Source organism: Pelmatolapia mariae, linkage group LG16_19, assembly GCF_036321145.2.
Source record: "Pelmatolapia mariae isolate MD_Pm_ZW linkage group LG16_19, Pm_UMD_F_2, whole genome shotgun sequence".
Taxonomy (NCBI): domain Eukaryota; kingdom Metazoa; phylum Chordata; class Actinopteri; order Cichliformes; family Cichlidae; genus Pelmatolapia; species Pelmatolapia mariae.
The window spans coordinates 8,086,611-8,156,348 of record NC_086241.1 but is presented as its reverse complement, the minus strand read 5'-3'; the positions used below and the strand labels follow the sequence as shown (position 1 = coordinate 8,156,348).

The following is a 69,738-nucleotide window of genomic DNA, read 5'->3' as shown; positions in this document are numbered from 1 at the left end:
CCAGATTCAGTTGAATTTATATGGAATCAGCAATATTCCAAATCGCTGTTATCAGCCTGTAATTCTCTGAAAACCCTTTTTCTTTTTTGTAAAAACTGAAGCTTCTGAACAGATCACAGCTGCACGCTGTTTGGAATTTAGTTGGAAGAAATACATTAATTAAATCAGACGCCTTTAAATATGCCGCCATGTCACAGCACACTTCCAATTTTTAAAACCAAAATCCGTTTAATGTTTCCGCTCCAGCGTGTAAACACTTACAAATCCAGGGAATTCATACTCGATGCCGTATGCTGCGATCCTCTTTCGGAGCCTCGACTCTTTGCGCAGCAGCTTGCCGGTCATTTTTGCAATTTCCTCCTCTGTGTGCTTCTTGTTGTAACGCGTTACCGCGGGATACGTCGGCTTTTTGAACCCTCGCTCCGAGCCAACAAACAGCTTCTCGTGCACCTTCTCGGGAGGAAACACCTGACCTGGGAGGAAAAAAATAAAAAGTATACATTTAAATAAACATCAGGTAGGAAATAAGACCCTTAGAGGAAAACTTCCTGTGAATCAGGATCTAAAAGATGAGCTTTGACTCACATTTGATGAGTCTCTCTCCCATCAGGTAATTATTCATCGTCTCTGCAACGATCTTCGCCACTTCATCGCAGTCAAACTCGATGAAAGCGTAACCTTTGCTGTTACCAGTCTGTAAACAAACAGAGAGAGGAATAAAGTGACAGTCACAGATTCTGCCCTCCAGATGTTTTCATTCCCTCCAGATGTTTGTTGGCACATGGGTTTTATCACTCTGATAACAGGCAGAGCAGGTGATAAGCTTAATGTACCAGAGTACTCTAGGCTCAGTTATCTGACCTCAGACCACTTTTACATCTGAGATCATTTTCAGTCTCAGCCAAAACTCCAGATTTTAAGTGGAGCTTCAAACAGGCTCCTGCCTGGACTACTTAACCAAAATAAAGAAATCTGAATGTTTGCAGAGAGCATGCTGGATTCAAGAATGGCGATCAAGAAGTTCCTCAACTGCTCCTGCTGAACACGGAGGTGTTGGGAGTCAGTTTTATTACTTTGTTACTGCTTTCAGGAGACAAATCCCTCAACTTTTCATCAAGTTATAGTTCAAAGGTCATTTTTTGCTTAGATGCAACATGTGGGCTCCTTTTCTGGTGAGTTATACCCGAGATTTTTATCTGGAAGTTTCTGTTCTGGCTATGAGGCCTCAAACCACACAATCTATAATCAGCCTCTCAGTGACCATTTCCCTCTAAAGTTTTATCAAAAAAAAAAAAGACTCCAAGTGAAGTTTGAAGGAAGTGATACATCGCTGCAATAGCTGTGAAAGTTCTACAGATGCAGTTGAAGATTCTGATCGCCCCTCACACATTCACACGTTTGTTTCCACATGTTCAGGGTTACCTTCTTACTGCGGGACAGCCGCAGCCGCAGGATCTTCCCAAACTGACCGAAGTAAGATTTGAGCTGAGGCTCCACCAGGTTTCGGGGCAGGTGGCTGACATAAATCACTCCTGGGGTCAGACGGTTTGCCTGTGATGAGGAAAAGACAGATCACCACATTACACAGAGAACTGGGCCTTCACCTGTGATCAGATTATAATACAATATAATGCACAGACAAAATTATGAGAAAAAAAATGCGGTACTTTAAAGATTTATTTTTCCCAGACGGGCTTTTAAAAAGTCTACAAAATAAAAGTACAAAATAAATACAATTTATATACGGTATATTAAACATACAGATGTTCGCCTCATTTACAGATTTTCTTGTTTAAATCAGTTTACATTCAGTTTGGTCACATTTCTTTGGGGCCAGTTCTCTTGATTTCTTTACTGTAATAACATTAATCTTCCTCTCAGTCCGTAAACTTAATAATTTGAGACAGGATGTCATTTCTTCTTCTTTTTTTAAATGGGCCTGCCTTACATCTGTAAACCTGAGTAAATACGCTGCACGTGGGCCGACTGACAGAGTAAAGACCACGAGCCTATAAAGATGTCACGGCACCTGAACCCGAGTTAAACACAGACTACAGAGAGAGACATAAGCAGTCTGAGAGTAAACTCAGCGACAGTAAACAAAAGGAAAATAACTGCAGACTATCGGGTCTCCTTCAAGGCCACATGTCTCACCCACCTTGCCTGATTTCTTCTTCTTCACCTCCTGAACCTTCTTTCTGAAGTCGGACTCCTGTGCAGGATTCAGCGCCAGCAGCTCTTTGGCCGCAGCAGGAGCCGCTTCGGCGCCACTTTCACTCATTTTTCGCTGTTGGAAGCTACAAACGCCACATAAACTGAGACAAACACTCACTTAGCCGTCCATAAACCACGATGCTGCTGCTGATAATGACCCACATCCGGCTGCACATGCGCTGAACACCAACGAGTGCCGGAGAAACGCGTCACGTCTGCAGCTCCGCGCTCTGTGCAGCGACACCTACAGGTGCGGAGGTGTGTTTGTTAGTCGGTTTCTTCTCCTACATTAACTATTTTCACGCTCAAAAAAGAAAGAGAAAAAAAAAAAACGTCAGTAAAAAATGAAACAATTTTTTAATTAAAGGAAAGTGAAAGTAAAACAAAACAAAACAAAGGTACTTATTAAAATTCTTCCTCTTTAAGAATATTTTAGAAAATGTTCTTGGTATATTTGTATACCAATCAAGTACATTTAATTTGAACATATTCCTTTAAATTTAACATTTTACATCGTATTTATTTAACAAAAAATGGAAAATTTACAAGTAATTGAATTAAAATTAAATTAAGTTAAAGTCAGAATCTTGGGCTAAACCTTTTTAGTGTATTTTTCTTCTTCTTTTTCATTATTGTTGTTGTTGTTGTTGTTGTTGTTGTTGTTATTATTATTATCATTAGTAGTAGTAGTAGTAGTATCAGCTATATTTAGGGTAAATCAACATCTCATTTTCTTATGTGATTATCACTTCTTATGCCTCACCTGGCTGTGCGCATCTTTACCTCTAAAGTTTGAGAACCTCTACATTTCTATTCATAAGAAACATCTCATAACATTTTAATTATGATAAAAATTCCTGCTTCAAACACCAATCCTAAGAATGGAAATATAAAATTATGTAAAACTGAAAAAAGTCATTGTGCAGGCATCATATTTTATTTTATAAAATTTCATACAGTTTTGGTACAAAGTCTTAATGTTTAAATTACAAAAAATATAAATATTTCAAGGAAAGAAAAACACATTTGTGCAAAAACTGGAAAAAAAATTGAATAAATTTGAAAACAAATGCAATAAATAAATACTTAAAAATGAAATATATCAAAATTAAAATGAAACAGAACTTAAAACTGTGGAGAATAAAAGCAAAAATACGAACTAAAAATATATAAAAGTCAAATTTTAAACAACAAGCAAAAAAAAAACATATAAAAGTTTTCACATTTAGATTGAAAAATGGCCATTTTAGGATTAAAGTTGAAATTTCGACATTAAATTTAATTACTATTTTGAGAAAAAAAAGTCTAAATGTGGAGATTGTGGTTGTTGTTTCAACCAAACAACTGCCATGGCTCCTGTACCTTCTATAAAATTCTTAACATGGTCCTAATACTCTTTCATAGCAATGTGCCTACTACTGTATGTACACAGCATCACAGCATAGGGGAACCCTGTAAAGGCTGAACATGTGCCCTAACAAATGAGCCGCAAAAAGCTGATATTTGATCACATGTAAGCTTTATATTACTTCAGTGAGATTTAAAAGTGTTGTCTCCAGCGAAACTGTAACTTACTCTGAAGTCGAGTTCAACTTCACCCTTTGAGTTAAAAAGCAACAACGTGCACTAAACAGCAGGTTCGCTACAGCACTTAAAAATCAGCCAAAAACACTCTGATTGGTTATCTCATTCTCAGTTTTACTCTATAAAGACCATTCTCTCTTTCTTGTAGAACTGTAATTATATTTGTATTAAAAATCAACACCATGTTCACCTCTGTGCCCGTAATTTGTCACCCACAATTTGAGAACCACTACTGTAATCATTTTTTGAAAAAACACCCTCATAACCTTTTTAATTGTTATAAAAATCTAAATTTCAGGTGAAGACAGTTGGCTGTTGCTCTGAGAAATGTTGGAGTCCAAAGGCAGGGGAAGGAGGAGGAGCTTAGGAGGTGGAGAGGGGGTGGAGAGTTTATCATTAAGATAATAAGAGGAGACAGACATCAGAGCCAGATCAGCAGTGCACACAGCAGCATCAGTGGGTTTAGATTCATGACATGGAAACAAAAGTAATCTACTTCACGGTGAACGGGAGACCGGAGCAGGCGGAGTTCCCAGTCGACTGTCCGGCTCAGGATGTCAAAGGTAGGAGCCGAAGCTGAAGTTTATGTTTCATATGATCAAATGCATTCTAACGTGTTGTTTTGGACAAATGAATTAAAGTGGAATATTCTTATGCTTAGAGTTCAGGAAATACTCTTTTGTGACTAAAATCAATAAAGCAAATTTGATACATGAATCAACATAAGACAAAGCAGTCTTTGCTGCAAATACAGCTGCCACTGACAGCTCCTCACCTCTCACAGCAGCTTCAGCCTTTGGCATCATGGTCTCCACGCACATTACATACTACAGATCTTACTCATTAGAACAGTGCTGTAACTGCAAGCAGTGTTCTTACTTAATTTAGATGACTGCATTTAACTTCTATTGTACTAGTTTTTGAAGTTTGCTTTCCTGTATTGAATTATCTGAACGTTGTACCTGCATAGTTGTAGACACTCGTTCCACTTAATTTGCACTTGATTTTTCTACAGTCATCTATAGACGACTTTACATGCGTGATGTGTGTTTTTCAGCGTTTGTGACTGATAATTATAATAGAGACTCCTGCAGTGCTTAATGCTTCCCAGTCATGTTCGGGGCTGCTCGTGTTTCTGAGACACTACGGTGTATGGGCCACATTTAGGCAAAAACTCCCCGAGCTTTTTAAGTACTGTAATTCTCTGAGAACTGGGTATATGAAAACATTTCTAAACTAATATTAGATGAAGTGCTATAAATATAAATAATAGAGCTCTTTTAGTTTAATATACATTGTATGATTATAGAAGTTCATATTAAATATCCAAGTATGAGTATAGCACAACCACACAAACCAAATTTGTGTAAATCACCCCTCTTAAGTAAATTTTACTTTTTTCTGATAAACCTTGTTACTGTTTGTTGTTGTTGGTTTTTGTTGTTGCTGGTTGTTATAGTTGGTTGTTGTTGATCGTAGTTGGTTGTTGCTGATTTTTGGTATTGGTGGTTGTGGTTGTTGCTGATTGTTGCTGGTTGTGGATTGTTGTTGGTGACTGTTGGTGTTGCTGGTTATTATAGTTGTTTGTCGATAATGGGTTGTTTGGATACTGAGCACTTTACAAATATTATATAAGTGTTAGCACAGAAATTATATCAAAAACCTAAAAAAAACAAAATGCAAGAAAATTTTCAAAATAGCTCAGACAAAAAATCTAAGTCTAAATTAAATGATTCTTATCAAAGTTGTTTAGTAATGTGGACGTGGTTATATATGTCTGTTCATTTGAATCACAATTCCTGGACTTCCTCAGGTGATTCTATAAAATAAACCTCAAGCTGGTCTTTCTAGATCTGTTCCGCTCTGCCGCCGAGGCCGGACCCCATGACATCCTGAAACTGTACAACCCAAAAGGCAACATCATCAACATTTCTCCGAGCCTTGAACCCAACAGCCCCAACCTGTGCTACAAGCTAGAGGTGGTGGCTGCCGACTGCAACAGTGAGCTGTTAGGTATCTTTAATTATCTTTAATTAGGCATCATGGGAATGGCAGTGATCCAGTTCACATGGAAACTGTTGACGGTCTTCATCTTTTTACGTCATTTCAGGTGCCGAGCTTGCTGGTGCACTAGGATTTGACCTGTCATCCATGGAAAAAAGGTAGGTGGGGCAGGCCGGGTAACAAGGGAGAGAACATGCATAAAGATCTCTTAGGTATGCTACCATCAGTGTGCTTTTTAAAGTCTCATATCAGGCATTAAAGACCAGAATCTGAGCCATGGCACGTACAGCTGAAAAGTTCATGAATGGTTGCTTCACTGATCCCAGACTGCAGGGCCTGGAGAAGAAAATCCTCATCGAGGCTGGCGAGACCCCTGCAGTTGTGTATGAGATGAAGAAGCAGGTGGATTCATTCAGAGAGAAACTGGAGGTATCCCAGCAAAGTTTCCCACATCCAGTGTTGTGTTGTTTAAGCTTGTTCCGCCTCAAATAACTGAACAAAAATACCAGTAGTTTTTTTAAATTCAAAACTTAGAGACAAACATGGGGATAAAGTGGGTTTGGCAGGTGGGGGAACCCTATGATTGGATGTCACAGTGCAGCAGGGCTGGGGAAATAATCACTTAGGAAAAAGCCAGTAATAATATGTAGTGTGAGCTCCAGTAGGTTTGTGTTCAGTGCTGCTTGCCATTTGTCTTCAGAGTGTGGAGCATCTAAGCTGGCTGGGGCTGTTCAAAGATCTCTCGGAGGGAACCCACAAGCCCTCGCCGTTCTACCACAAAAGGACGCTGCGTAAAACCAGGGAAGAGTGTGAACATGTGCGGGAAAAGTTCCTGCAAATGAGGTTTGTAAAAATTCACACTAAAATGTTTGGAATAATTTGCTATTCTTACTCCTCATGCCACCATCTTTGCAGCTCTTTGGAGGTATCTGAGGAAGTGAGGCAGTACCTGAAGACACCAACCTTTGATAACTGGTAAGTTTTGCTTTAAAATGCATGAATCCAATCGCTTTTAATGTCACCTGCTGAATCTGTGTTCATCACCCTGATGCGTCTTTGTGATCCTAAATAAACGAGCGCACCTGTTTCCTCCGTGGACAGTGAGGCAGGCGGTCAGCTAATGACAGTCGTGCCCAGCAAACACATCTGATGTGTTTCTGAAGAGGATGGAAGCCCTCAGCCTTTTCTTCTGATCCGCACACTCATCTCAATATGAATAGGCCTGGATGAGGGCTCGCTAATTAAAAGGTCTTTATAAAAGCCTTAATATGCACACCGCGTTTGAAGTGAGCGCCAGTGGGAAGCATGCATTCACTAAGGTTCGGTTATCTTTTCATTTGTCCAAAAGCTTTTAAAGCAAACCTGCAGCAATAGAGGAGCATCGATGAGGTTATGTTCAACCAACACAACTAAAGCTTGGAGCTAAATTACAGGATTCCTCTAAAAACCTGATAAAATGTGCTTTTTGCAAGTTGGCCAGTGCGGTATTATCAGGAATAATTCTGACGTGATCCTGCACTCTTGCTGCTGTAAACAAATTTACTGAAAAGACTAAAACCATCAGTGTGTTCGTATGTTTCTCAACACAGGAGTGCAACCACTCCTCGTGAACACAGAAAACAGTCCAACATGTGTTTGAAAAGAAAAAAACACATGGGTTTTTAGCAAAAATGCAAAAGCAGATGTTCAGTAGATAGATAAATAAATGTGGGAACAGGGTCCCAGCAAACAGAAAGGTGGTAACGCTATACCTGCACTAAATTTTGGAGAAATAATGAAAACTGATGCTTTTATGAATATTTTAGTGCTGTCAGCGTTAATCTTGTTAAAATGACGTTAATGCAATAACCGCGGCAAATCTCTGTTAGCGAGTTATCGCAGATCACCCTGATGCGTGGGGCTGGACAGTACTAACGCGTTAACGAGCGTTAATGAGCCGTGCAGCCACACGCACTGGGCAAACTCGCTAACGGAGATTTGCCGCGTTAATGTGGTTATGGCGTTAATTTCATTTTAGCGAGATTAACGCTGACAGCACTAGAATATTTTTTTGTTTGTGTCAGTCAAAATACAAATTTTTGTTCTTTCTGGATTTCCAAGACTTTCACCTTTTTTTAATTAAAAACAAAAGAATTTCATGACAGATGGTTGGGTCATCACTATTCCAACTTTGGCATCAGAGGGTTAAATATGTCTAAATGTGGTTCAATGATTTTCCTCTTTCCTTCCTCAACACTTCAGCTGACTCCACAGCTTCTGCATTTCCGTGTTGAATAATTATCGTCTGCTTGTCTTTTCTCAAAATCTTGTCTTGAAAGATGTGCTGAAAGATCCATTCTTGGACTTTGTAGCAATGGGAAATTTGTGTCTTTTACATTATCTGTGTGTCCATTAGAAAACCTTTCACCCTTCAAGGTTTTTTTTTTAAGCTAAAAATTGGCAGGTCACATTTAGCCTGGAAATCCATGTGGAAGGACAAATGTTGACTGGTTGGCTATTGATTGTTTTTTTCTGGTGATGTGCAGGCAGTGGGAGGATGCAGAGATCATGGTGCTCCTGCAGGTCATGTACACAGATTTAGATTTCATACCAACCTTCAACATCGAGCCCGAAGTCTTGCAGCAGTTTCTGTTCGAAATCTATCGCAGATACAACAACATCCCTTTCCACAACTTTAAACACTGCTTCTGTGTGACCCAGATGGTGAGTATGTTTAACGCCTGCAACTAAGGGCGTAATTCCCAGTTACGCTGTGGTTAAATTTACCTACAAATACTTAAAGGCAGTTACACTAGAATAAGAGGGTAAAAAGTTAGTTAGGAAACAAAGAAATAATTATACTCTAATTTTAAGTACTGTGTAGTTTCATGGTAATAATGGTACACAGCACTTTTCAGGTTGTGAGCCATATTTTGGCTCCATCACTATAAGCTCACACAGGTCTACAAATTATTAAATATAGCACACACCCCGAAAAGAACAGCATATTTACGCATATGTAAGAAATATTGTGTTTTTCTGCAAAATCCATCCACCCATCCGTCTTCTTCCACTTATCCATGACCAGGTTGCAGGGCAGCAGCCTAAGCAGAGAAGCCCAGACCTCCCTCTCCCCAGGCACCTCCTCCAGCTTATTCGGGGGAACACCAATGCGTTCATAGGCCAGCCGAGAGATATAATCTCTCCAGTGTGTCCCGGTGGGACATGCCCGGAACACCTCACCCAGGAGGCACCCAGGAGGCATCCTTATCAGATACCCGAACCACCTCAACTGGCTCCTTCCGATGTGGAGGAGCTGCGGCTCTACTCTGAGCCCCTCCCATATGGCTGAACTTCCTACCCTATCCTATCTCTAAGGGAGAGGCCAGCGAACCTTCGGAGGAAACCCATTTCCAACACTTGTATCTGCTATCTCAATCTGTCAGTCACTACCGACAGCTTGTGACCATAGATGAGGATAGGGACATAGACTGACCGGTAAATCGAGAACTTCGCTTTTACACTCAACTCTCTCTTTACTACAACGGACCGGTACAGCGTCTCCATCACTTCAGCTGTAGCATCAATCCGACTGTCGATCTCCCGCTACCTTCTCCCGTCACTCGTGAACAAGACCCTGAGATACTTAAACTCCTCCACTTGGGGAAGGAACTCGGAGTTGCCACTCCACCCTTTTCCGGCTGAGATTTGGAGGTGCTGATTCTCATTACCATCACTTCACACTCGGCTGTGTGAGCCATCCAGTGTGAGCCATCACCCGATGAAGCCAACAGAACCACATCATCTGCGAAAAGCAGAGATGGGATTCTGAGACCACCCAAGTGAAAGACTTCCGCCACTTAGCTACACCTAGAAATTCTGTCCATAAAAATTATGAACAGAATCGGTGACAAAGGGCAGCTGTGCCGGAGTCCATCACCCACTGGGAATGAGTCCAACTTATTGCCAGCTATGTAGACCAAGCTCTTGCAATGGTTGTATAAGGATCGAATGGCCCGAAGCAATATGCCAGACACCCCATACTCATAAAGCACCTCCTACAGGACACTCTGAGGGACACGGTCGAATGCCTTCTCCAAGTCCACAAAACACATGTAGACTGGTTGGGCAAACTCCCATACACCCTCAAGTATCCTTGAGAGAATAAAAAACTCGTCCAGTGTTCCACGACCAGGACGAAAACCACATTGTTCCTCCTTTTTCTGAAGTTCGACTAACAGATGAACTCTCCTATCTAGCACCCTGGCATTTCTGCAAAATTACCATGAAATTACACAGTATTTAAATTTACTTACGGTATAAGTAAATTTTTGCTTGTTTCCTCTAAGAACCAGACGTGTTCCCCCTTATTCTAGTGTGCCCATCTTTAAGTATTTGTAGGTAAATATAATTAGAATTTAATTTGAAATAAAAATTGGACATTATAAAGTGTTACCAATAAATGCAGGTAAATCCTTCTTCTTCATTCTTTCCATTTGCGTTGTTGCCTTTGTTTGTCTTCCCTCTGAGCAGATGTATGGTTTGATCTGGCTGACTGACCTGAGGAGTAAGATGGACAGCATTGACCTGCTGATTATGCTGACCTCTGCAGTCTGCCACGACCTCGACCACACGGGATACAACAATGCCTATCAGGTAAACAAAGCTCACTCTTTAGGCTTCCCTGGTACTGAAACTCAGACCTGCACTGTGGTTTGTTGTACCAGCTGGAGTTAGAGCACTCCCAGCCTACATATCAGAATATGAGAACAGAATTTTGATTCAGCCTGAAAATTTGGCTCGGTGCGATTTTTGTTCACATTTTCTCACTAGATGATGTAAAACTGTGATATGGCAACAATTTTCTGCATGTAATGGATGACACTTACTGCTTTCATATAATAATGAAACTCCTTTAAGATTAGGGAAAAGTCTCTTTGAGACTCTTTGAGAACCAGTCCATGTAATTCTGTGTAGTTTCATCGCTTAAAATCTTTTATACCAGTTATTTTGAAACTACCACCTTTTGCACTGTAGAAGAACAGCCAACACAGGTTTTGCTGGGACTTCAGTGCAAATGATGTTACAACACTCTGTGATGTTTTATCCATCTGAATTTTCCAGTTTTCCAAAATAAGGTTGAGGCTTGAACTTTGTTAAAAATCTCATGTCTGACTGTCCTTCAGATAAACGCTCGGACTGAACTCGCTCTGCGCTACAATGACATCTCTCCTCTGGAGAACCACCACTGTGCTGTAGCTTTCGAGATACTGGAGAGGGTAAGAATGAAAACCCTCCATTAACCTGCATACACGCATGGATGAATCCACAGTGACCCGAGAGTCTTTGTTTCATAGACAGAGAGCAACATCTTCAGGAATCTGTCCATGGATCAGTACAAACGGATACGAGAGGGGATCATCAAGTGAGATAATCTTCCAATAGTCAAAAGGAGGGAATATGTCTGTCTGTTTATTTGTCTGTCTGTCTGTTTGTTAGCAGTCTAGCATCCACAATTTTCAAGATATCATGTTCAAATTCTGTGTGCCGGTAGAAACCAATAATCAGCTAAAGGTGATTTCATTTTAGTGAAAATGCTAGACCTTGGGGGACATGTGTACCTAGTTTGGCTAAGCATTTAACCTTAACCTTCATTGTTACATCCAAGGTCAAAGTTGACCTTGAAAAAACTTTGTAGAAACCATATTGAGTAATATATCATAAGAAAGGGCACGCAGAGAGCAGTACAAAACACTTTTTATTTTTTCAATACAACACCCTACAACCATAGGTGTCAAACTCTGGCCCGCGGGCCAAATTTGGCCCGCAGCCTAATTACATTTGGCCCGTGAGGCCATACCAAATTACTATTAGAGCTGGCCTACTGGTATTATACAGCTAATATATATATTGTTTAGTATTAAGCTTTGCTTGTTCCATATTCAGTTTTTCAGCAAAACTTGTTTGAGTCCATAAGAAAAGATTCATTCTTATATCTGGAGGAAGATTTTTTTTTTCAATAAATATTAATGTTAGCCCGTGACTTTGTTCCAGTTTTGAATTTTGGCCCACTGTGTATTTGAGTTTGACACCCCTGCCCTACAATGTCATAATGATGTCATAAGATGACATCAGCATTTTATAATAAAAACACCAAAAAACATCAATGTGTTAGTGTAGCCCTTGCCTTCTGTGGGGAGGTTGTGATCTCTGAGTGCTCTTGTTCATCATGATATCTTAGCACAGAATTTATAATGTGCACTGATTGTTTCAGATGCATTCTGGCCACCGACATGTCGAGGCACAATGAGGTTCTCAACAAGTTCAAGTCCATCCTTCCAGTGTTTGACTTCACCAACAAGGACCACAGAGATGTGGTAAGACTACAGAGCATCGTGGAAATTTGGAAGCATCTATACATCTATTTACTGTTTTTGTTTGTGCAGCTAATGACGATCCTGATCAAAGTGAGCGACATATCCAACGAGGCCCGGCCCATGGAGGTGGCTGAGCCCTGGCTGGACTGTCTTTTACAGGAATTCTTCAACCAGGTACCGACTCCTGCTGAACTTTGTCAAGACATTTCAAAGTGACAATATGATTTGATGCTGTTTTTGATGAGATATCTGTAACTTAAAGAGGGATGTTTTGGAGCACAGTGACCTGAACTCTAAATGTTTTGGCTCTACGATGAGATTCAGGGACGGTCCAGCTGATTTTTGAAGGGCAGAGACAAACTGTGAGTTTCTCTATAGACACAGTCTGTTATCAAGTTGTGTGAGAGATTATAATTTCAGATGATCTGACCTTGTTGGTGCAGTTCATTATAACAAATGCAGATTAACTTTTTAGAGCTACAGAAACTAAAATATATTACCTTTTAAATTCAAATATTAAATCCACCGTGGCCTTACAGTAATGAGGGTGTGCCACACAGCTGAACATCCCTTATAAAGCAATAGAAGTAAACTAAGTTAAGTGGGTCAAATTTGTCTCCTGTCGTTCTGTCAGAGTGACGTGGAGAAATTGGAGGGCCTTCCCGTTACCCCCTTTATGGACCGGGACAAAGTTACCAAACCTTCGTCTCAAACAGGCTTCATCAGATTTGTTCTTCTGCCTCTCTTCATCGAGCTGGCCAACCTCTTCCCCTGCCTGGAGGTATTAAAATTAAAAGTATGGAGAAAATGTATGTACTTCTTTAAAGTACTTTTGCAAAATTTAATGAAGACTTTCACTGGAAGGTGTCCAAAACATCTTAAATAAGTGGCTCAGATGAAAACAAAAGACTAAAATAAACACAACCCCCCCACCAACCCTAATTGGTGTGAAAGACAGCACAGGTAAACAGTGAACAGTGTAAACAGGCTAAGATTTAAAAAATAAAAAAGGAAATTACTTTACAGAAACCCATCCTCAGCAAGTGTTGAAGTACAGCCGGCCTTTTTCTACTGTAAGGAACTCATAAATGGTTAAATTCTACCTGTCTTTTTTGGTAAATTGTAATCAGTTTAAACTTTTTTGTAATAATTCTGCAGCAACACATTATCGATCCTGTCCGGAAAGCTCTCGACTACTACACAGAGATGGAGAAAGCTCTGGAGACGGAGCAGCAGAACAGGGCTCAGAGCGAGAACGCAGCCAAGAGCAAGGAGGCAGCGGGAGGCCGACAAGACAGCCAGACGGACGCCGGGCCAGACACCTCGGAACCAGAGTCACAGTCATGAATGATTTTATATCAGTTCACTGTCATATTGATTATTTGGTGGACTAAACGTCCTGTGATGTAGTTTCTCTGCATGCAGTGTTGATGTAACTAGAATAGAATAACATCACATTCAACAGAAGTCTATTTTAAATAAAACTGTTTCTCACAGAATATATTTTATGAAAGAAAGATTATTTGTAAAGGAGCAACGGATCATAACACTGCGTTGTTACTCTGGTGCTGAAGTAGCCATGAAAACACTATGTTGTAATGACTGCCGCTGTTGTTTGTTTGTATGTGTGTGTGTGTGTGTGTGTGTGTGTGTGTGTGTGTGTGTGTGTGTGTGTGTGTGTGTGTGTGTGTGTGTGTGTGTGTGTGTGTGTGCTCTGAGTTGGTCTAGTTTGCAGTTAATAAAACACACACAGGGAGTTTGCTGTACTGTGTATTCCTGTTATTGTTCTATCTGTAAAATAAAATGGGTTAAAAATTGCTAAAGACTTGAAAACTGAAACATGATAATTTAATGCCAAACCAACCAATCAGGCAAGTGACATGACCCTAATCACAAAACTGTGTTAGCCAATCAGAAATGTTAATATCCAGGTTATCCAGGTTAGCTAAACATTTGACCTTGACCATCATTGTTAGCGCCCAAGATCAAAGTTGACCTTGAAAAAGAAATGTCAACAAACCATCCAACCATACATTCTCTTATCTGCTTATCCTTATCAGGGACACTGAGGGGGTGGTAAAGAAACCATATCAAGTAATATTTCACATGAAAGAGCATGGAGAGAGTCGTAGGTGGTTGCAATGTTACTATAACAGGCTGATGTCATCATGTTGGAATAAGAACACCATAAAACATCAAAGTTTTAGTTTGGTTCTCTTGTTTTGCTGTTGTTTAACAGACTTTGAGTGAAACAAATGCCTGATTATCAGCAGGTGCAGGATGCATTACTGGACACTAGGTGGCACCATACTGCAGAGCTCAGAAAGATCAGCTGGGACCAGAAGTTCAGTCAGAGGGAATCACAGCTTTGTCTCCAACAGGAAGTTCAACTCTTAGCCACCGGTGTCTTTGTTAGAGGCTTCCTTCTCATCTGCTTTTAATGTATATTCAGTTTGGTGCACTTTCAGAATAAATTACACAGCAGTGTGATATATTTTTACCTTTAGACAATAAACCTTCTCTAAAATGTTGATTGTTTACTTGTTTTAAAGGTATTGACATCACTTTAAGACTGTTCTTTCCCCCTCGGGAAGACAAAAGACGCCGTGGTGTGTGGGGCCTCTGGCTTCCCTCGCCTGAATGAACGCTGGTATGTGCTCTGTACTTGCTGGGGGGGGGGGGGTCACCATTCATTCTTCTACAAACGCCAGCAAGCAATGTGACCTGGAGCAAGTTTGGCAGCGGGGAAGAAGTCCCAGAATAGTGTTCTTCAGTGAGCTCTTCATCTTTTTTTTCAATGACAGAATCAGCTATTAAAGTTTGCTGGTAGTAATCCCATCACAGCTCAGAGCCAAATACAGATCTGTTCTTTTTATAGGCTTCTCATAATCAGAGGAAAACTCTGACTGAAAGAAGAGAAGGGCAGGCAAACGTCGTCACCCAGAGCTGCTGCAACAGCTGCTGACAGCGAAGGACTCAGATTGAGAGATGGTCCATTTACAAAACCCACTTGAATAAGATTAAAACCCCTAAGAACCCTAAAAAATCAAATATTTCGTATTTAGGGGACTTGTATTTGTGCACACAAATAAAATCAGGAAAGATTAACACTTTAAAAACTTGGAATCAGCTTTGAATCTTTGATCTGCATAATTTGTCATGAAATAACATGGCTGTGGAGCTACTTCAGCCAGTTATCCAGTGACTTCTAAACGTCTGAGAATTAGCGCTTGTGTGTGCACTTCAGTCCACATTGTCTGGTTTAAAATCCACTATGGGGTTGTACAGAGGTAGTGGGCCCCACAGTGGCAAATACACATGACCCTAACTGCATGATTATAAAGTTCATGAAACCCAACCTCAGAATGAATGAGCAATAAATGCTAATCAGAAAATATAAAGACAGTTATCCGTTGACTCTATGGACTTCCCCGTATAATCTCGGGTCATCCAGTTCCATCTTTTTCGACTGCAGGTGTTTCAAACTGCAGCTGCTCGACTTCCAAGTGATCTGACGGAAGGACAACAAGTGTTCCAGCCCAGCTGCGCGAGCTGAGGTCATTTTTACACAGTCTTTGAGGGTCTCTGTGAATATGCTCCACAGCAGATTACACATCATATCAAACCCCATCCTTGGCCTCCAGGTGATCCCCTAAAAACTAAAGGTGACCGGGCTCTGGAAAAGTGTGATGGCCCACATGAAGGCCATATCTGAGGGGTCAACTGTGAAGGTTATCTGCCCCCAGATGATTTTTTTTTAACATTTGCTTTATTGTTTTTATTATTATTATTTGGAGATTTTAAAAGATGTTTCTGTAGAACTTTTTTAATGATTGTAATTTTTTAATGTGGTTTTTTTTTGTATTTTTGAATGAGTTCCAGATGTTTTAAAATAATTCCGTTATCTATTATTTTTAGTTACTTTTGTTTTTATGTGTCCTCGTTTTTTGTTTGTTTGTTTTTTGTTGTTGTTTGTTTTGCGTGAACTTGACCCTCACAGCTGATTGGTCGGAGTGTGGCCAACGCCTTCTGAGCGAGCAGCCAATCGGAGACGGCGCTCGCTGCGGGCCGGTTCCGGTGATCGCAGAGGAGGAGGTCTGTGTCAGTGTGCACCGTGCGCACCGGGCGTCTGTCCTTCTCCACCTCACCGAGCAGTCGTGTTAGATTAAAGCGGAGATTCACCGGCTGTGTTTAACACTCATTTTAAAGAAGAAGAAAATAAAAATGGACCCGCTGGTTGCTGCTATTGATCAGGGCACGAGCTCCACGAGGTTTCTGGTGAGTTTTAGTGAAGTTTCGTGTTTTCATGTTGTGTTCAGGGACCGGGAGAGCAGCTGGGACAGCAGACTACAGAGACTCTGTCCTGTGCTCAGAGGCTGTGGGCTAACGGCTGTGATCGTGGATGAAGTGCAGATCAACACGTGGCTTATGTCTGTGTTGTGCTCGGCTCAGAAACAAGCTTGTACATCATGATGTTTCTATTTAAACAGAGATTTAAATAGAAAAATCAACCAGTGGACTGGAGCAGCACACTGACCTGTAGCTTCCACCTGCTTTGGATGGTGTTCAGGTGCATGTACAAAGAGCTAAAATCAGTCCAGCTGAATGATCACTTTGAACAAATTTGGACTTCCTCAACCAGGTCAGCTGGAAAATTGAGCTTTGGCACAGAGCATGAGCAGTGAGGGGCTCAGAGGAGGTAAAAGTGCTGTTGGAGTGCACAGAGAGAAATTCAGATTTGTGGGTTTTTCTGACACGTAAGAGCTTCTACTCATAAATGAATCATAAATGAATTTCTTTTTGGTGCTTGAGATTTAAACGTCCACAGGTGCTGAACTCTCTGAAAGCACCTTTGATCCTTAATAAAGGCCTTTCCTGTGTCATCATCAGCTGACATAACGGTCGTTCTGAGCAGCAGTAAAACTTTAACCTTAACGCCTGATTTTGACTCTTGATCATTTGGCTGCGGATCGACTGCAAATTTGTCACAGAGCCTTTGTTTGTGTGTGCATGTGTAATAATCTCATAAAAACAAACTTTACTGCGTCTTTACGGTGTTGCATGTGCTACTTTGTGGTCCTCTGTCATGGTGTTACTCCAGAACATCGATTCATAACATCCTAGAGGGTCTCAGTTGGATTCAGGTCTGGAGAATGTGAGAAGGCATCAGTGCCTCCATCATCCAGGAACTGCCTGCACACTCCGGGTACATGAAGCCGGGGATTGCCCTGCACAAACAGGAGGTCTGACAACCTGGCATGTAACAGAAGTCAGAGTGCTGTTGGCTAGCACGTGGGGGCCTGCGTGACCTTCCAAGGATACGCCTCCCCAGACCATCACTGACTCACTGCCAGGCTGGTCATGCTGGATGATGTTACAGACAGCATAACATTCGCCACGGTGTCTCCAGACTCTATGAACCTGCTCTCGTCTGTGAAGAGAAGAGAGCATCGGTGGTGGACCTGCCAGTTCTGGTGTTCTCTGGAAAATGCCAGCCAGGGTGTGAGCACAGGTCCCACTAAAATGCGCTCATGCCACCCTCACAGAGTTTCTGATATCTCAATCAGAGACATACCTCTGACTCTGGCAGTACTCCTCCTGATCCGCCTCGCATTAATAAGCAGATACCGTTCCTGCTGCTGGGCCTACTCCACGCTCCTGACACTGTGCCTGGAGACACGGCAAACAATCGGCTTCCGAACTGGACGCGAGTTTAGAAATGAGTACATGAGATGGAGCGCTCAGGGTGAGCAGTTTGGAGGCAAAGTTAGAGAGGGAAGGCTGAGATGGTTCGGACGTGTGCATAAGAGGGAAAGGAGGAAGAGGAGGTTCACAGATGCAGAGGTTGGGTGAGGGATGGGGCGAGATGGAGGGAGGTCATCTGCTTTGGCGACCCCAGAGGAGCGCAGCCAAAAGGAGAAGAAGAAGACCTGGAGACTTTGATATCCCTGACGTTTACCTGACTTTGAGTTATGCTCTGATGATTCAGCGTTCCCTTCCTTTTTTTGAGATGCCATTAACAGTCAGAAGAGCAGAATACATGTCTAAGCTGTGGGTGGATGATTGAGAATCAGCACTAGAGTCAGCAGCTGACGGTGGGGTTGAAATCAAGATGAGGAACTCAGAAGAGAATCAGCTTTATTGCTTTATTTGTGTATTTGTCACAGATTGGGTCTGTGGGTGCAGAGGACCTTGTTTTATATGCTTATTAGTTTTTGAATCAGTGAGCGTAGCCCCGTCCTCTGTGGGGCCGCAGCACTGATTGAAATTTGCAATGATCAGTATTTGTGAGGTCACATTTTTTGGGAACAGGTAAAACACAAAAAGTTCAGACTGAGTTCAGTTCTCATCAGTTTTCAGTAAGCGTGATGATTCAGACTTTTAACACTGATGGTGCAACACTGAACTAAGATGACATCAGACGTCCTCCTTGCATCAACGCTCTGTCTCTTTTTACAGGCTGAGTTTGTTCCTGTTAGATTTCCAGTGTAAAGTGAGTCAGGAAGTCTAAAGTTTAGACTTTAGGGTTGAAACTACTCTTGGATCGCATGTCCTAAAAGCATAACAAGGATTTCCTGTAGCTGAGTGAATGCACGGTGAGAGGAGGGTGGTGCTGCACGGAGCTTTATCCTATTACTTAATCAGAAGAAACGGTGACTTCTGTCTGACTGCAGGTGACAGGGAAAGTGCTGCCTCGTGTTAATTCCCTTCTTCTCTACAATACTCTGGCAGCACCCTGAGGCGATAGAGCCAGTGATCAATATCGTCTTTCCACTCCTCAGTGGGTGGAAGGAAAAACATAACTGGAAAAATTAAACTGTCGCAGCTTTAATTTGCTCCCTAATTAAATGAAGCTTTTAATATTTCTGTTCCTGCTTCTAATGAGCTGTGTTTCTCTGTAGGTGTTCAATGCAAAAACAGCTGAACTGATCAGTCACCACCAAGTAGAGATCAACCAGAGTTTCCCCAAAGAGGGGTGAGTGACTCAAACTTCACATTAACACAATTAGACGCTGTGTGTATTCACCATATTGTCCTGGTGCAACAGATTGCACACCTATGTGCAGTATTTATTATCTCTGCACACCCAGCCTGAGATCCGTGTTGCTTGACTAGTTGGTGGAATAACAGGATGCTTTGCACTTCAAGTCTTTGTGCACTCACAGGAGTCCGGTTTTCAGGTGACAGCTCAGTTGTCTACTGAGGCTGAAGCTGGTAAAACAAAAAAACGATGCCATCAGCAAGCTGATGATAAAAACGCTGTCCTTTGATCAAATGTTGCTCATTCAGCTGTGAAGCAGAGAGCAGAGGAGAGAAACTAATCACAGAGATTCATCACACTGGGCCTTCAATCAAATATGTGCACACGCTGAAGATAAAGAGCAGAAATACAGCAGTTTAGTTTTTATTTTTTAAATGTTGGTTTCTTTGGGGATGTGCAGTTTGAATGAGCTGTTCTTGAGAAAGCTGCAAGCCATTGTTGAAAGGCACCGTGGCACAAAGTAAACACACTTCCATTCATTTTTGCCAATGCTGCGGTCAGGGGACTGCGAGGGCCACTGTAAAAGCTTCAGCTTGTCTTTCTCTGGAAGTAGTTCACAGATTATCCTTTGAGCTGTTGTCCATTTTATTTCACCTGAATGTCTGATAGCAGGACATGTTTGTTAACAGCAGATATTTCCACCTGCATGCCTAACAGTTGAAAAATAAAAAAGTCTGTCCACATCACTTCCTGCCCACTTCTCTGAAACGCCTCTGTCTCATCCACATACTGGTTTTCAGTAATGCACTGGCTGACTTTTTTGATGTGATAGCAGTTAAGTTTACCTGCTCATCCATATAGAGGCTAAAGCTTCTTCCTGCAGTCACATTGAGTTTCTTTTGTAGTCAGCAGACCTGCAGGTTTCTTATCCTTCAAAATCTCATTCGGACCGCCACCATTTATCACTTTGATTCACATATTTTCACTTACCAATATAATATAACCCAATGAAAATAGCTCAAACCTGTTAATATTCTTTCTTCTGAATTTTAACTCTTGCTTTATATAGGAGTCTTTCGCAGTTGCACAGATATGTATTGATAGAACTGTAAAGCTTGTAACAGCAGCACCTCCCCCCTCCTCTGGTGTCTTTTTAACAGGCTACTAAGTTACAGTTTAACCACCTTTTAATCACATAACTTTATTTGATATGTAACAAACTGAGTCTAAGGTCCAGGTTTCATTTTATTTTTGTTCCTAACAAGCTGGCATGTGTGATATGTGTTTATATGTCATTTAAAAAGTGGCTGATAAAGACCCGTTACCAGAGACAGACTGACCGGCTGTACTGCAGATCCAGAACACTCAGACAGAAATTACAGCAGGCTGTAAACATAAGGTGTTTTCTTCCTGAATGCAAATCTCACAAAGCTGCAGGTGATCATTCGGGCCGTGGAACCATGGAAACATCTACAAGCGAGACTTTTTCTCTCTTAATGAAGTCGGCTTTTTAAAACCTTAAAATGTAGAAAAAATTAAGGATTTCTGTCAGAAGAAGTTCTAACATGCACGTCTACAGTTGTAACAATGTCTTTACAGGTCTGAGTAAAAAATCAGAAAACTGCAGCTCATCCAGAGTGAAGTGGATAACTCCCCTTGTTAAATCACTGCATTGGCTTGGGTCTGGCTGGTGTGCCAGATCATAGTTTTTAAAATGCTTCTATTGGTCTATAAAGCAGTAAATAGGCTTCAGCCGGTTTTTATCCTCATCCCCTGCAAAACACCCAGGTTTATAAGACTCTAACATCGTGCTGTGTGTTCCCAGATTTAGAACATAGCAAACTGAAGCAGTTTACGTTTTAATTTGATCTTGATTATCATGTTTTTCATAAAAATTTGAAGCACTCTGGATTTTCACATCCTGAAAAGTCTCAAAACTTCATCCGTCCCAGATTTCAAAATAGTTTTAAACATGCACACGTGTGTTTTCTGTGTGTTTGCGTGTTGGTCAGATGGGTGGAGGAGGACCCGCGGGAGATCATGCAGTCTGTTCACGAGTGCATCGAGAGGACCTGCGAGAAGCTCTGCAAGCTCAACATCGACGTCTCCAACATCAAAGGTAGGACGCTGACGGGTGGAAGACAGGGGGTAGAAAATGTGTGATCCAGAGGGCATCGGGGCAAATTCACTGATATTTATCTTTTTTTTTGTTTCCAGCGGTGGGAGTGACCAATCAGAGAGAGACGACCCTGGTTTGGGACAAAGACACCGGCGAGCCGCTTTACAACGCCATCGGTGAGGGCGTCATCATCAGTATTTTAGGATTTCTACATCGGTGTCAGACTCACTGAGCTGTAAAAAAGTGGATTGTGTAATGTGGGAAACGACTCGGGGCATGACTTGATTACATCAGGTTGAAGCATCCTGTGTCGTGTCTGTTCCTGCACCGCCAAAAACCATCAGAGCTGTGATCCAGCAGCAGTCACTCCCACTCACACAGGCTTTCAGTTTAAAAAGCCAGTTTATCAGCGAGCTCTTCAGTCCCCTGATTCGACTGAGGGGGTGTTGTGTCAGCTGTTCACTGTTCAGAGCACTGCTTGACCTACGAACAGCCAACAAAAGCTAGCAAAGTTTGTTTTTTTTTAACAAAAATGTTAGTGCTTAACTTCTCACAGCAGGAGAAAAGGCACCTCAAAGCAATTTTCTTGAAAAGGTGTGTCACCTTCATATTACTTAACCAGGTGTTGGGCCAAAAAGTGAACGCAGATGTTTTTATGTGGCTTTTTTTATGTCTAATATCCCCGTTCATGCTGGAAAATAACCTGCAGTCAACAGGATTTACAATGGAGTCATTTATAAAATAAATTCAGTTCACTTTTATTTATATAACACCAAATCACCACAGCAGTTGCCTCAGTCTCTCTATATTGTGAGGTAAAGACCTTACAATAATACAGAGAAACCCCCTACAATCATACCACCCGCTGTGAGCACGTACATGGTGACAGTGGGGAGGGAAAACTCCCTTTTAACAGGAAGAAATCTCTTCAATCTAAATACCGGCAATCACTTTTTGCCATGACAACAATGACAATGTGTAGAATGATAGTAAAAATAAGTCCAGATTCATTGTGTCAGTTTGTCGCTGTGATCAGAAGCTGACAGACAGATGTTGTTAAATCCAGTTTTCATGGTTTTTGGTGTTATTAGTGGATCTGTTCATATAACCTGATTTCAAACTGTTTTTAGCAGCTATCTTATCGATATGCTCTGTTTGGGATCATTTACTATCTATTTGCAGTTTGCAATAATTTGAAGTTTAAGTCGGGATTAATGTTAGCCATTTTCAAAAAATGCACCACAGCATCGTCAGACAGAGGTGCAGAACTCCCATATCCAAGTTAGGTTGAAAATTAAACAGAATTTAACGTGCTGGTTTGCTCATACAAAGTCCACACGGTCTCCTGTTTTGCCTCCTGCGGCATTCACTCTAGCAAAAGTTGTATTTTCAAAGCGGCATTTTACTTTCCTGCTGTGCTTTGTGTGATGAAGCTCAACTGGGGAAAAATCCTGACCTGGTTCTCCAGCGTGCTCCAGAGTTCATGTGTGAAAACGACCACACAGCTGCACCAGCAGACTGGCTAATAGAAGTATATATAATAAAATATCACACACTGAAACCTTAGACAGGAAGGGCTCAAGTTTAGCTGGTTAATAGTGACCAATCTTTCAAAATAAAAGCAAGGACATTGTTCACTAATACATTGTGGATGGCCTTGTTCTTCCAGAAAGATGAAAAATAAAGAAGCTAAAATTAGAGTTGGGATTATGCCCATGTCCATTCAAATAAACCCTGGGAACGCTGAGCTGAGTGTCTCATTTCTCATCCATCCTGAAAAAGACCTGGAGCTCTGTTGCCTTGGATCCTCTTTGAGGTTTAACCACAGAATTTAAATGAAGATCAGGTCAGAGGGCTGTAAGGAGCGTGATTAGTTAAACAAAGTTTTCGTGTTGTCTCAAACCTCAGCTGGTCCTCCTCATTCCTGCCATTTCTTTAGAAACTGAGGAAAATGTTTCCTGATTACTCAGTTTTTATTCATTACGCTGGGACAGCCTGGCCTCTGATTAAAGAGTTAGTCTTTATGAAGCTTAGATCTACAACTACATATTGAGGTTGCTGTTTTCTCACAAAACTAATGCCAATGTTTTGGGTTCCCGTGTTCGAATCTTTCTCCTCTCCTGCTTTGTGTTTAGTTTGGCTGGACCTTCGTACTCAGTCGACGGTAGAGAGGCTCATTAACAAAGCTCCGGGAAGAAACAAGAACCACCTCAGGGTGAGAGATGATTGATAAGAAATTGGTAACAGCTTAATCAGGGCAAGTTGTGTGGGTCAGAGGAACACTTGGGGGTGTAGTAGTGACTTTGTTATCTACTTTGAATCAGAAATCTGAAAGAAGGCAGGACTCTTGCTTTCTTTGTTGAAATATCTTTCTGATCTCTGTTTCTACTGTCTTAATCTCCACAGCATAAAACAGGCCTTCCCATCAGCACTTACTTCAGTGCAGTGAAGCTGCGATGGCTGCTGGACAACGTGGACGAGGTGCATGAGGCTTTCCTGAGCCAGCGTGCCATGTTTGGCACGGTGGACTCCTGGATCATCTGGGTAAGACCTGAACCTGTACCTCTACTTCTGTCATGAGTGTGTGATTTGTTCTTTTAACACCTCACCCCTCCACCCCCCAGTGTCTGACAGGGGGAAAGAACGGCGGGGTCCACTGTACAGACGTTTCAAACGCCAGTCGCACCATGCTCTTCAACATTCACACCATGGACTGGGATCCTGAACTCTGCAGGTGATTCACACTATACCCTGCACACTATGGACTGTATATAAAAGATGGGTGCGACAGCCTATCCAAATGTTTTGGCCACCGCCATGTTGGATTGTGGAGCCAGAGTGACCATATTTGCACGAAGGGCCTGAAAAGCTGTGTTATAGGCTAATGCTAGCTAGCTAGGTTAGCAAACAAACTGTATAAGAGCATCAGAGAGCCAATTAATTAGTGTTAATAACATTAAATAACAACTGAATTGATCTAAATTAAATATTAGGTAACAAAAGGCTCCAACAGCACAAACACAGAACAGAGGTCTAGTTCAGGCCGGGTGAAGCCTAGCAAAGAGCTAGCAGCTACAGCTGCCTGTGTTGCCAGCCATCTGTCAGTCAGAGACACCACGCCCCTAATAATGCAAACTATTACTACTTAAACGGATGAGTGATGCATATGTTATGTCTTTATTTCTGCTGTAAAGTTGGATGTTTTGGGGATGGACTAAGTTTTTAAGGCAGTCTCAAGTGGCGGCTAAAGGAACTGCAGTTTTTGGTTTCATGTTTTAGCTCTGGAGGTTGCTGCTTAATTGTCACACACAGAATAAAGCATTTAAGGTTATCGTCTGCATATCTGTTTGCACACCCCAGTAAAAGCTCATTCACTTCCCATTCAGGGAGTTAATGAGCCATCTCTTATTTTATGCAGTTGGCTGAGCATTGAAGCAGTGGAAAAAACGCTGCACCAATACATTTTATTTCTTTTGAGTCATAAAAGCACAGAAAGAATGGACTGGTCTTCACCTGATTATTCAGAGTCGGCTCTCCAGCTTTAGTGAGAGAGAAACAAACACTCTGTTTTAGCTCCGTTCTGTCGAACTCCTCCAGATTTAATTTCAGTCATGATTCTTTCTCCTCTTCTTCTTCTTCTTCTTCTTCATCTTGCTGCTCTGCTTAGAGGTTACTAAAGTGGCTCACGTGCCTTCATGCAGACTTAACCATCCCAGTATGGAAATAATCTGAGTCATATATTCGATTGTAAAAGATTTTACACCGGACATCCTTCGTGTACTGGTGAGGAGCTCTCATGTAGTTTGCTTTTGATTGCTTGTGGTTTGCCCAGGCCAATCCTCGTTGCCCCCTACGTTGAGGTTGCAGGTTGCCCTTGGAGACGGGCTGGACAGGCTTAACTTGGCATCCGATCAATGTCTGCCTTGTTTTTAATTGATTTGATTTATATTTAAAGTTTAAAGAAACCTCGTGTGAAAAGCTACATTTTTAAAGTCACATTGTTGCCACTTTCTCCTTTGTTGTCTGTTCTTCCTCATCTGCAGTAATCTGGGGATTAAAACACAGAACAACAGGACAGAAAATAGAACAAAGACCTCATCAAAAAAAAGAAAAACTATAAGTGCCTTTGTGTTTGTTTTTATTATAAACCTACAACCTCATGACAGACTCCTGCTATGCTCCTTTCAGGTACTTTGACATCCCGATGGAAATCCTGCCCAGCGTCAGAAGCTCGTCTGAGATATACGGCTGGATGGTGAGCTCAGATACGCCTCACAGCACGCTGTGTGTTTGTTTCTGTGACACCATTTGTGTTTTGAGGTCACAGACCTGAAACAACCTTTTTTTTCCTCAAACAAGAGATATGTGAAATCTGTGCAACCTGATACCGGCACGAACCATAAATATTTCTGGTGAATGGTCTCGTTAAATGTTGTTATTACTGTAATGGCTATAAAACTTGATAAGAAGCATCAGGAGAGCAGATAACGTACAGACAGTGTAGATAGTGAAGGTCTGCTGAAGATTTCCAGCTGAACGTTTATTATTCTGATGGATTTATGCTGCACAGTTTTTTTCCATACATCCAGATGCATGCAGGAGTTCATCCCATCCTACAATTTTTAATTAATTACATTTAAATTAATTCAGTAGATATTTTCCCTACATAAATCATATTAATTAGTGTTTTTAACCTCTTTCCATATAAAGGATAAATGTCACCATGCTGGACTTCTGAAGGTGGATTCCTACATTTCCAACTAAAACTATATGGCTTGGTTAGCAACCTACAGCCACAAACTGTGTGGGTACAATGTATGCCTAGAATTTCACCAAAACTGGAGCTTAACCCCCTTGGACAGTCTGGAAGTACGATTCAATGCACAGCAGTCGTATTATTGTTGTTCAGATAATTGTATTTAAAATACTCCAAAAAGCTCCCAAAGCACAAACTGTTTAGATAAGGTAACGCAGTCTCTTTGCCTTAAATATATTTGGATCGCTTGTGTAATTACACACTTCCAGAGGTCCATTTTAAACCCTGTCCATGGCCCTTCAGGGGTGCAGGCACCTCGTCCATGGCCCATGGACTCCTCATCAGTAATAGTTTTTTTTCTGTGCAAATGCACGTGTTACTTGTTTGTTGTGAATCACAACACGGAAATATTTTCTGCATGTGTGTGTATATAGTATATTTGTGGAGTGTAGGGAGTGTAGGTAAGAGTTTATTGAGTTGTTTAAAATCCCATTCTGTGGCCTATCCCTGATAAACATCCTGATAAGAAGCCGTGCGGCTCATATCTCATCTCCCGACAACATCATTGACTTTAATGTTGAAGCTTTTTTATGCAACGTGCTCTGTGGACTGAGGTCCAGAGATCAACTGAAGCAGCTGTTTGTTTCTCTCTCTGCCTCATTGATCGGGTCATTTTTTTTCTTTTTTGCTTCTTCACGTATCTTTCCATGCAGGACCGACCTCTTTAATGACTGGAATTAATGAATAAATAATCAGTTCTGATAAAACTAGAAAGGGTTCAATTAGGTTAAAATAATAAAAGTATCCTATGCTCACTTTGATGCTTGTGGAGCTTTATTAAACTGTAATTACCACTGATAACTCAGTGTGAGGCATACTTGGCTACAGAGCCACAAGCCTGATTCCCTGCACAGCAAACGGCCTCCTGCTTCATCCTAAAGGTTTTCATATCATTCTTTGTGTCGCCCTGAGCTCAGCGGTCATTTATCCAGAATCTAAACATGTCCACATTTCTGTCTCCTAACCAGAAATCCGGCTCACTTGCAGGAGTTCCAATTTCAGGGGTAAGAGCTTTTCCCTCTTATGCAACTTTGTTTAATGAGTCACATCTGTCTGTGTTCAGCTGCGAGGCTGTCGCTGTGCTGGAGCAACGCATGGCTCCCTCCCACTTTTTTTTTTCTGAGTAGAGACCATTTCGCTCGACCAATGAAAAATCTGCCCTGTGACACCTCAGAATCAGCTGATTTGTTTTGTATGTAATGAAGCCAAGCAAAGCGGTATCTTCACACTCTCTTTCACAGTTCAGGCCCGCCAAGTACACGTGGGCGGGTCTGAACTAGCTCCATAAGTACAGGAGATATCAGCAGGACCAGTTCAAGGCTGCAAAACACATTTAAGCTGCAACCAAATCAATTTTAAAGGAAAAATAACCATCTCTGAGCATCAGCATCATGAGGTCTGTCATAGTTTGAATAAGCTGCAGCAGTTTCATCTCTGTAGAGTAGAGGAACAGAAACAAGCATTGGTATCCTGCTTGTTTGATCTGTTTTCTCATAATTCCCTTGAAACTTAAAAAAGTGCATTCTGGGTACATTTTAATGGTCATATCACTATGTAGGTTTAGTGGGGTAGATCAGAAACACACTGTAGCATATTGAAGGTCTCCTTTTCACAAGGTCATTTTCTGGCTGTGGTTTTAAAATTATGTTAACTGCTGGGTTGGAGCTTCCAGGATGAAGCAGATGTGTTTGCGGTTGTATCCACTCATCTCTGACTGTTTACACGTCCTACTTTATCTGTCAGTGTCTCGGTGACCAGTCGGCTGCTCTGGTTGGTCAGATGTGCTTCAACGAAGGCCAGGCCAAAAACACGTAAGCACTCTGCTCCCTTCTTTATCACAGTGACGTCAATTCATTGTTTTTCGATGTTCAATACAGAGATTGTGTTTTTTCTTTCCAACTTGACAAAATACATTACATGACATTTGAGGCTGTTAATAAATATCATCATAGGGATATGTGGACTGGGTTAAATTGCACTACACTGATACGATTGAGTTCTCTTCAAATTCATGATGAAAATCACAGTTTCACCTCTCTGCTTCCCATCCTGACTCTGTCTACAGGCTGCTGTGCGACACACTGAAATAAATTTGAGTGGTGTCTGTACTGTGTTTCAGTAAATTGTAAAGTCGCTGTTTTCACTCTAAAGAAAGGTAGTGCTTAGTAAACTGTAGCAGTTAACATACAAATCTATCAGTTTATAACAAAACGCTAAGTCAGTGGATTTAATCATCGCTCACTGCGTGCTTACTCAACTGAGTAATCTCCCTACCTCCTGACTCATCAACCCTGTGAGATAGAAGTCACAGTAACTAACCCAAGAAAGGTGCTTGATTGGAGTCAGAAAGAGTACTAATTTCTTTATTTTTGTCCCCTGATTTCTGTTCCTGTTGCTAAGGTGTGTTTTAACCCAAACCACCTGCTTTCTCTAAATCTAACCAGCGAGTGGAAGTGGAAATTTAACGTGTAAAACAACTATACCCAGGTTGGCTGTAAACCTGCTAAAATGTGACACTACGGCCTCTCTGTCCTCCTCACGAGGACTCTGCATATCTGTTAAGTGTGGCGAATATCAAAAATCAAAACCCCAGCGCACCCACACTGTAGATGAGTTAATGTCACCAATAAACCAATCACGTGTCTAACTCTTCTGTTTTATTCTCATGTAAAGGTATGGGACTGGCTGCTTCCTGCTCAGAAACACAGGCACCAAGGTAAGATGTTGTTTTTAAAATATATATTTATTGCTATAACAATTTTAGTGAGAAATATTTCACCCTCTCAGTAATAATTTTCATGTGATCTGTCAGCCTGTGATCTCAGACCACGGCCTGCTCACCACAGTTGCCTACAAACTGGGAAAAGACGAGCCGGCCTGCTATGCCCTCGAGGTGTGTGGTGGCCTCTATTAAATAACTCTGATCGGTGACGGCCGTCTGTGTTCTGGTCTGATTTTTGGGGTCTGCTTGTTTTTCTTGTTTCCTGCAGGGGTCGGTGGCCATAGCAGGGGCAGTGGTACGGTGGTTGAAGGACAACATGGGGATGGTGCAGTCGTCCTCAGAGATCGGTAGGTGCACTTCATCATTGAATACATCCAGGACTCGGCACTGGGGTTTGTGCTTGAATATCACGTCTGCCTCTGTCTCCTGTTGTCTATCTTTCAGAGAAACTGGCAGCAGCAGCAGGAACGTCGTACGGCTGTTACTTCGTGCCGGCTTTCTCCGGGCTCTACGCGCCCTACTGGGAGCCCAGCGCAAGAGGGTGAGCGAGTCGGCCCAGGCTCATTCTAAACTGAGGAAATCCTTTATGCTTGAACGCTTGTTGAAATGGTTATATTTCTATGTATAACAGTGCACGTGTTAAAAGATCAGTTATGAGCCTGGTGCTGAGCCCTGAGGAACCCCAAAGCTAATGTAGGAAAATCCACACCCACATTTTGTGCACTCGGCATTAATAATAAACAGGATGGAAGCTGATTATAAACTCTGAGATGACACCCTCACTGGTAATCGAACAGGTGGGCTTTTTTGTCGGGATCTGTTAAGTGACTTATGCAGATGAGCTTCTACAAAACTTCTCAGCTGCTTGATATTTAAAGACATTTAGTATATTCACATTAAATTTCAGTTCCTCAAATGACAAAATTATAGAGTTTGGAGGATGCACATTTGGACTCTTTTTAAAACCTTAAATGAAGCTTCTGCTCCTTCTGATGTAAATCCTGTGTTTAGCAATCAGATTAGCAGTCTGCTTCTTATTTTTTTTTATCGGTGTCAAAGTATAAACATGTGGGGAGAGGTTGTTTTAAGATCATGTGATTCTATATCTATCCAATGACAAAAAAACACAAAACACAAGGCCACAAAAACATGACAGAGCTCGGCTGTGCTGCCCAACAACACAGTAATAAATGTGAAACAGTTTGTGCATGGTAATGTTTGGTCTCTGTATTAAAGTATTTAAGTTTTGCTCTCTCTGTTTTGCAGCATCATCTGTGGGCTCACACAGTTCACCAACAGGAACCACTTGGCATTCGCTGCTCTGGAGGCCGTCTGCTTCCAGACCAGAGAGGTGAGCCTCCTCTTCTCATTCCTAGAACGAGAAGATACACAAGTTTAACATGTTAACAAGTGTAACATGAGTTTATGATACATGCAGGGTTGCTTACTGAACACTATATCAGAGCATGGTAGTATTTCAGCTAGGCTGAATTTCAGATGCAACAAGTGTTAATAAAGAGGGGCTAGAGACGGGTTTAAAAGCAGTAGTTGAATTGAAGTGTGTGTGTGTGTGTGTGTGTGTGTGCGCGTGCGTGCGTGTGTGTGTGTGTTAGATTCTTGATGCAATGAATCAGGACAGCGGGGTCCCTCTGACGCAGCTTAAGGTGGACGGAGGGATGACGTCAAACAGATTACTGATGCAGCTGCAGGCCGACATCCTCTGCATCCCTGTAGGTACGACGACTAAACGCACACACACTCAGAGTAACTCGGAGTTTTAAAATCGAGGAGCTGGTGACGCGAGGCTGGACCTGAACTTTAAACTGTCCATTCTGATATTTGACCCATTTAAAACAAACACTTTGATATACAGGTCGAAGGTAAAGGCAGAAATGTACCTGTGCTAGCTTTGCTGTGCACACATGACGTGCCACGAGTTAAACATGAACTGACTTTACATGCACATATCTTCCTGTTCATTGGAATACTTTGCCAGCAGTGTGTAAGTGGATGATTTTATCACCTGTAAGATGTTTCCCATCAAAGCTGAACAGCTGCTCCTTTTGATTGTTAGAGACTTTACTAGAGACTCTAATGACCGCCTGGTTCACTGTGACGAGTTTAGTCACATGTAGTCACTATCTGGATGATAGATGTGACTAGTAACACACAAAAAACAAAAACAGCAGCACTACTCCCCTCAGTAGTTTGGACATTTTACAAAACCACAACATGACCTCATGAACTGAAGATATATTAAAGGTACTTTTTGTAAAAACCAGTGTAGCACTAAAGGTTTTTTTTTTTTTTTTGTTCCTCGCAGTAGCTGCACTGAATTTGCTTATGTTCTGCTTTAATTTCTGTAACTTAGGTGTCAAAGTACCTAGTTAATTTCCAATAGCTGACTAGAAGATTTTATTTTAAAGAAAATGACTCTTTTAAAAGTCTGGCTGAAGTCCTCAAACTACATGGAAGCTTTTATTTTGAAAATACCACATGGCTGATGTCAACCTGATGACTTCCTACAACTAACTTTTAAAGAAATTTAAAAAACAAATCACTGACTTGAAGATTTCACCAAAAATATTGTGAAAATGAAGAATTTTTGCATTTATATAACAACCAGAATACAGGAAGTGATGAGCCTGATCACTCTCAGGGGGAACATGTCTCTCTGTCACTCTCTAACCGTCCGTCTTATGTTGCTCCAGTTCGACCCACCATGTCCGAGACCACAGCTCTGGGTGTAGCCATGGCGGCGGGGGCAGCAGAAGGCGTAGGAGTATGGAGCCTGAGTCCCGGTCAGCTCCCACATGTCACATCTGAGAGATACGAGCCTCAGATAAACCCTGAGGGTAAGACTGCGAGAGTGAAAAGTTCGAAATGGGATCATATGACATACATGACACAGGACATACAGCAGATAATAGAACACAGAGCAGGATGGCCTCGAGTTTTGGTTAATGTTATGCAGCACTATGTTATTTAGAATTTACAGTGTCAGCTATTGTTTCTGTTTGTCCAGATGCTGTTAAACATTTACAGTGAAATAAAACACCGTGTAAAACATTAATTTTCCGTTTAATAGATTAAAGTGAACCTAAAGTTGGTTTTTATCCCGTGACAGCAACATGCTGCAAGAGTCAACATAACTGATGGTTGATTGGCTGGCTCCTCTCCCCTTCAGGCACATGATGGTGTTTTTCTTTGTGCAGAGAAAATGTTCCTTATTTTACCATCAGCTTTAAAATTAGCAGATTTCCGGTAAACTTCCCTACAGGCTGACAGCAGCCGTCCTCTCTCGGTTGCGGTGATACCTGTGGTAGAACATTTTTTCATAAATATATTCAGATGTGTTTATTTTTCAAGTAATGTAAATGTTCTTTTGTTATTTGCTGGGCAGTAAAATTCAAAACAATGTCACTCTGTGCTGTTTTGTGGTCTTTCCTTTGCAATGGCATCAAATGTGAAGAGCTTAGAAATATTTGTGTAGCTAATTATTTTTACACAGCTTCAGCTTTATATCAGTTTTGACTGAATCTGTAATCTCAGTGTTTTCCACTCAGTGACTTTTAAGTGTAATTTGCTGCATTTGGTGGATGTTACTATGACGACATGACTTACACTTGTTTCCTCGTCACAAACAGAGAGCGAGTACCGCTTCGCTCGCTGGAAGAAGGCCGTCCAGAAAGCCATGAACTGGGAGACCACAGAGCCCTGCTACAACGGCAGCGGTAAGCCACTGCATGCAGGAAGTGACTTTAGCTGTTAACTGTTTCATTGTTGGAGAATTTCCCCCTCACTCACTCACAATCTCCTCACTTACTGACAACAGGTTTAGGAAAGAATATGAACGGCGCACCCTGGGGGGTCCATCCCAGCCCTCCCCCCAGCAGAGTGGACCACTAAGGTCCGACATTTGCCGCTGCATGCCGTGTGTGACACTTGAGTTTCGATTTGGGGCATGTTTACATATTAAAGGCTTTACTAACACGGTGTGTTCACGGCTTTAACCGACACGGATGTCTTCACTCGTTAGAAACTAATTTAAAGCGGACTGTTCTGTTCATATTTATTCTGCTACAGCAGCTTTGCATGATTCTTGGTTCAAAGTAATCCTTCTCTAGCTCATGCTTGGACAACAAGCTGTTTTAGCCCCTCCCCCTTTAAGCCAACTGTCTTCCTACTGGCTGTCCTTATAAGCAGAATGCTTGAACAGCAAGTGAGCAGAGCTTCTGATTTTCCCTCTCTCTGACATCACAGAGATCAAAGAATAGAAAAAACTGTGTGACACTGAGTGTTTAAAACAGCCTGCATAACAGGAAATAAGTTGAAGCAAAATAGGTCAAATTAATGATACTTTTAATCCTTCCTAAAGTTGTAAACAGAATGTGAGGAAACAACGCTACAACTGAATTTCCATAAATCTTTTTCTGTCACGTTAACAGGAATTACGTGCTACACTGGCTCACTGCACCACCTTGTGGTTCTTAGTGGTATTACATGACAGTACATTTCAATTTCAGCTGATATTCTTGCAATACAACACCACAGTCATCTCGTATGTAATGTCTTAGCGGTTAATTCTTCACATTCTGTTGTTTTTTTATTTGTGTTAGAAGGTTTTAGAGTCTTTGACAAAGTTGTTGTTTTTTTGTTTTGTTTTTTGCAAAACCTACATTTCAGATAAATTAAATCTGAGTCAGACCAGCCTGGTTGTGTGTGGGCATGCGACTGCAGTTATTCCTGTATGCCTCTACCAAGGAAGTCTTTTAGGATTCTTTTCTAAAACAAGATGGGTCAAAGTTAAAAAGCTGGCTTCATTTATTTACAGATACATCTACATATACTTTCAGGTGGTATACAGGAACTCACTTCCTGTCCCAGTTTTAGCCTTGATGGAGGTATACATTCTCACAATGCTCTGTTTTTCCTGCTGGTAAACCGCAATTGTTTCTATGACTTTTTAAAACGTGTGGAAATCAGGAGATTGCAGATCGCTAAGAGGTTTGTGCTTTAACTTCTAAATCTGCAGCTAAGATGCTAAGTATCCCACAGAGCTCCTTTGAGTCTACATGTTTGGTTTTAATCCTTTTCTTTAAACTAACTGCTTTGCTTCCAGAAAACAAAAGTCTGTCAGTGTTTGTTTGCTCTCTGAGACTCGTTTCTGTTCGCCTCACAGGTCACTCGCAACTTTAAACTGTGTGGAGCCACATTTTGGTGGGAACATGAAGATTGTGGAGTACGATGAAGACGGGACTGGCAACTGCTCGATCCAGCCTGCAGTCATCTTCAGTGATATGCAGCCTCTCAAATGCTCTGAACATCCAGCGAGCTTTTCACAAAGAACGACGCCACATGCAGCCAGGAACTGTTTTTACACCATCCAGTTAAAACAAACATGCCTTCAACACAGAGACTGCTGTAACTCCTCACTGCACCCAAAGGGAACCCTGGACTTTATTTTGAATGTGTTCTGTATATGATGTTAATGTCTAACCCCCAAACACGGAACAGAAGTCACTCATGGAGGAGACGAGTACACACACACATTCACACTCAGTGTGTGAATGACTGAATGTAGTGTGAAGCGCTTTGGGGTCCTTAAGGACTGAGTAAAGCGCTATACAAATGCAGGCCATTTACCATTTTAAGTCAGAAAACAGTCCTTTAAAAAAAGAAAATTCGTTGTAATTTACTGCACTTCAATAACTACAATCTGAAAGCCAGCTAATTCTTAACAGCACTTTATAATTTATCCTGTTTGTGGAAAACATTTTTTTAATCATTTTTTGATGTTTTGAAGAAACAGGACTTTGACTCATTTATAATTAATTATTACACTTGATGACCTTTGAAGATCTGAGCTGTGGCACGAGCCATAAATACCTGGAGGCTCATTTTCCATGAGAATAAAGCTTCTCCTTTGTGAAAGGGGGAAACGTGACGACTGTTAAATCCTGCTGATTTTTTACTGCTGTTTGAACCCTCAAAAAGTTGTACAAGTCAGAATAAACACAAAATGTACTTTTCATGTCTTTTCTGAACACACAGCAGGAAAAACTCTTAAAGACTAAACTCTTGTAGATCTTTAGGAACAGCAGGAGTGACAAGTTTTACAGCATTTATCCTGCAGAGATTTCAGTTCATCTGTCTTTCTGTGATGTTTGGGTTAATCAACCCTCAGCTGGGTGCTGTTTTGCGCTAACAATAAGAACAATATGAATAAAACACACTAATCTGTTAGAGGTTTAATTTGCTGCAAGTACAAGAAAGAAAGAGGACAATTGATAGCCAATACAGGAAATAGATGTGAACATTTACAAAAATATCTTTAAACAATGTTTCAGCATGAAAACTGGATAAACGGGAGAAGGGTTAGTCCGACTGCTCTGAAGCAGGAAGTTCATGGGATTAAAGTAGGAGGGGGAGGATCCGAGGCTCAGCGGGAGAACTGCCTCCGGTCGCTCTTTCCTTTATTCACGTGTTTGAAGATTTTCGATTTCTGCACGTTTTTGGACTTCTGGTATCCAAAACCACCGCCGCCACCTCGCTTCTGCAGCTTCGCTCCTTTACTGCTGTGCACGTCTGAAGAGAAAAATTGAATTAAGGAGAACAACTTTTTTTCTTTAAAAAAAAAAAAAAAAAGATCCTCTCTCTATTGGAGAGCTACAACCTTTTACCTGAACATGCAATTCTGTAAAATTCAGATGTTTTCAAGCATAATGAATAAAAGCAAGCAGCAAAGGATACTGAGATCAACATATGGAGGAACTTTGAATCCAAATGAGAGCGCCACCATAGGGAGGTTCAGGGTGTTGATGTTATAGATCTGTTTGAGCGAGTGGGAATCGTAAGCCCTCACGTAGGACTTGTAGGCCTCCTGAGCGGACTTGTGGAGGTAGTAGTTCTTTTCGATCAGTTTCTCCAGCTGAGGGAGGACACGAGTTCAAGTCACAAAACTGCGTTTGATATCTGAGGCACTGCTGAGTGTAAAATGCACGTTAATTCTCACCTGAGACTGGATGTCGGAGATTTTACTCCAGGAAAATTCAAACTCACTCAGTGGGACCTAGATGAGATAAAGCATGTGAATGCAGACTTTAAAGAAAACTAATCAACACAAAAAAGGGACAATCAGTGTCTATTAACATCTTTTCATTGCCATGTCCTATTTTTTCCATTAAAAAAATAGGACATGGCAAATCCCACAGTGGGAGGATTTAGATACAAAGCCTTCAACTGAGACTGTAAAAGTATATGTGATGTAAAATTTAAAGGCAAATCCTGCTTAAAAGTCTGTATGTGTGTTACCAACTGAAATGACCAGGCAGGTGATAAGCTCACCTTGGCCTGTTTGAGGAACCGCAGGAAGCCGAGTTCTTCTGGCCGCAGGATGAGGAGCGCGTGGCCTCGGCCATCGATACCTCTGGCGGTTCGGCCCACCCTGTGGATGTACTCCTGTGGGAGTAAAATCAACCTCAAAATTAGTCCTGTTCTGGGAATTTTTAGTCCAACTCAATAAATAAACATGACAAACTAATACTGCATATGCAATAAAAAAAAAAACAACAACAACAACAACAAAAAAAACGTATTGACCTTGGGGTCATCTGGAGGGTCGTACTGCACGATCCAGTCCACCTCGGGGATGTCCAGCCCTCGAGCTGCCACGTCTGTGCACAGCAGGATGCCAGAGTCAGCGTTGCAGAACTGGAAGAAGGTGGTGGTACGTTTGGTCTGCTTTTGTTTGCCCTGCGAAATGAAACAAAGCAAAGGAACGCTCAGAACAGCTGCAACTGCAGGTCAACATCTGCTCACCGTCACCCTTCAAATATCAAAGGATAAAATAAAACAAAAGAAAAACCATTTGCTTCTAACATCAGCCAACTTATTTTTCACAGGTACAACCAAAGAACTTTTTTTTTGACCACTTGTATATTTAGATAAGATTCATGTAAGCTGCATCTGGAGAACTTACGTGGATGGCCATGACGGGCAGGTCGATGTAGTTCAGTAGTTCATAGTGGAATTTCACAGACATGCAGGAAGAGAAGAAGACCATCAGCTTCTTCTTGCGGTTCTTCTTCAGGAAGGTGAAAAGCAGCAGGAAGCGTTTCTCTGATGGACACACCACATAGCCCTGAAACACGAGAGAGAGAGAGAGAGATCACTGCATCAGCAACGAGAGGGAAGACTGAGTTCTGGCTGTTCCTGTCATTTGAGACCATCTAGGAAAACTGATGTGATTTTATGAAATACTGAAGGATGAAAGGAAAATTGGGTTTTCTTTGGATTTGGCCTGTATGCAACAGTTTGACTGAGTACCTGCTCGAGGCCGTCGACTGTGGCCTTGTCTTTGTTGTCGTCCACCCCGACATACAGGGGCTCCTTTTTCAGGGAGATGCGAGCCAAGTCCTCCACCTTCCTTGTCTGAGTGGCTGAAAACAGCATCGTCTGCCTCCGCTCTGAGAAACATCAACGAGAGAAAATAAACAGAGTAAGTGAGAGGGTTTAACAACATATGGAGTTTAAAGGACTCTCAGGATATTTTACACTCAGATTTAGGATTTGATCCAAAATCAGCTAATCCTGGTAACACTGGTCAGGTTTATTCAGCTCTTCAGAGCCAATGACAGATGTTTGAGGGTTACGAGGATGTTCGGAATTCTTTTTGCTAAAATGAATTAAACTAAAAGCACGAGTTTAGGGCAGTGGAGAGCTCATTTACTGTTTCAGAGAAAGCCAAGGCACATCAAAGAAATGAGAATAAAACATTTATAATACAAAAAGACATGCAGAAAGAAAAGACAGTTTTGAAAATGGGTATTTTGGATTTTTTTCGCTGACTGATTAATGAACAGGAACTAATCATCTCTGTCTTTATAAAACAGGAAGCTGCTTCATGTCACAGGTTAGTGGTCAGTTTTTTAAATACAAAAGCAGGAAACCCCACATTTCTCTTTATTTACATGTGGCTCACTTCCTCTTTTAGAGTCACAGAGTAAAAAGAAGCAGCACCTCTCTCAAAACCACGATTGGTGTTACACCAAAGGGTCACGATGACACATTATTGGCTCTACCTGAAACATTTTTTCTTTTTTAACTGGACTGATTCCAGAGTGTTCGATGTCACTAAGGTCCATGATTTAAATGTGTTTAGACTGAACAGAAAATGCTCATGAGTTGGTTTTACATTGCTGCTTTGGAAATCAAACCCCTTCTTCAAAGAACTAAAAGTTTTTTGTGCCAAACCATCAACTAAATCAATGTGCATAAATTTCTCACTATTGGGTTTATTGATACTTCCACTGATACATACTCGGCAGCAGTTTGATGATCTGCTTCAGCTCCTCCTCGAAGCCCACCTCCAGGATCCGGTCGGCTTCGTCGATAATCAGACACTGCAGGTTCTTGTACATGAAGCCGGACGTGTTCTGTAGACGTGGAACAAGCCACTCAGACGGTGTTCTTCTTAAAGTATTAAAAATGAGAATGAAGAACAGAGAACTTTGTTTCTGCTCACCTGCAGGTGGTCCAGCAGGCGTCCGGGTGTGGCCACCACGATGTTGACGCCGTTGGCGAGCTTCTGGGCCTCGGCTGAGCGGTTGCTCCCTCCCATGATCAGACCGTAAGTGTGCACGTGGTGCGTCATCAGCTCTTTCAGCACGCCGTAGGTCTGCATGGCCAGCTCGCGTGTAGGAGACAGGATGATGACGCCGGTGCCTGAGATGAAAGAGAGCAGTTACAGAGTTAGTGAGTGAGAAAGAGGAGGATGAAGCTAAGCAGGAGACGAGGAGACTCAGACGGCAGCTCACCATTCCTGGGCATGAACTTGAGTTTGTAGATGAGCTCGATGCACGGAATGAGGAAGGCCAGAGTTTTACCGCTGCCCGTCTTTGCCGCAGCCAGGACATCCCTGCAGAGTGGAGCAAACGATTTCATGTTATTCCGCCGCCTCGGCTGAGCAGCTCAAGAGTCTAAATGGACAACCAACCCACCTTCCCTCCAGCAGAGGGCGGATGCTTTTGTGCTGGATCTCGGTCATGTGCTCGAAGCCCATGCCCTTCACTCCCTTCAGCGTGTTCTCGCTAACTATACTGGCGAGAGAGGCAAAGGATGTGTCCTCGAACGCCCCTGAAACAGACAGAGAATTGTGGATTTTTCACATTACATCATGGTTTGATTATGCACAGGTTTATAGTGCTTCTGCCACGAATGTATTTAGTACAATACTTGAATGTCATCATAAAAAGACATAAGATAAAAGCAGTTGTGAGGTTTTGCTTACTGACCAGACTGAAAACACCCTCAAAGATCAACTTCTTCCAGTGATCCAGGAGCAATTTGGTGACATTCTGCGCAATTTCCAGCATTACGGTGCCCCATGTTACAAGGCAAAGTGACTCAGAGGTCATTAGATTAACATAGTCTGATCCAGAATCTATGCTCAGTCCTTAAAAAACAGATGGACATGCAGAACAAGGCAGAAGTGGATCTCCACCAGGAGCTGATCTGTTTATTTACAAATATACAATGTTTACCGTCTAATGATTTAAATTGTTTCCCAACAAGTTAAAGCTGTTTTACCCTGTACGAATAAAAGACCTTGTAGATTTTATTTTTTATTATCATTTAATAATTAATATCTCTATTATTCACTTGAAACTGACCAAAGAAAAAAAAAAATTTCTCTTCCGTTTGTGTTCTTCTGTAAATCTTGAAGCTTTTGACTGGTCAGAATTAAGATTTTAGTTTCTTATAAATACTGTTTATTTTATTTGAAAATACATTTACAGTACATTTATCATTTTCCAGTAGAAAATAAATAATATTTAAGTCAAGAGTAACCTCATAACTTCACTTAGGAGCAAAAAGTAATCGTTAAGCTTGACAGTGGTTTAGTGATTTGAATTATTATATTATTATTATATTATAATATTGTGATATAGTTATTGACTAAGATGTAAAAATTGTGATACAATTTTTCTTCCATATCAGCAAGCCCAAGCTGAACAGGTGTAATTAAGTGTCCAGTGTGTATTACAAACAGAGCAGAAATACGGTTTGATTCAGCGTGTCCTTACAGTCGTTCCTGTCAGAGGCGTCACTGAAGACGCCGCCCACAAAGACCACCTAAGAGTTTCTGTATGCCTCAGCTGACACCCGGCTCACGATGGAAGCAGCGACTGGGCAACACATGAAGGCAGCACGGCGGAGCCGGCCTCTCCTGTTAACCTCCTCACATGCAATTAACCTGATTCACTCAGTACCTGTGAGTCCACACGGCAGCTCAGGCTCATCTTCCTCCTCCTCCTCTTGTGGTTTGTCAGCAGCTGCATCTCCATTGTCATCTGCTACTTCTGCCTCCTCCGTGTCCTCCTCCCCCTTTTCTTCTTCTTCTTTTGCAGTTTTGCTCTTTTTCACGGCTTCAATCAGAACACGGACATTAATTGAAACACCAACAAAGTAAACTTGAGTGTGTTACGCGTATAAAGGGCTCTGTTTTTACCTGGAGGTTCAGCACCCTCAGCCAGTTGCTTCCTTTTCGCTTTCTTCTTCATCTGAGTTTCCTCTGTGCTGGTCCCTTCCACTGGTCCCTCTTCCTCCTCCTGATTCTTCTTCTTCTTCTGTTTCTTCTTTGGCTCTCTGGGTACCTCCTCCTCCTCCTCCTGGAGGCCGTTTGAGCTCACCGTCAGATTCACTGGAAGTATGATCAAAGTTTGTTGCTAATAAACCCCAAAGGAAAACTCTGGAAGCCTGGTTAGCACAGTGCTAGCTAAATTGTTTTGTATGCTAATCTTTTGAGCTAATATGCGGCGAAATGCGCATGCAGTTGTGTAGCAGAGAAAATATACCTGCATGCGAAGCTACAGTGAACCCAAACTCAGATTTAAACTTTAGAAGAGTAAAAAAAAGTTAGAAACGGACCAGGGAAGAGAGCTACCTGTTAGCTTAGCCTGCGACATCAGAGTTTACCTAGCCATCACACACTTACCATCTTCTCCTTCTTCTTCTTCTTCTCCTGTTACTTCGTCTTTCCGCTTCTTCTTCTGCAATTTGCGCTCTCTGTCCTTCTCGTTTCGCTTCTGGATCTTCTTTCGGAGAAGCTTCATCTGGAGGTCCGCCATGGTTACCGAGAGTACGGCGCACACGTGTGTATGTGAGTGACGCTCAGGACCCCTCAGTGGAGCAGAGGCAGACAGCGGCCCGCAGCGCCTGACTGAAAATCAAAAAGGACCCCGCGTGCTGTGAAAACAACCGAGATAATGCCTAAAAGAAAAGACACCTGAACACGGGAAAAATAATGTAAGGGAAATAAAGATAATCAACACTGAAGTGTGGAGTAATAATCATTAAATAATATGAAACATTTAAGGCACTACAGTTAGGGTACTAAAACACATTACCAGGAAGCTTGACTTATAAATCACCAAAACCTTTTTTCCCGTTTTCTCAGTTTTTTACAATTTTTAATTGATTTTATTATTTATTTTTAAATAAACAAATAAGATATATTCTTTTGTGGCAGGAAGTCTGCATACATTGATGGAAATGAATGTATGCACAAATGACTAAAGAGACCCTATTAAGAAAAAATAAATAAATTAAAAAAATAAAATTTCTTTAATGTTAATTTTGCAGGGTGAAAATGCTGGAATAATAAATTAGTCTTGAAATACTGTTTTAGGATTAAGGTAGAAATTTGCCTTTTTAAAAAGCATAAGCATAAGTTTGGGGTTTAATTTGCAGTCCTGTTAGTTCAGGAGGAGCTGTGACTTACAGACCTTTTCCAAAAAATTAGGATATCATGGAAGAGTTTAGTTATTTCCATAATTCCATTCAAAACAATAAACTTTCATAGATTATAGAGTCAGGGCCCACAACTTAAACGATTTCAAGTGCTTATTTGTTTATTTGTACATAATGCTTCCAACTCATGAAACCCACAAAAACAGGATTTCAAAAAATTAGAATACTGTGAAGACATCAGCCCAAATTTTACAGGGCATGAATGTTTTAAACAGTTTCACACATAACTCATCTACTAACCTGAAAGCACCTGCACAGGTTTTCCCAGGTGTCATTAAATTGCTTCACTTTGACCCAATTGTCTCAGTTAGGTTCAATATAGGGAAGACTGCAGACTTGACAGCTGGCCAGACGAGCATCATTGATCCGCCATAGGATGGGTAAGCCGCAAAAGTTCATGGCTAAGGAGGCTGGCTGTTTACAGAGTGCCGTGTCAAAGCATATCAATGGAAAGTCTAGTGGAAGGGCAAAATGTATCAGGAGAAGATGCACCAGCAGAAGAGATGACCGTGGCCTTCAGCAGATTATCAGACAGAAGATTCAAGAATCTGGTAGAGATCCAGAAAGAGTGGAATGAGCCAGGAGTCAAAGCTTCAAAGCTACTTCTGAGCCAACGTCGGAAGCGACTCAACTGGGCCAAGGAGAAGATGGACTGGACTGTTGGCCAGTGGTCAAAGGTCCTCTTTTCCAAAAAAAGTAAAGTGTGCCTTTCATTCAGGAATCAAGGTCCAAGTGTTTGGAGGAAGACGGGTGAGGAAAGGAACCCAAGCTGTTTGAGGTTCAGTGTGAAATATCCACAGTCAGTCATGATTTGGGGTGCAATATCCAGTGCAGGTGTTGGTAAACTCTTTCTTAAATCCAAGGTCACCACAAGAGTCTACCCGAATGTTTTAGCTGACTTCATGATTCCTTCTGCTGATGATCTGTATGGAGATGCAGATTTCATCTTCCAGCAGGACCTGGCCCCTGCCCATACCGCCAGAAGCACTAAAACCTGGTTTGATTGCCATGCCATCACAGTGCCTGGCCAGCCAACTCGCCGGACCTAAACCCCACTGAGAATCTTTGGGGTATGAAGAGGAACAAGTTGTCCATCAGACCCAAAAACAAAGAAGAGCTGACAGCAAGCACCAAGGAAATCTGGGCTTCCATAACTACCAGGCAAGGCCACAGACTGATTGCCTCAATGTCACGGCGCATCGAGGCAGTGATTAAGGCGAAGGGATTCCCAACCAAGTATTGAAGATTGACATTTCATTTGAAAAATACTACATTTTGATTAATTTGATGTGATCCTAATTTTTTTTTTCCCTGCAAAAAATGAGACGTTAATGGTGATGTCTTCACAGCATTCTAATTTTTTGAAATCCCGTTTTCGTGGGTTTTATGAGCTGGAAGCCCAAATTATGTACAAATAAACACTACTTGAAATCATTTAAGTTGTGGGCTCTGAATCTATGAAAGTTTAATGTTTTGAATGGAATTATGGAAATAAACTTTTCCATGATATTCTAATTTTTGGGAAGGGGTCTGGAGTGGGTCTCCATGCTTCCATCTGCAGGACAGTGGGGGAAACTGCAAATATTTCCTCATAAATCCATCACAGCTGTGTTTAGAGCTGGACAGTTTACCAATCCATAAAGAAAAGGGCCAACAAAGCTGAAAACAAGAGTTTCTTTATTCACAACAGAAAATCCAAACAAGATTCAGACAAGTTTTTTTTCTTCTTTTAGCTGGGTAACAAAGAGAGCTAATTTCCTCATCTTATTCAGTTTTCTGAATGAAGACCATCCAAAAGTTCAGCTACAGGCTTATAAACATTTACTTTGCAAAGGCAGAGGTGTGTCTTTAGTTTAAATTCTAGCTATGGTGGCCCTGAGGTGAAAGATCCAAAAATAAAAGAAAAACTAGAAAAAAAATGACAGCCTCCTCTTCCATCCCTCCAAACCCTGCTCACCTTGCCCCGACAGACGCTCAAGTCAGTCCAGGGCTAAAGGCTCATCTTCAATCTTTACTAAAGCTGTCTCCCCATCTTTTTTAATCTCAAACACCTGAAGAATAACCTGAGGCCCGTTTGCGCTCAACCCCTCTGCTGACTGCCCTGGATGGACAGGTGATGCTAACTGACTCCTGGACACCCTCCTATTCTCCTCCCGCCTCTGCGACCTGCTTCCAGTCCTATATCCTTTGTTCCTCCTCCTCAGAAGCCTCTGGCTCCAGGAGATGTTTGAATACAGCTGCAGAGGATTGCAGCAGCTTTGCATGCCATTCCCCGTCACTGAGGATGGCGCTCGAACGCACCGCCTCCGCATGTCCTCCTCCACTGCCTTGAACACCAGGTCTGTGATGTCTCTGCGGAGCCTCATAAGCAGCACAGGGTCTTCAACCTGCCGCATGTCGGCCAACATGACCTCATATCCTTTCTTTTCTACATAGAACACTAATCTTTCATTTATCATTCTCTCCATTATTTTGCAGATGTTGCATGTTAAAGCTATTGGTCTGTAGTTTCCTGGCTTTGTATCATCCTTCCCTGGTTTCCAGCTTTGTGGCAACTTCCCTCCCTCCCAAACTCTATTATACAGTTCTAATAAATGTCTTAGCTGAGTCTCTCAAGTGACTTATCATTGTGTAACAAATCTGATCCTTCACAGGTGCTGAAAGGTTAAATTTCCTAAGTGATCGGTTCAATTCTGTCTTTGTAAATGGCATATTCAATGAATCATTTGTGTTGTCAACTTGCTGCAGCATCTCCTTGTTCTCTGCTAGTGTAATGTCTCTTCCCCTTTGACCTTCTTTACTAATATTACTTGAGCTATGGATTTTAACAAAAGTTTTTGCCATCATATCTGCCTTGTCTTCTTCTTTTACCACTGTGACTTCCCCTTCACTTAATACTGGATACCAATTTTCACTTGTAATGCCATTCATCCTTCTGATAATTGACCACACCTTACCAATGTCTGTCTCTCTCCCCACAGAATTACAAAAGCTCCTCCAACTGTCCCTCTTTGCAGTTTTAATGGTTCTTCTCACAATAGCTTGTGATTTTTTATATTCAACGAAATTCTGATAATTCTGATTTCTTTTTAACATCCTAAAAGCTTTATTCCTGCACCTAATTACTGTATCACATTCCTTTGTCCACCGGGGTACAATCTTCCTGTTTCTGCTTCCTTTCAGCTTTATAGTCTGGTTTGCTGCTACCAGAATTGCACCACACACAGATGAATTTAGATCATCAACAGTAACATTCATATCAATTTGCTGCATCTCCAGATCACTAACTCGTTCAAACGTCTCCCAATCTACAGATCCAAAACACCATTTGTGCACACCCCCTGTATCATACCTCTCTATATCCAGGTCTATCTCAGTCTGTACCGGATAATGGTCACTTCCCACCGTTGTCTCTTTAATTAGCTGCCATGAACAAACACCCGCCAAAGAATCTGACACTAATGTGAAATCAGTTGATGATTCTGTCCCATCCCTACTATTGATCCTTGTACGGCTTCCATCATTTAGGCATACCAAGTTTTTAACTTCCATTAATTCTTCAATTACTGCTCCATTTCGATCATTGTAATCTCCCCACAATGTGCTATGAGCATTGAAATCCCCACACCAAATTACTTTCCCCCCTAAGTGCTCCCCAAGTTCTTCCATTACTTCCAGTGATAGTCTTTTACATGGGTTATAAAAATTTACTACCTTTATGCTTCCATTTTGTGTCCAAGTTTCAACTACAATATACTCCAGCTGTGTACCTTCTCCCAACATTCTATACTGAACTCCTTGTTTGATAAAGATAACACACCCTCCCCCTCTACCCTCCCTTCTATCCCTCCGAATACTCTCATACCCTGTAATAAAAAAATCCAAATTTGGTCTGAGCCAAGTTTCCTGAATACAGATAATATGTAGTTTCTTTCTAAGATTCTTGATAAATCCCTTAAATTCTTGCCCATTTGTTATTAAACTTCTAGCATTCCACTGTGTAACTATCAGACTGTCCTCTCTCCTGGTCCTCCTGCCTTCGCATCTCCCCCAGTCTCTTATGAACTTGCTCCCAGGATATATCTTTTATACCACAAAATTTCTCTGCCCCTTTTACAATTATTTTAATCTTCTCTGTTTTGTGTTTAACTTGGTCTGTACAATTTATTGCATATGCAATGAACAAAATCATCTTCTCCACTGTGATTGCTGGATGGGTTTCATCAATCTGTCTTCGGTCAATTGTTGAAAGTTGTTGATCCGGTCCTTTCCCATCTTTTGCCTTTTTCATTTTCTTGACCGCTTCTGCATAACTTATGTTTTGTACTGCTTTAACTTGCTCTATTTCCACAGCTGCCCTCCTAACTGCACATCCCCCGTATGTCACCCTGTGTTGCCCATCACAGTTACAACATTTATCCTTTACACTGTCACATTCATCATACCTGTGTTCACCCCCACACTTTGGGCACCTCTGTTTCTCCTTGCACACCGCTACGACGTGCCCATACCTCTGGCATTTATAACACCTGAGGGGAGGGGGAATGTACGGCCTTACTGGAAAACTCATGCACCCTATCTTAACTCTCCCAGGAAGAACTGGTTCTTGGAATTCCAGCATTACAGTCACACTGTCAACTCTTTCCCCATTGACCGTTCTCATCAGTCTTTTGATCCTGCTGACATCACTGCCAGAAATACTGCATCTATTTTTTTTCTAAATCTTCCTCTATTGGAATGCCTGTGATTACCCCTCGCACCACTTTAGACTCCCCCAACACCTTTCTCTCTCTCACTGTCTTTTTGCAGATGTTCTCAGTATTTAACACTTTATTTTTCTGTTCTTCCATCTTAACGATTATCAACAAATTTCCATTTCTGAGTACTTTGGCTAACGTTACCTCTCCAAACCTCTTTTTCAGCTCTCTTGACAAAACAGTCGGGCTAAGTTGTACCCCTTCATCCTCCGGCCTAAATTTCAATATTATTTTAAGCTCTTCTCTGACAATCGTTTTCCGGATTACACTCCCATCATCCGAACTATTCCCCTCCGAACTTCGTTAGCTGCCCTGAGTTCCTACCATACTGTCATCCTCTCTTCTTCTTCTCCCTCTCCTCGCCCCTTTCCCACTATGAACCGGCCTCCGATCTCCTAAATCCATGTCCTCATCATCTGTTACCTGAGTTGCCATTCCAGTCCAGTTGCACACCAGTTTATGCCAACCACCAAACTACGTAATCCAAATCCGCAGTCCAGACTCAAAGCCAAGCCTTCTCCAATGTTCCCTGCCACCAGCTGATCAGGAGGAATCCTTTAAAACCTTTAACACTAAGTGAGAGAGGCGAGGCTGAGACGGTTTGGAAACGTATGTGGCCGATCGATCAGGCGTGCCGATAGTACTGATACCAGTACTTTTATCTACTGGACTGATATTAGCTTGATAGGATTGGTACTTTGTTTCTATATTTTCTAAGTCCAGTATGTAGCCCTCTGAATTGTATTAATTTTTTTTTCTTAAATTAGAAAACATACTTCAAAATGCACTATGAAAAATATCTGAAACTTTTTATTTTGACTGTCACCTTTATTATTATAGCGCATATTGTATTTAACCAACAGAAATTGATCCAAAGCGCTTTATAAAGAGGCACTTTTATGTTCCAGGTCTCCAACCATCCCCCTCACAAAAAAACCAAACCAAAAAAATTCGCACACAGTTTCAATATACATGAAAGCTGAAACACCTTCTCCAACCACAATTGCAGAGACCAGCAGTTTATGAAAGAGGGACAAAAAACCCTGCATCTCTTAATCTTAAATACAGTTTAGATGATGCTTGAGGTCAACTGAGAGATCATTCTTGGTTCTATGACAGCAGAGGTATGACCCCCTTTTTTGAATAAACTTGGATGGTCAGTTCTACCTGGGAAATAAATGTTGAGCGTCTTGCAGGAGGCTTTGCAGGCTTTAATTGCAAACAGTGCCATTGGATTCTTTAATGTACAGGGAGCCATAATAAAGCTGCTAACACTGGAGTAATGTGATCTTTCTTTTTTTGTCACAGTCAGTAATCTGATAGGACTGGTGAGGTTTGAAATGAAGCTGTAAAGTAAAATTGTTAGTAAAAGAGGAAAAAAAAGTTTTTTGTTTTCTCTTTTAATTTTGAGATTTTTATAGCTTTTTTGCAACTTTAATCTCAGTTCTTTTTCAAACCTGGCTCTTATATGTATAAAACCTTAAAATAAGTTTATAACTTTACCTTTTTTAACTAAGTAAATTTTAGGTTCATAGAAATATTAGTTTTCATTTGTTACTCGCAATTTTATTTTTAAAATTCCCTTAAACATAATTCATTTAGTTTTTTTTTTGTTTGTTTGTTTGTTTTTTGATTGATTGCTGATTGATTTTGGCACTTTTGGTCCGCCACACCGTGGCCCCGCCCTATCTCGTTGATTGACAGCTCCGCGTTCCTGCCTGCGTCGCTCTGCCCGGCCTCCGCCATCTTGCCTCTCCCTGCCTGCCAGAAGCCGAGTGCGGAAGTGGAAAACGGCAGTGTGCGGGGCTCAGGGTTCCGCCTGTGGACGGCCAGCCAGATCCTCCAGCCGACACAGCCAGCTTTCCATCACATCTTAACGGTTTCGTAGCGCGCCAGAGACCCGGGGGGCAGAGATGGCTGGACGGTTACCGGCGTGTGTTGTCGACTGCGGCACAGGGTAAGCTGTTTAGTCCGGACCGCCGTGCAGGCAGACGGGCAGCCCGGGGGGCTGAGGGGGCTGTCAGTGTCAGCAGGGGCAGCAGCCATGGGTGTGTGTCTGTGTACACTCACAGCTGGGCAGCGAGCGAACATGCTAACAGCGACTTATTACTGCTTATTATCGGGAGCTTCAGGGTTAGTTTAAACGCCTTCCTGTCCTGTTTCTCCTTCCTGTCGCTCAGGTGGTGTTTTCTGGTGCAGACCTGAGGCAGGAAGGGTTCCCCTCATTCATCTGGAGCTGGAAAATCTGCACCTCCGCTCTCATGATAATATCTGATGCTAATAAGATAAAATTTTCCTTGCTTGTGTTTGCTCCCACTTTTTTAAAAAGATTGTAAAAACGAGTGTAATTCATAAATCTCTTTGCTCACTAATTTGGGATTGAGCATGCGCGGCACTACTTCCTACACAGCCTACACTTCCTCATTCACGTATTTTAGTCCATATATGGTCGTCTCTCGGCATCCGAGCGTGGTTTTTTTTTTTATTAACTTCTCTAATTGCGCCTCTTTACCGGCCTGCCGATTCTTCTCATAACGACTTGATCTCGGAGATAAAAACATATAAAACTTTGGTATCGGATGTTGTGTTAGAGGACAGAGGAAAAAAACAGAGAAAGACAATCTGAGCTCCTCCTGCAGCTGCTTGCATTGATCAGAGTATGTGCAATGCTCTCGGAAATTTGGTATCAATCCCATAAAGTAAATACAGGGCCAGCTTTGCCAATATTAATGCCGATACTTTTAACTTATTAAGCCAGGTTATGTAGAGGAGAGCAGTCTGTCATCAATTATGAGATGAATCATCATTAATTTGCAAATTCTGAACGTATTTTAATCACCACCAAATCACTGTCATTTTTACTTTACACAATAACTAGCTACAACACAACAAAACACACCTTTCTCCCCTATCCTGCAATCACTCTCTGATTTATTTATTTATTTTTTTAAATTTGGTTGAAGCTAACAGATTTTTCTCACATGCTAGCTAAGTATTACAGCCATGTCTATAAATATCTGGACAGCGACACAGTTTTTATGAATTTGTAGCCCAATGCTGCCATGATAGAAATGATTTTGTATGCGTGGTTTTAATGGAAATGCTGTGTTAGGTGTCAACAGCCTAATTTTGGGTGCAGACTTTCTGTTAGATGATGCATTAAACCATGCATGACATTTGAAAAATGCTGTTTCCTTTTCTATGAAGGAGGAAGGAAAGAGTTAGAGTCAGTATTGAAACATGGTCATATTTATTTTAGTCTTGTGGGATATGAGAATGTTTTGTCATTTTCCAGGCTCATAGGTAATTGGAAATAAAATAAAATGTTAACAATTAGCTGAAGTTTTGGAAAGGGATGATTCTGAAAGATATTGTTCAGCTGTACTGTTCCCTTTTGGGGACTTTGGGGGGAAAATGAGGTCAGTCCATAAGTATTTGGACAGTAAAACAACTTCAGGGTTTTTTCCTGCTTTAAAAAAATGTTGACATCCACCAAAAAAATGTTGGCTCTTCACAGAAGGAAAATCACCAAGACTGTGAGAAAAATGTAGCCTTTTTACTCAAGCTGAAGTCATACTCATGTGCATGGCCACCCTGAAAGGACACTTTGGAGAAAGTTTTTATTAAAAACGTTGTTACTGTTGCCACTCCAGTTCATGTGAAATGAAGCAGTCAGGATGTGATGAAAGTTCTACAAATCTGAAGAAATTATTGCATTAACTCCCTTGGAACTGCTGCCCTTTTCACACGCTGCAAAAACTATAAATGAAATGATTGTTTTTAATGATTGAACCATGTGATGAGTTCTGAAAGATGAGCAGGACTGTTTTCTTTTTTTATGAATGAGGAAGGAAGGCGTTAAAAAGTCTTTCTGTGAATTATATTTTTAAACCTTTGTTTTTTTTGTGCCTTAAAAACATGTTTACAACATTACAGCTGACATCATTTTCTCTTATTTCTACTGTAGAACGATCCATAAGTATGTAAACAGATGAACCATTTCCATAATGCTGCTTCATAAATGCTGCATGATGCGTTTAAGTGCAGATGTTCTTTAATATTCCTGTTTAGGACATGTTGCAGGTTTACAGTCAAAAGTGATAAAAAAAAATACACAAAAGTGTTTAGGGGGTAAAATAAAAACCAGAAATTAGGATGGTTTTCTGAGGTGACGGTTTTGGTTGTTGGAAGTATCTTGTGTGTGTGATTATACACACAAGAACAGTTGATCTAATGTTTCTGGTCATTTGATGAACAAAATGAATCTAAATGTGAAAAGAAAATGATTACAAACTGGTGAAAGGTCAAAAGATCTTTGCTGGGCACCACAGTGCATTCAAAATGCACCAACTGAGTCGTGATAGGAGTGCAGCTTTATCTAATGGCTTGTTTGAAATATTAAAATTGACTGTGCAGCCATTTTCAGTAGGCTCAAATGCTGCAAGAACGTGAACAGTAACAAACAGAGGGAGGTGTTTTTTATCCCAACTACCTGCAGCCCTGGCTAAAAGGTGCTGCCGGTGTGATAGGTGTGCTTGCTCTGTTAATCTGGGCAAAACGTGCCGTGCATTGCTTGCATGTGGAGGCTTGAACTCGTCACAGTGCATACCGCTCGTATCAGCAGCCTGCCTATCCCCTCAGGCTGTTAACCAATCTACTGCAGCGAAATCTGTGAGCTAATTTCTCCTCAGCGAGCAGACGGCTTCATAATAACCCTCAAGTTCCACTTTTATACACATGCAAACCTCTGACCAGAAGAAAGAAGAGTTTAAGTTTGATTGTTTTCTATTTTTCCAAGTAGAAACTTTGCGGCGGAGGCACACAGTGCCAGCTGTGGGCAGATGTTTTACAGCTCTGATGGGGCTCAGCAGCTGCCTCTGACTAATACAGTGACCGCTTCACATCCTTTTACACATCATCAGGCCTCTGAGTGGCCAAGATGATGTTATCAGATTAGACTGAAAGAAGCTCAGTCACGGTCATACTTGTTTTTTGGGTTTTTTTGGACACCAAAGCTTCCTTAAAAAAAAACAATCGTAGGTGTTGCAGCTGAGGTTTGGGTGGAGTCTTCTGTCTGAAGCAACCTGTGGGGGTCTCCTGACATAAGTTCAGCGGTGTCATAAATAAAGCTCATGCTGGACTTAAAAACTGTGTTTTCCAATAAAAATAAAGGATAATTTAGCTAAAGGCAGCATAAAACCTGCAGCTCGTGTTGTCCTGTGCAACGATGTGTCCGCTGTCGTGCTGGGTGACGTGCTTTTTTTCTTTTTTTTCTCTCTCTCTTTTTTTTAAATTTAAAAGCGTGTCCGGGCAGGTCAAAGTAGGCAAGCTAGGACGGCTCTGTGGAATGAAGGTTTTCAGAGGACTGTTGTTGTTACACATGTGATACAGCTGTTAGTGTTTACGATTGCTAGCACAGGGTTTTTCATTTTTAGCTGTGTCCAAGGCAATAAAACCCTGAATCGTGGTCATTTTTGTGACGAAATTTCGAAAATTTATCTTCTTTAAATAAATGGGAAGTTGAGGTTTAGGAGGTGGATCAGGTTAGTGGTTTTATTGGTTCTCATTTTTCTCAAAAGTTTAGTTTTCTAGTGTTTATTCACACACTTTGTTTTAAACAGCTCTTTGTGTCGCAGAATAATGTTTGTGTGAGTGTTACTTGTATCATAAAGTGCTTTGAGTGCTTGAAAAACTAGAGAAATGCAGTATTAACAGAGTCTGTTTACCATTCAAAGTGTGAAGCTCCCTTGTAGCATGTGTCAGATCATCATCATTAATAACTCTGTAGCTGTGACTTTAACAACATGAATGTGACTAATTACGCACTGATGAAGGAAATTAAGTTGCACAACATTTTTTATGGCAACTTTTGTCAGCCCAATCCGTTCCTTAATCAAGCAGCATAAATCTTTAAGGTTTCCTCAGAGACAAACAGCTCCAGTGCTTTCCAAATGGCGACCCTTGGGATTTTGTGTCAGTTAAATATTGTCACTGTAAGCACACAAAAGTAATGAATGATATTTAAATTTACTGCATTGCTGAAGACCGTTTGCCTTCTCCTCTCGCTGTCTGAAGCATACACTCTGGAAAAGATGAACCTAGCTTCCAGGTATCTTAAACGATCACTTTTTTAATGGCCACTAGGGGGCGAGAAATGTGTTTGCAAAAGGACTTCCAGTCCTAGAAAAGTCTGAAGACCTCTGTAAACACTTGCCTGATGTGTTGATGATTTCAGTCACTCGTCACGTCCAATGTTAAAACACCAAGATGGTGACGGCGAAACTGCTTAGCTCAAGTTTTCATAACGGGATGTCAATGGGTGATGTCATAGCAGCTATGGGATACATTGCTGCCTGAGATCACTCACATGTCAGCAGTGCTTTCCATGAGCGTTTCTGCTGCTCCTTCTTGGCCTGACTGAGGTCCAGAGGGATGCTGCTCACTCACAACGACACGGTAAATCAAATCCTGCTTTATCATCCTTTGTGACCCTGAGGATTCTAATTTACAACACAAACATCCTATTTATAGATTCAAGTTCACTGAGGTCATAGCTCACATGAGCTGATTTCCCACAGACTCACGTCACTGTTTTAGACTTGGAGATAAACTTTCACAATGCAATAAAGGCAAAAAATATATTTACATTTTCATTCATTGTTACGTTTTTTTATTTTTTATTTATTTTCTTTTGTGAAAGGAGCCATTTAGGATGTAAAACAAATGGAAAGCACCACACTTTCATCATGAAGAAAGAAACTGTGCATTCACCGCGCCTGTTCACACTTCTTCTCTGTTTTGGGCTCCACCACCCAAGAAACTCGTTGCTAGCTTTGTGTGCTGTTGGTGCAGATGAAGCTGTCTGCAGAGCAGCCCTCAGTTTCAGGCTGTGGTTTTAATGCTGTGGCTGGTGGGTGCAGTTATCTGTTCTGTGTGGCTTAAAATAACTTTGACTAAACCAAAATTCATGCGATAAGCTGCATGGTCTCTTAATAATTCTGCCTCAGTTTGTCACTGTGAGCGTCTAAAGTACAAAGATCTGAGCTCATGTGAAGTAAAAATATTGAGTCTGCTGAGTCTCACCTGACAGTTCAGTAAAAAGAGACACGGCAGACATGGTGACATCATACAGTAGGTCTCCAGGCTCCAGCAGCGCAGGTTTGGTGGGCTTCCCTTTGAGTTTCTGCTGTGCTGTTTTTTTTCTGGCTGCACCTTAAAACAAATAAAAATCTGTGCTGGCCAGAGCTCTGTTAATATTTCAATGTGCTGCTCAGATAAAGTGTGAAGATGCCAGATAAGATTTTACCGTATAACCAAAAGTTGTTGAGCTGAAGCGGAAAAGAGAGAACTGGGCGGTGTTTTCACTCTTGCCTGTCAGCTCGTACCTCTTGCTGTCAGAGGACTTTAACTTTATTTGACCCCAGAAACATAAATCAGATGGTGGAGCACATCTGCCCAGCTGTGAAGCAGAGTTTCCCTTTTTGTCTCCCAGCTACACAGACATGCGTAGATCTGCAGAACATGTGGGCTTTCTAACGGGGATTTCTATTTTTTACATTTTTCTTTCACATTTTTCACAAGTTATCAGGACGATTTAGTTATTTTTGTGTAAAAGCTGATGTTTTCTCACAGGCTTTGGCCATGAGATCAGACAAAACAAGTGGTTAAAAGTGTTTTGTTTTTTTTGTTTTTTCTTCTATGTTCACCATCCCAGCCGGTTGCTTCTTAATCGTACATCTATGCTTCCTGTCTGTATTTACTCTACACAAACTGCAGCGTTTCCTGTGCATCAGAAGGTGCTGTGCAGGAAAAAGAAACCTATGATTGGACAGGAAACTCAAAAGCCATCATAACTGTCTTACAGGGTAAATATTCTAAATAGATGTTTGTTCCTGGATAAATCTCCTGAGGTTCATCGTCTCATTTTAAGGAGTTTCAGTGAAATATTACAGCAGCTTGAGGTCAAACAAATCTAATGAATTCATCTGTAGGTGAAAAAATTTAGAAAATATGGGAGGAGAAGTGATGACATGATTGAACATATTTTGTTCACAGTTCAGTTTTTATTTTTATAGCCATAGTTCAGAACAACAGTTGCTTAAAGGTGTTTTATATTGTAAGGTAAAGACGGTACAATCAGATGATCGGCTGTGAGCAGCTTCTGGTGACTGTGGGGAGGAAGAACTTCACGAAGAGGACAAAACCTCAGATAGAACCAGGCTCAGAGAGGGGCAGCCATAAGCTTCAGGCTGTTTTAGCAAGTTCCCATTTTACTTTTGGAGACTGTAGAAACTACAAGTAAGACAGCAGTCTGAGAGAGAAATGCTCTGTTAGGATAATAAGGTACTGTGAGGTCTTTAAGAGTTTGAATGAATGAATTCCAGTCTAGAAGTAAAAAGTACATGAACTAATTTTTCAACATCACTCTGAGACGGGATGTTTCTAATTTTTCTAACAATAATCATCAAATGAAAGAAAGCAGTCCTACATTTTTATTTAATCTACACATCGAAGAACATACTGGTCCAAAATGACTAAAAGATTCCTCACAGTATTGCTGGATTCCAAGGTCATGCCATCCAGAGTCAGTATGATTAGAGATGGTGTTTAGAAGTAGAAAATTAGGCCATTATGTCTGTAAGAGGTGCCTGTAGTTAAACTAATTTATTAATGTAAACTGGTCTCGTAGGTAAATATAGGTGGGTATCATCTGATTAGCATTTAGTTAAATGTTTATTTACATTTAAATATTTTTTATATTTTAATAATATTTGTTCCTGATTTCTTATGAAGAAGATCAAAAGCGAGCAGCCTCATATGAATCTTATCTTTAAAGTTGGTATTTGAGTCGTATTTTTAGGACATTTGTTGTGCCATAACTTCAGCGTCTTTGAGATACTGGTGATGTCCTTCCGGCTCCTCGTTTTGCAAAGATGAATTCAAAGCAGCCACTGTTGTGACCAGGATGTGGTTTGTTTTGCCCGCGGTGCTCTGGCATTCGTCAGCAGGGTCCTCTATCGGTCCCTCGGGCCTTGTGTGCAGGAAGTACAGGAGCCCTGAGCCGGGATCACATCTGGTTCACATGTGCCTGCGAAACATTGTTCAAACAGAGGAGAGATGGTTGTAAACTCAGTTCTTTGATGTTAAATCTGAAGGTGTGCTCTCTCAGGATCAGGCATTCTTAAATCTTAAACATCTTAAATCATTTATCATGCTTACAGATTCTCTCGTACTGCAGAAACGCTGCAAATGCAGCTGCCCGAGTTATATGAAAGACGCTTGATTTCCTTGACAAACATAGACGAACATAGTTGACCAATACAGCATGAATGGCTCTTTCAGGGGGCTCCCATTAGCAATCCCCAGAGTCGCTGCTGCTTTTGGCACCCACCCAGTGCGCCTGAGGGACAGTGACGCCATTGATCAAAACGATAGGGCCAGAAATAATCTTTACTGAAGGAAAAGGCCTTGCATACAAATGCAGTTCCAGCAGACTCGATGTCCACGACGTGCAGCCTGTTTCCCTGTAGTGAAACTGATTGTTGTCTGTTGCAGTTACACCAAACTGGGGTATGCAGGGAACACAGAGCCACAGTTCATCATTCCATCATGTGAGTATTTTGCATCCTACATATTTAAACCAATTCTGCCAACAGGCCTCAGCAAATGTTTGACATTTTTCCACTTTTCTAATGTCTTTAGTCATAAAATACACCAGATTTTATCAGTTTATTTTTTTCTCTGTTTAATTCTCTCTTTTCTTGTCAGGTATTGCCATCAAAGAGTCGGCCAAGGTCGGGGACCAGGCCCAGCGTAGGATGATGAAGGGGGTGGATGATTTGGACTTCTACATCGGAGATGAAGCCATAGACAAACCCACGTATTCCACTAAGGTACGAGACCTTTAGAGGAATACAGAGAATCCCGGTCGATGTGAATTTCATCTAAACAAGGAGAGATTGGATATTTTATCAAGGCTCAAGCTGGGCTACTTGGTTTTGGGGTGCACTGTGTAGATTTTTCGCTGTACTCGAGTCAGACTAACAGCTTGTGAAGAGGCAGACTCAGGCAGCGCTCCCTTCTATTTTTAATTTGTGAGAACTGCAGGCTGAGCTGGACTCCCAGTGCTAAAAGGTGGGATAGATGAGCCTGTAGGAGTATCTAAACTTAGTGGATGGTCTGTGACTTTGCTGAGGGTTCAACTGTTGAGTGTTTGGAGGCTGCGGAAGGACAGCTGCCATCTTTAGCTTCCCAGAATAGGTTTCTGTAATGTCACTGATGTCACTCATTAAACGGAGCTTTGTTGCAACAGTGGCCCATCCGTCACGGCATTGTGGAGGACTGGGATCTAATGGAGCGCTTCATGGAGCAGATCATCTTTAAGTACCTGAGGGCCGAACCTGAGGACCACTACTTCCTGTTGGTAAGAGTCTTAAACACAGGGCCTCTCCAGAAATGTTAAACATTCAGTTTAACTGCAACTGTCACTTCTTAGAAAGATAAAAATAAATGAATTTAATGCTCTGCCGTGAATATGTTTGAGTATTTGTAGGTCTGTGTTAGTGTTTTTGATCTGCAGAGTTTTACTGTTAGGTCCAGACTTGAGTCTAACTGTACCACATCCTGTGTTTGCAGACGGAGCCTCCACTGAACACACCAGAAAACCGAGAGTACACTGCCGAGATCATGTTTGAGTCCTTCAACGTACCGGGGCTCTACATTGCTGTGCAGGTCAGGCTCCCTTACCCTAGAGCTCTAGTTTGTTTGTTTGACTGTGGAGGCATGTTTGTGTCTTTATTTTGCAGTGAAAACTAGAATTAATTCAACTGCACAGGGGTAACTTGATATTGGAGTGTAAAGTTTGCAATAATAGGGTCCTGGAAATTTTATAGGGCAGGTGGCTCTAGCTGGTAGCTGTCAGCTAGTTGGTCTCTGTGTGCTGTTGGAACCATTTGGAACATTTTTAATGATGTTATTCATCAACAAAAAGGCCGCTGTGGGGTTAATTGTACTAACAGACCGTACAAAAAGTCTGTGCTCCAGATTACTGAGTGAAATTCTGGAGTTTTATTTGCACTAATTAGCAGGTTCCTGTGTGACGCGCCCATACTGATACTGATATCTTAGTGTGAGATTCAGTTCAACATAAAGCAAAACTTGAGATTCTGAAATGTATTTTACTTAAAATACTTTTAATGTAGCGTTTGTTTTTTTGTTCTGTTATGTTCTATTATAAAGACACAAACGAGCCTCCGTATGTGAACAGAATATGGTCATATATGGAGGAATTTGAAAGGTTCAGTTATAGCATGTCTGTTTTGAATAACTTTTCATATCATGTGATCATGTGACCATGTTTAGTTCACAGCAGTGTGTCACAATCACTAGCACTGCTGAAGTGTGTGACATTCCCATGTGTATGTGTGCATGACAGGCCGTGCTCGCTCTAGCTGCCTCCTGGACATCCAGACAGGTCGGGGAGAGGACGCTGACGGGTACCGTCATCGACAGCGGAGACGGCGTCACCCACGTCATCCCTGTGGTGAGTATACAGATCACGCCATTGAAGGACACGCCTCCCTGAGCTGCATTTATTTTTGTTTTCTGTTCATTAGAAGAAAATGGAAAGTTTCAGAGGGGAAGCATCGACAAGACAACCGAGAAATGTTTTATGAAACATGAAATGAAAGTGATGGTTTGAAAGTTTAAAATTAAAACATTTCTGATTCTGAAATGAGACGCGTCATTTCTGATCTGTTTACCCACCTCAGTAAATTTGAAGTAAAGACAATCATTTAAAAAACATTTATAAATCGAGCAGTGGAGGGTCTGGTGTTTCTTTTTTTGCTCAGTGAAGGTAAAATGGAAACAGAGCAGAGTTCTAGTATAACTTCCAATGTGCACGAAGAACCAGCAAAATTTGGTTTATAGACCGAGTTTATGTGATTGGTGTGTTTCGGCATGTGGCTTTCATTACTGAAGTTGTGCCTGAAAGCTCTGCTCTTTTCTTATAAATGTACCTTTTTTTCCTTTTTTTTGTTCTGTAATTTACTGTTTATGTGAAAATTAAACATATTTTTTTGCATTTCCTCGTACATTTTCCATTTTCCCTGTTTTCCCCTTTTCACCAGGCTCCTTAACTGTTTTTTCCCCTTTCTGCCTTCAGTGTGCACAACTACCTTATTGCAGAACCTCTTTTATTGAAACGATCCATCTTGATGTGTATATGAGACGTGAGATGTCGAGTTTCTAATATAAATCAGAAAACAAAAGTCCAGAATTTCATCTGATATCTTAAAAAAGCAAACTGTTTCGGAAATGTGTTTTTAAACCTTTGGAGAAACTAACCACTCACATGCATCTACTTCCTGGTTATGACTAACCAAACCAAATGTTTTCTGGTGTGTGCTTTAGGAGTTAAATGGAGTTTAATGTCGTGTGTACAGGAAGCAGGTACACTGTTTTTGCTCATTAAAAAATGCTCCTGTGCTAATTTTGGTCAATTATTTCTACAGCGTTTTAATTGATTGCTGTTTTCATTATGGTCATTTGTAACTGTTAATAAACACAGATGGCTTTCATTTACCTGTGATGCGGAGCAGCAGTGTATGTAAAGAAGGGTTGCCGAGTTTCTTTGAAGTTTTATACACCGTGTGCAGTGTTTATATATTTTTCCATTTTGCTGAGTAACCGGATAGTGCCGATTTTAAAAAGTAGGGCAGAGTGTCTCGGAGGCTGGAAGGAATTACTCAGTTTGAGGAAATGTGCTTGCAGAATTCGTTCTGAGGCTGAATCAGCGAGTCTGCTGAGCACGCTCACATCTCCGTGGGGCCTCGCAGATGTGATGGAAAAACACATCCAGCTTTAACCGCTGGAATCTCTGTTTGGTTGTATGACATCCTCTATCTTCCTTTCTCCACCTGTCTCTTTCTCTTAGGCTGAAGGTTATGTAATTGGCAGCTGTATAAAGCACATTCCCATCGCAGGGCGAGACATCACCTACTTCACCCAGCAGCTCCTGAGGGAGAGAGAGGTCGGCATCCCGCCGGAGCAGTCGCTGGAGACGGCCAAGGCAGTGAAGGTACAGCTCCAGCTCCCACCGCCGCCTCTGCGGTGGAGGCTGTTATTATAGTTATTCAATGTGTCAGCAGTGGCATGCAACATGTTGGTCTCCTGTGGCTGTAGAGGCAGAAAACATCCCCTCGCTCTCTCTTTGCTCTCACACACAACACCACGCTCAGTGTGGTGATAATGTTATTAAAGAATCTGTAATGTTCTACTGACGGTCATTAAAATATCATTGTCATACTGCTGAATAGCTACAACAAAGACAAGCTGCAGCATGCAAATGCAATAATGAGTTTTAGTGTAAAAGGATCGGCAGTGTTATATCTGTATAGCTCGAATTTTCTGTTTCTGTGCACAACAGAAGCTGAACGCTGTTTAAGAAAAACAGCAGTATGAGACTAATTTCACTCCTTAGATTAAAATGCTTCAGCTGAAAAAGAGCCAGAGCACTCGAGCTTCGTTTACCGCAGTGACTCCACTGCTTTATTTTTTAAATCAGAGAACAAAGTGGGACTGCACTGCCTTTATCTCACAGTGACAGCAGGTGGCGCCATCAGTCTGTCACAGGCAGCAGGCATCCTTCACACACAGTTTCCCTGAAACTCATCCTGAGACGATTCCTTGTGGGACACAGACGGCACACTTCAATATTTTCTCTGTTTTTTGCAGCTAAATTCGTGTCTCAAGAATTCATTATTTTTTCCTCCAATTAATTTTCCAACTTTCCCGGTCACGGATTGACGTGACTTTTATGTTAATGCTCTTCCTTTTATTTTTCCTCCCTCTGTCAGTCACTATATTTTCTTGATTCGCCCCATTTCTCCATGTTTCCTCCATGTTTATTAAACAGCTTGTTATCCAGGACTTTGTTCTGGATGTCAGGGGCCATTCTTCATTACCCCGAAACAGAAAAACAAGAAATGAAGTGAATTGAAATAATTAACATTAGCACTGTCTGTCGTGCATATTGCCTATCATGTCTGGAAATGTTAATTCCCGTGCCGCCTGGTGTGCTGGCACCGTGTACCCCAGTCCCTGCAAATCAAAATAATGAGTATGGGGCGCTGTTAGTGCTGCACGATTCAAATGTGTCGGTGCCTAATGTCCCTATCACTCCGGCATTACAACCCATGATAATAGAAGCTGTGACACAAATAGAGCCGTGATGATTAAGTTGGCAGATTCCGCTTTCTGTGACCTGATATAACACAACTTTTTCCTGTTGCTCTGACCACCAGGAGCGGTTTAGCTACGTGTGCCCGGATCTAGTCAAAGAGTTCCAGAAGTACGACACGGACGGCTCCAAGTGGATCAAGCAGTACACCGGCATCAATGCAATTAGCAAGAAGGAGTTCACCATCGACGTGGGCTATGAGCGCTTCCTGGGACCCGAGATCTTCTTCCACCCAGAGGTCTGTCTGTGCCGTGCAAATCATGAAATGCAAATTTGACCTGCTGAGACGTGGGAAATTGTGGTGTCAATATAGGAGTTTATCAGGATTGTTTACACATGCGCTTCATATAAAGACAACATGTTAAAGTTAAATTAAAAAAGGGAATTTGTGAGTTTGTTTACTTTACAAGTTAGTAAGCAGCTAGTTTGACACACAAAGCTGTGGGGAAACCAGTGTGTGTCCTGCTGTTATGCTGCTCTGCTGCTAACTTGCAGGACTGTAAAGAAACAAGTCAGAGCTGTTCTGCTGGATAAACTATTAAAGAGCCCAAAAATTACCAAAAATTAAACAAATGAACACACGCCCCCAGTCCCACGACATTATTAGGAATCACAAAGCTCTGATATTTTGTTATCCCTGCAGTAGGATGGCTTGTGAATGTTTTTTGCTGCTCATAAATGCTGATTAGGCAGCTCTGCTGTTACCTCAGTGAACCACCCGTGGTAATTAACTGCACATCTTTGTTTTATACTTTGCTGTTTAATGGCTACATTTAGTATCTACCTGCACGCTGCACCCGATGACATGTCAACCTTGTTTTTTCCTCCTAGTTTGCCAACCCGGACTTCACCCAGCCCATCTCCGAGGTGGTGGACGAGGTCATCCAGAACTGCCCCATCGATGTGAGGCGTCCTCTCTATAAGGTGAGCTGACACGCATGAAGACCAAACATCTTAAAAAGTGAAAAAAATCTGCATTTTTGTAAGGCTTATTCACATCATGCTGCTGTTGGTGAGGGGGGAAAAGAACTGAGGCACACACTCCTGTTTGTGCGTTTGATGGATTGTTCAGGTAAAAAAAACAAGCAAACAAAAAAGAAAAACAGTTCAAAATAAAAAGATTACAACAGATCAGATGGTGTTCACCATGCTGAGCTTGACTGTTTTCATGAGCCCTTGGAATAAAACATGTTTGATATTATCCCAACCCCATGGTGGGAAAAAGACCGACTTAACACGACCACTTTGCACCAAACCATCGAGGTAACAGGAGCACGCCACAGCTTTAGCAGACTCAGAGCTGTCACATCACATTTTCACTTCCATTTTATCATAGCCAAAAAATGATCCAATAAATAGTTTCTTGTATATTTATAGAAAATTGAGCAACAGTGTGATAATGTTTATTTTTTATCAGTAAAAATCATCTTTAGCTTTGTTCAGTGTGTGCGTTTTCTTTTTGGTAAATCGCTCTGAAACGACATAAATGAAGGTGGAAAGTTTCTAAAAAGTTCAGTTATGCAACTGTTTATAGGCTCATCATCTTCATTAACGCCATATCCATGTTTAATCTTTAAATATCAACGTTCGCATCAATACAGGTATTTCTCTTAGAAAGCCAGTATTACTCAGACGTCTCTTTTGAAGAGTCTCATGGGAATGTTTGTTTAGTTTGAAAGAGAGAGGAGTGAAAAAGTAAGAACCACAAGTCTTGAAATGTTGTTTTTTTTTTTTTTTTTTTTTTTTTGAGCTTTTATTAAAACAAAAATCATGTGACGTGATCATTTGTTGGGTTTTAATGCATTTGGAGTTCAGTTTGTGAGAGTCATACAGGCCACTGGTCGGCTGCAGGTCACTGGTGTTAAGCGTTTGTGTGACTTTTTTCGTAGCTCTGTAATAGCCGCGTCCTTTTTCTTCCACAGAACGTCGTCCTGTCGGGAGGCTCCACCATGTTCAGGGACTTTGGGCGCCGTCTGCAGAGAGACTTGAAGAGGACGGTCGATGCCCGCCTGAAGATGAGTGAGGAGCTGAGCGGAGGCAAGCTCAAGGTGAGCAGAAAAAATGAATTTACACTGGGCACGGATCGATAGTTCTCAAGCAGCTGAATTACAAAATGGCACACAGGTTTATTGAAAGTAGATGAACTAATTTCAACAGCAAATTTCTCTCTATAAAAATCTAATGAGGCTTAAAAAGATTTGAAATATTTCAGGCTCAGGTAAGCAGGGCACAGTTTTTTATAGCTCCATAGCTGCTCAGGTCATAAAGGTGATTCGTTACGAGCGGACCTGCAGCTGTAAATCTACCTCAGACGGTAGAGGAGCAGCAAGCAGCGACTGCAGCTAATTTAAGGCGGGCCAGAATGTTCTGAACCTCAGAATAAATCTCCTCGGTGTGCGTAAGTAGAGCAGGAGCAGGTTCAGGTTTAGCAAAAATGTCCAGAACCTTCTTTAAACACTTATTTAAATCACATGCAGATAAACTTTTAAGATTTAAGTAATACCAACCTCCTAACTGTTGATTCAGGTTTCTCTTACTGTACTAAAAGCTTTCCAATAACTGTTGGAAATGGAGTTTTTCAGTCATGCCAGCTCACATGACCACAGTCTACACTTAAGTGAATAAATGTGCTGATATCAGAGCGATCCGTCCCTAATTTTAACGTCTTTACACTGAAACCCTTCCAGGCCACACGGTTGCAAACTTGTTTGTTAAGTATAATTTTGCACCATCCTGGACAGCTGGTGGGATCAGGCTTTGTGAGTCAGGATTAGAGAGATATCCAATCCAAAACTATCAGATCAGCAAACTCTTCCTTTTACTCATCTGTGACAAGGTACTTCTGACTCTCTTCTCCATCCACCCCGCCTCAGCTGGACTCTGTTCTTCTCCTCTCCTGTGAGCTCTCACAGCTATGTGTCATTAAAAGGTGGAATTACAATTACATTCAAGGAAAACAGGATAGGATCTTCTTGGCCTTGATTTTGTGAAGTTGTTTCAGTTTGATGTCACTCGCTCGATGTCGTTATCCCACATTTATTTATATTAAGATATAGTTGACACACTAGGGGGCACCAGCAGTCACAGGTTGTATATAGATGTTGTCATCACCTGGTTTATTTGTTACATGGGTTGATTAGAGGTGGACGCACCGTAGAAACCACACCTGTATGTTATCGATGGATTCCTGTTCTGCTCAGAAAAGCTCAGTAAATGTGAAAATATTCACAAGTAAAGCATCAGTTACTTTTAAGTATAGTAACTTTTAAGTACTAGTAACTTTGGCTAATTCATTAAAGTCTGAATATAAGGCGGCACTTTGTTTTTGGAGCTTAGTAAACCAAAAACAAAGTCTTAAACACTGATTTAGATTTTGAAAACATTGAGCAACTGTCAGTCAGGGTTCGTGCACGGTTGCACGGTTTCAAATATAATCTGTGCTGATCAAAGTTATTATTTCTTGTAATCTGACTACTACAGAGTCCTCCCCTGGCTGCATTCACTCTGTAGCTCTCTCAGCTTCTGAAATAATCTTTCCTCTGTGTTTCCTCTGCAGCCCAAACCGATCGATGTCCAGGTCATCACTCATCACATGCAGAGATACGCAGTGTGGTTTGGTGGATCAATGTTAGCATCAACTGTAAGTATTTCTCATGTCGTCATCATCATCATCATCATCATGTGGTTAAACTTTGTTGCAGGAGAAGGAAATCTACTTTTAGATTCACCCGCATGTCAGCTTTGCTCCTGTGTGGCATTTAAGGCCACACGCACTTTAGTTAAACCCTCATTTATTGTGTCGTTTCTTTTAGTCCCTCTGAGTGGAAGTGAGTGCTGTGGGTGGTTGTGACATTTCATTATTCTTTTTCCTCCCCTGTCTCTTGATGAGTTATTTGTGTGAGCGAGGCGGATAATTTTACCAGCAGGAAACGAGAGTGGGAGCGGAGTTCTCTGACAGCTGATTCACCAAAGGCTAATTGATGTTAAAAATCGAATGATTCGATAAGAATAACAATCCTTTTCATGTCTCAGGATTCACAGTTAAAGAAAGTTTTGTCAGATAATCGCAAACATCTTGAGTTTGTACCTCGACCCCTGTTTACCCCCGCGGTTTGGTCTAAATTTAGAACCAATATATCAATCAGTCGAAATCAAACATCACAAAGGAGTCGTGCTTTTAATAAATACAGTCCAATTCAAAGCCACTCCACCACACGTACAGTTCAAACCTCAAACAGTTAATTAAAGAAAAACTAAACTAAGATAAAGCCACAGACTGTATGTAAAAGAGGGAAGTACTTTTCAGGTTTGTAAAGTGAAACCTGAGTTTTGAACTTTAAAATAATTTGCTGGAGGTGTCACTCTGATCTCTCTCTGAAAAGTTTGAATCTTTCTGCCAAACATAGTAAAGTCCTCCATCAGCCTCTGGTGTATTTATTACACGTCTGCTATATTGTTATTGCAACAGCATTCTTTATAATGACCAGCAGGGGGCGAAACCTCTGTTTGCATAAAGATTTCCAGTTGTGTAAGAGATTAAAAATACAGTTTTATTCATCCCAAATTTAGGAAATGTTTGTTCCAGCTGATGTAATAGTAATAATAATAATAATAATAATAATAATAATAATAATAATAATAGTTCGTTCTGTAAAATATGCTCATTATTAGAGTCTGTGAAGGTCATCCATAGAGTTGGCTAATGGTTTTTCCGTTAAAGGAGAATGGACAGTACCATAACTCGCCTGGTTGAGCAGGTCACCGTGTCATTCCTCTGCTTTCCTGTCAACTCTCTGTACTTCCCTGTTATAGAAATAACCTGCCAAAATCTCATACTTTTGTCACGATAAGCTACTTTTAGATCTTGGAAGCTTTGTGTTTTTGTGCTACTGGATGTTTCAGTTCAGATAGAAAGTGTTTATGAGGGTCACATGAGTTCAGCACCATGTTTCATCCATGTCTTCGTCGATAACTGTTTAGTTTTCCACCACGCCTCCTGTTTCAGGTCTTTGGCCACTGATTGTTTGCAGTATTTTGAATGTTGACAAGCTCCTGTTTTGTGTTTCCTCAGCCGGAGTTCTACCAGGTGTGCCACACCAAGAAGGACTACGAAGAGATCGGGCCGAGCATCTGCCGCCACAACCCCGTGTTCGGAGTCATGTCCTAACTTTCTGGAGTTGTGTTGGCAGTTGGAGGGTGGGGTGGGGTGGGTCGGGTCTGAGGCAGTGATGTTAGGCAGCGCTTGGTGGCATGTGGAGGTGTGTGCAAGAATCCAGGAAAAGGAGGAAAGAAAAAAAAAAAAAAAGAGAGCCCAGACCAAACAGACGGGCTGGAAAACGTGTTGTGAATGTTTTTCCGTTTTCTTGTTTCTTTTCTTTTTGTTCTTTTCATAATGAGGGAAAACAGTCTGTAAGCCAAAATGATTTTAAGACCATTTCTGGATCTGTTGAGTGGCGATGATGATGACGGTGTTGGTGGATGTTGGTGGGATGGTATTTTCCTGACACCAGAACATTATTTATGCGAATAAAACGCGAGTCCAGGCGAGATCTGGTGACTCTCTGAGATCACGCTTAGAACATATTTTTGTCCTTTTTTCTTTCAGCTTCAGCATCTGCCTGTCTGTTTGCATCCTGGGAAGAGCTTGTTTATATTTCATACTAAAGTTTTTATATGTAAAACTTGGGGAAATCAGGGGTTGAAATAATGTTACGAATATCAGTGCCAGCGAGAGACTGTTTTAATCCTCGGTGCAGCTTTGATACGCAGTATTTACTGAGTTCGAGTAGGCGTCGTCCTTTTATTCCCCGCGTCCTCGCTGTCTGCCCTCTCATTCTTCACACACAGACCACGTCAGGTTTCCAGGAAAGAGAAGTGAAACTGAATAAGGATGACTGTCAGACCAGTATTGTTAGACTAGAAGTTTTTTTTTTTTATTATTGAATACCAAATTATGAAAAGAATGGGATTTGTGTATTTAATGCAACATTCCAATAAAGGCTCAAATTTGTTTCTAAGCGCCGCTGTCGTCTTCGTGACTCCTTATTAGAGTAAAGCATCAACTGTATCAAGTATCCATCTCAAGCTTAAGAGGTGACTATGTTAAACTATTTTTAATCCCGGATCGGTTGAAATGGAGCGGTAATGGAAACAAACTCTCGACTGACTACAGTCTTCTCAGGTTTTGGAGTCTTTTAGTCACCCGCCTTCAATCACTGCTCAATCCAACCAGCACCAGTCTCCCAAGGGTCTCCATCTGTGGGCCCACTGGAAGCCCTTCAAACAAGCCCCTTCCCAGGCTCAGCTCCAGGATGGTCTAGGTGAGGTTCCTTAAATCCAGTGGTGGATCTAGAAAATTTTACATGGGGGGCCAAAGGAGGGGCAAGGGAGGGCTAGGGAGGGTGACACATGTGAAAAGCCCCTATATGTAAATGGAGTCCACATATATGCCCCGTGTCCTAGCAGACACGGGGCATGCTCCTACATGGGGTTTGGACCTCTGATGAAGGCGGCAATATGAGAGTCAGGGATGGTGCCAGTCTTTGACCAAGTGTCAAGTCTTTTTAAGAAGAAAAAGCCTAAAAGTGACTGTTCAGCAGCCTCCCATCAGGTAAGATGGAAAGAGATGGAAATGGAATTATTATAAGCCAAAAAAATTAAGTAAAGACATCACCTGATCATAAAACCCAGGATCTGATTTTCCATTTTGAGGCCTATAAGAAGTAATGACTCATGATAAGAACAAACCACCTCAGAGTCTGAGGGTTTTATTACCGTCAAACGTCAGGAAATAGAAAGTTCAGTATATCACTGAGCAGAGAAATCACACCCCAGAAAATATCCTTAAAAAAACTCGCTCTGAACTTCTGACCTTCAAAACTTCCTTTGGCAGAAAAAGTCAGGTTCACTCTGCAGTTGTTCCAAGCACGAATCCCACAGAGCGGCGTGTGATGAGGAAACCGTGCAGCAGCACAATAGTTCAGTTTATAAAACGTGACACGCAGGTAATGACTGCAGAGGATGGAACACAGGAACGATGGTTAGAACTTGTTGCCATGCAGCACGAGGGCGTGAAGCTTTTCATACATGTCCTCGTGTCTGTGAAAAAACGGAGCGTCTGGAGGAAATCCACAGACCTGAGGTGAGGTCAATTGGAGGCTCAAAATCACCGGAGGCTGTCAGTGGCAGTCTGCCGCCTTCAAGATTGACTACTGACACGTCCTTCCTATCAGCCAGTTTAAGGTGGAATAGACTCTGGCCTCCTGCAGACCTGCACAGCAAGAATTCCCAACAGGACTACGAGCCACCTGCCAGGGGTATGCAGAGGGATTACGGAGTCGCTGAAACAGCATCAAAAATTGATTGTGTGCAACATCTCTCATCAGTCCACAAGATGGACACCCAAGTAACTGTTTGCCTTTCACTTTGATGATGATCATGGTGATTAAAAAAAGAAAAAAAAAAAAATCACACGCCTGCCTCAGCAGCCCACTGCACACATTTATCAATACCTGATGACGAGAAGAGATGAAAGGATTAAGGATTAACTTTCAGTAAATACATTTAAAAAGTAAAAGTAAAAAGCAAAAGATTTTATTTAAATTATTAATTTTAAAAGAGCATCTTAAAGGTGTTTGTTGTATTTACCCTCTGCACAAACTGTAAGTAAAACTTACAGTCACCACCAGGGGGCGACATTTTATCAGAAATGTTTGAAAGGCCAGCACCTTCCAGCCTGAGGCCATCTATGGTTCTCTGCTGGAAAATGATGTTCTATCTCCTGTAGGTTGTGGGGGTGAGGCTACCCCAAGCAAAGGAGTTTAAATGTTGTGGATTGATGGTGAGTGATGCTGGATGACTGGCAGATTGGTGGAGCATCAGCAGGAATGTGGGCGTTGTACTGGAAGGTTGTGGTAAAAAAGGCAAAGCTTTTGTTTTACCAGTCCAGCTATATCCCAGTCCTCACTTATGGCCATAAGATTTGTGTTGTCTTGCAGTTTCCTGGTATGTGGAGTTAGTTAGTGCAACTGGTCATTGTCCCTGGCTAGGCACTCCCAGCACCATGTTTTCACTTGGTTGGCTTTGGGCTGGTTATTTAGATTTTACTTTCCACAACCCTGTACACCCGACATTTAACCAACTGCTGCTGACGCACTGATAAAGCGCTAGCACACCTCATAAAGTTAATCATGTTTGCTGCTTTTAAACTAGTCAAGTTTGTTTTGAGTTGCATCTCTCTTGTTATTTATCATGCCTCTTCAACTTTAGTTTGTGTTCTTTTTAGTCAGCAACAGTTTGCGCTTTTTGTTTTGTTGAGGTATTTTCCAAAGAGAAAAGTTTCATCTCACATTTGCTTGATGGAATGTGAGATGAGACTTTTGGGAAAATATTCTGCGGACTGATGGAACAAAAGCTGAAACTTTTGGAAGGTTTGAATCTCATTATATGTGGCGTAAAAGTAACTCAGCAATTCATAAAAAGAAGATTATAGCAACAGTCAAATATGGTGGTGGTAGTGTGATGGTCTGAAGCTGCTTTGCTGCTTCAGGATATAGATGAATTGTTGTAACTGGTGGAATCCTTAATTCTGCTCTCTACCAGAAAATCCTGAAGGACATTGTTATGCTTCAGGACATGAACTGATGGCTGGACAATCATCAGAAACACACCAGCAGGTCTACTTCTGAATGACTCAAAAAAATAAATAAATAAATAAATGAAGGTTTTGGAGCGGCCTAGTCAACGCCTAAACTTAAATCCAGCTGAATTCTTTAGTGTGACCTTAAACAGGAGATTACTCTAGCGCAACTATTGCAAATGTCTGATTGCAGTTTTTGCTGCCAAGAATGGCGCAACCAGGTGTTGGGTTTAGAGGGTGTTTAATTTTTCACACACTTCTTAAAAAATGAAATCATCATTTAAAGACTACATAAGACAAAGATAACCACAGTAAATATGTCAGTGTTGAAACTTGTTTGATAATCTGAAACATGAAAGTGTGACATAAGCAAAAAGCTAAGAAAGCAGGGAAGGGGCACATACTTTACACAGCACTTTATCGCTTCCATTTTCCTGTGAAAAATGATGTCTGGATGCCTGTTTAGCTTGCTGCAACTTGACACATAAGTA

At 41.4% G+C, this 69,738-nt stretch overlaps 5 protein-coding genes and 1 non-coding gene across 6 annotated transcripts in view; 3 read left to right on the top strand and 3 right to left on the bottom strand.

Annotated features, from left to right (window-relative positions):
• The window catches only part of nifk (nucleolar protein interacting with the FHA domain of MKI67), a 6,128-nt gene extending 3,756 nt beyond the window's left edge, over positions 1–2,372 (bottom strand). The window contains exons 1-4 of the mRNA XM_063499555.1: positions 2,159–2,372; positions 1,423–1,551; positions 586–694; positions 262–473 (exon numbers count right to left, since the gene is read on the bottom strand). Of these exons, the coding sequence (XP_063355625.1) occupies positions 262–473; positions 586–694; positions 1,423–1,551; positions 2,159–2,281 (573 nt within the window). The 5' untranslated portion in view covers positions 2,282–2,372. The remainder of the gene's footprint in view (positions 1–261; positions 474–585; positions 695–1,422; positions 1,552–2,158) is intronic.
• Positions 770–900, bottom strand: LOC134646463 (small nucleolar RNA ACA64). The gene has a single exon (XR_010096705.1). It is a non-coding gene; the product is annotated as a small nucleolar RNA ACA64 (small nucleolar RNA).
• Positions 2,373–4,273: 1,901 nt separating the features above from the next.
• Positions 4,274–13,505, top strand: si:dkey-219c10.4 (high affinity cGMP-specific 3',5'-cyclic phosphodiesterase 9A). Its single transcript, XM_063496639.1, has 14 exons — positions 4,274–4,361; positions 5,650–5,811; positions 5,909–5,960; positions 6,129–6,231; positions 6,503–6,645; positions 6,718–6,777; positions 8,328–8,505; positions 10,315–10,437; positions 10,968–11,060; positions 11,139–11,206; positions 12,056–12,158; positions 12,228–12,332; positions 12,793–12,939; positions 13,317–13,505. The coding sequence occupies exons 1-14, from the start codon at positions 4,274–4,276 to the stop codon at positions 13,503–13,505; spliced, it is 1,614 nt and encodes a 537-aa protein (XP_063352709.1).
• Positions 13,506–16,271: 2,766 nt separating this feature from the next.
• On the top strand, positions 16,272–34,801 carry LOC134645255 (glycerol kinase-like). Its single transcript, XM_063498630.1, has 19 exons — positions 16,272–16,436; positions 19,061–19,134; positions 21,153–21,259; positions 21,358–21,435; positions 23,395–23,474; positions 23,666–23,803; positions 23,884–23,993; positions 25,448–25,514; positions 27,044–27,079; positions 27,819–27,886; positions 28,749–28,791; positions 28,888–28,968; positions 29,066–29,144; positions 29,242–29,338; positions 30,064–30,148; positions 30,411–30,531; positions 31,509–31,652; positions 32,445–32,531; positions 33,980–34,801. Exons 1-19 carry the CDS (start codon positions 16,383–16,385, stop codon positions 33,994–33,996), a joined length of 1,566 nt encoding a protein of 521 aa, XP_063354700.1. The 5' UTR covers positions 16,272–16,382; the 3' UTR covers positions 33,997–34,801.
• Positions 34,802–35,054: 253 nt separating this feature from the next.
• Positions 35,055–40,951, bottom strand: ddx18 (DEAD (Asp-Glu-Ala-Asp) box polypeptide 18). Its single transcript, XM_063498629.1, has 14 exons — positions 40,796–40,951; positions 40,310–40,501; positions 40,071–40,226; positions 38,799–38,934; positions 38,616–38,716; positions 38,324–38,523; positions 38,120–38,234; positions 37,126–37,265; positions 36,779–36,940; positions 36,400–36,552; positions 36,145–36,258; positions 35,813–35,869; positions 35,551–35,728; positions 35,055–35,385 (listed from the first exon to the last, which is right to left on the bottom strand). The coding sequence occupies exons 1-14, from the start codon at positions 40,926–40,928 to the stop codon at positions 35,240–35,242; spliced, it is 1,983 nt and encodes a 660-aa protein (XP_063354699.1). The 5' UTR covers positions 40,929–40,951; the 3' UTR covers positions 35,055–35,239.
• Positions 40,952–48,100: 7,149 nt separating this feature from the next.
• Positions 48,101–66,631, top strand: LOC134645832 (actin-related protein 3-like). Its single transcript, XM_063499435.1, has 12 exons — positions 48,101–48,324; positions 55,923–55,978; positions 56,136–56,260; positions 56,680–56,790; positions 57,003–57,098; positions 57,802–57,909; positions 59,305–59,448; positions 60,674–60,847; positions 61,441–61,533; positions 62,532–62,657; positions 64,166–64,249; positions 65,681–66,631. The coding sequence occupies exons 1-12, from the start codon at positions 48,281–48,283 to the stop codon at positions 65,774–65,776; spliced, it is 1,257 nt and encodes a 418-aa protein (XP_063355505.1). The 5' UTR covers positions 48,101–48,280; the 3' UTR covers positions 65,777–66,631.
• The last annotated feature ends 3,107 nt before the right edge of the window (positions 66,632–69,738 follow it).

Excerpts from the sequence above, each read along its gene's own strand:
- si:dkey-219c10.4 (XM_063496639.1), top strand. The coding sequence starts at position 4,274 with ATGGAAACAAAAGTAATCTACTTCACGGTGAACGGGAGACCGGAGCAG. Across the intron at positions 10,438-10,967 it reads GATACAACAATGCCTATCAG|ATAAACGCTCGGACTGAACT; the intron begins GTAAACAAAGCT and ends ACTGTCCTTCAG. Across the intron at positions 12,940-13,316 it reads ACCTCTTCCCCTGCCTGGAG|CAACACATTATCGATCCTGT; the intron begins GTATTAAAATTA and ends ATAATTCTGCAG.
- LOC134645255 (XM_063498630.1), top strand. The coding sequence starts at position 16,383 with ATGGACCCGCTGGTTGCTGCTATTGATCAGGGCACGAGCTCCACGAGG. Across the intron at positions 27,080-27,818 it reads CAGGAGTTCCAATTTCAGGG|TGTCTCGGTGACCAGTCGGC; the intron begins GTAAGAGCTTTT and ends TTTATCTGTCAG. Across the intron at positions 28,969-29,065 it reads CGGCCTGCTATGCCCTCGAG|GGGTCGGTGGCCATAGCAGG; the intron begins GTGTGTGGTGGC and ends TGTTTCCTGCAG.
- ddx18 (XM_063498629.1), bottom strand. The coding sequence starts at position 40,928 with ATGGCGGACCTCCAGATGAAGCTTCTCCGAAAGAAGATCCAGAAGCGA. Across the intron at positions 36,941-37,125 it reads CAGTCGACGGCCTCGAGCAG|GGCTATGTGGTGTGTCCATC; the intron begins GTACTCAGTCAA and ends CTCGTGTTTCAG. Across the intron at positions 36,553-36,778 it reads TGCCCGTCATGGCCATCCAC|GGCAAACAAAAGCAGACCAA; the intron begins GTAAGTTCTCCA and ends TTCATTTCGCAG.
- LOC134645832 (XM_063499435.1), top strand. The coding sequence starts at position 48,281 with ATGGCTGGACGGTTACCGGCGTGTGTTGTCGACTGCGGCACAGG. Across the intron at positions 48,325-55,922 it reads GTTGTCGACTGCGGCACAGG|TTACACCAAACTGGGGTATG; the intron begins GTAAGCTGTTTA and ends TGTCTGTTGCAG. Across the intron at positions 57,910-59,304 it reads TCACCCACGTCATCCCTGTG|GCTGAAGGTTATGTAATTGG; the intron begins GTGAGTATACAG and ends TCTTTCTCTTAG.